The sequence below is a fragment of the Monodon monoceros genome, unplaced genomic scaffold (assembly GCF_005190385.1).
Source record: "Monodon monoceros isolate NGI ecotype Baffin Bay Population unplaced genomic scaffold, NGI_Narwhal_1 Super_Scaffold_1, whole genome shotgun sequence".
Taxonomy (NCBI): domain Eukaryota; kingdom Metazoa; phylum Chordata; class Mammalia; order Artiodactyla; family Monodontidae; genus Monodon; species Monodon monoceros.
The window spans coordinates 41,137,629-41,209,717 of NW_021703765.1; the positions used below are offsets into that span (position 1 = coordinate 41,137,629).

The following is a 72,089-nucleotide window of genomic DNA, read 5'->3' on the forward strand; positions in this document are numbered from 1 at the left end:
TTAGGCTGCTCTGGGTCTTAGTTGCAGCATGGGGACTTCTTAGTCGAGGCATGCAGGCTTCTTGGTTACGGCATGCATACGGGATCTAGTTCCCCGACCAGGGATGAATCTGGACCCCCGGCATCGGGATGAGGAGTCTTAACCACTGGACGGCTAGGGAAGTCTGAAGCTCAGGTTCTTGATGTCTCATCACAGAAAGAATCCAGTGAGAGACAAAGTGATAGGTAAGAAGTGGATGTATTTAGAGAGAAACACGCTCCACAGACAGAGTGTAGGCCATCTCAGAAGGCGAGAGGCACAGAAATATGGCATGGTTAGTTTTTATGGGCTGGATAATTTCATAGGCTAATGAGGGGGAGGATTATTCCAACTATTTTGGGGAAGGGGTGGAGATTTCCAGGAATTGGGCCACCACCCACTTTTTGATCTTTGATGGTTGGCCTCAGAACTGTCATGGTGCTGGTGTCTCTCTCTCTCTCTCTCTCTCTCTCTCTCTCTCTCTCTCTTAGCTTATGCTAATGTATTACAATGAGCATATAATGAGGCTCAAAGTCCAATGGAATTCAAATCTTCTGCCATCTTGGATCTAGTTAGTTCTAACCAGTTTTTGTCATGTCCTATGGTTATATCATTCTTTTAAAGGTTGTCCCCTGCCTCCTTCCCTCCTGTTTCAGTTCCAGCTTCTGGGAGACCACCCTTCCTTCTATGATCCTGGTTCCTGCTGGACAGTCCCTGCCTTTTCTCAGTGGCTTCTGTGTTTGCCTTGCTATCACACTTGGTCTTTCAGCAATTCTGACATCTTTGTAATTAATTTTCTGTATTAAACATTTTCTTTTGAACTACTTATTGAGAGCTTTCTTTCCTGACTGGACCCTGACCCATTTTCCTAACTGAATCAACACTTTAGAAGGACAAGGGGAAGGTAAAGGAGAAAAAAACACTGCAAAAGTGGTTCTACTTCCCAGAAGAGAAGGAACTGAGTTACTTTCCATTGCAAGTTTAAATTCCCTCCTCACAGCTCTGCAAATTAGCACAAATGGAAACTCAAAAGTGAGATCTAATTAAACATAGAAAATAAAGGAATTCACCTTTTTAGTCTACCCTGGTTTGGGACAGTTAAATTTCAACTCCTTCATAAATGTCATTATAAATATACATTTTCATGCTATTTACCTTACATTTAATTCCATATCAGCAGCATTTTTATGTACTATTATACAGCTGTCGTTTTAAATAATATTCCTATTAGTAACCCCATTGGGCCTATGTATCCTGTGAAGTAAAACCTCCATGTTACAAATCGATTAACATAGAGGTGTGTATAGTCCCAACTTGAGACTGTCACAGTTTCAAGAATATGGAATTGAGATCCCTATATTCTAGTCAGTCTCCATTAAGTGCATTAATGTTGCCTGAAAACTGGGTTCGCCTCTTGGTGGGTATCTAGCCAATAGACACAACCAAGCCAAAGGTTGGGAGAAGGAAGGACTTATTACTTGCAACAAGTAAGGAGAACACCAGGGATCTCTCCTAAAGCACTGTCTACCTGAACAGCAAAATTGGGGAAGTTTTAAGCTAAGGGTACATGCATATTCGTGAAGGGGCTTGAGCAGAGGAGAATTCAGCATAGAATTGGGGCAAAGGTTGACAGAGTCCAAGATTTAGTTGATTGAAGTCAAGAGGGTCAACATCACATTTCTTCCATCCTGCACCTGGTCAGGGCGGGGCGGGGTGGGGGGGGGGGGGGGGTGCTTAGTTCCTGCATCACTGAAAGATATATTATTATGTATATCCCTTGAGGAGGAACTAGGACTCTGTTTTATCACTGTGCTTTTCTCTCTTCCTGAATTCCTTTGTTCCCTTATGATCATTAATACTGAGACCTGTTCAAGGGCAAGCATTGTGGCCAGGCTCAGATCACAAAATGTCTGAGACCAAAATGGCTTCTCTTATGTCAAGAAAGCAGTTCCTGGTTCTCTTTCTCCGGAGACCCCCTTATTTATCTGCTTACATTAACTTGGAAGGTATGTTAACAGGAGCTGTGGGGCAGCCACCTCCTTCCTTCCCCAGGCGTAGAAAGCCAATCTGTAGAGAGCAAACCAGCAGTGAAAAACATATTCTGAATGCAGCTAAAGTTGTTTCACTGGATAAACTATGCTGTCCTCAGAGGCAGAGCTATAGATTAGACCAGAAATGGCAAGAGATTTCAACAAATCAACTCACATTCCAAATTTTCTTTGATGATGTTTGAGAGAAAGTTATAGAAGAAAAAGATCCCTCTCCCCGTCCTTTGTCCTCCTACCCACCTTCTCCCTTCCTCCTCCTCCCTTTTTCTTTTTCCTTTTTTGCTTTCATTTACTTCACACATTTATTGACATCTTCTGTGCATTGTTCGGTTCTGGGCTCACAGCCAGGACAAAGGCAACTATTACAAGATTAGTTCTAGTATAACAGTGGAGGCAAAAGCTTCACACCAGTTTTTAAAAGCAAACAAAGCCTAATTTTTAGGGAACTAGAAGAACAGTTCAGAACATAACCACTCTTCTTTCTGTTCTTAAAGTTAATTATTCCAGCCATTTCCCCCTCAATACATATGCATTTGTACTTCCTCAAAAGGAGACAATCTAAAGCCCCTTCCAGCTGTGCTTCTAGAGGCAATGTCACAAGACTACTATTTTTTCCAGTGCAATATCTCTTACTTCTTCCTTTAGTTGAGTCTTAATCTAGTCCAGTTTTGTTTGTTTGCTTTTGTTTGTTTGTTTTGGCCGTGCCCCATGGCTTGTGGGATTTCAGTTCCTCCACCAGGGATTGAACTCGTGTGCTTGGCAGTGAAAGCTCAGAGTCCCAACCACTGGATGGCCACGGAATTCCGCTGGTCCAGTTTTAATATCTCATCATCCTGCAGTGTTGTTTTTTTAAAAATCAATATTTTGCCACATTTGCTTTCTCACTCTCTGCATATGGTAATGAATTTTTTTAAATATTTATTTATTTATTTAGGTTGTGCCAGGTTTTAGTTGAGGCATGCACGTGGGATCTAGTTCCCCAACCAGGGATCGAACCTGGGTCCCCTGCATTGGGAGTTTGGAGTCTTACCCACTGGACCACCAGGGAAGTCCCATCCTGCAGTCTTAGGCTAAATCATAAATGTAATCCCTATCAACCACCTCTCATGTGCCACAATGCAAAACAAATACAACTACAATAAGAATTTCCATTTAGAACGTGGAGAAAGGAGAAGGAACCATAGAATATGTACCGTCTGCTGTTGGACAGAGTTAATGAAGCAAAGCAGAGAACAACTGAGTCTCATGGTTGACTTGAGAGTGGTGAGAATCCCGTTGTCAATGAATCTGGCTCTCTGATATTACCTGCTGGGATAATTACTGTTGCCAGGGGAACACCTAAAAGGACATTAGCATAGACTAGCCTGTCTAAGGAGAAGGAAGGCGTCTATCTCATTTGCAATTCATTTTTTTGTTAAAGTATTGGGGTACCAAAATGAGACTCTTCTTGAGACTCTAAGGAATTAGGACATTCTGCCTTATTGATTTTATTTTTACTTTTTATTTATTTTTAAAAATCAGCTTTATTGAAGTATTAATTTATGTATGATAAAATGCACCTACTTTGATCATCTAGTTTGATGAATTTTGGTAAATGCTGCCCTGTTGATTTTAATGAATCACAGGCCTGTCACAGGTTGGGTTTCTGCTGGTGCTACATTTCTGATAAAACTGTAGTCATCTATTTATCAGTTTCATTTTAGGGGAACTTCCTCACAGTAAACACCAAAAAATGTGTCAGGTCATGGGGCTGCTAAATTGAAGACAAGACAGGGCGACCCTCAGATTTTCTATTTGTTAGCAGCAACTCTGGGGATAACACATATCCAGGGCACTCTGTTTGACAAACTTTGTCTTAGGACAGTGTAGATGGAGAAACTGGCTGGGCTGGCAGAGAACTCTTGCTCTCTGTCTTCTAGAATATCACTCTACCCCCCAGACTGAATTCCAGTCCAATATACTTTGCCATGGCATTGCCATCCTGTTTGTCAGGAGGGGAGCAAGTGTGTGGCACTGTGGTACAGCTCAGCAAGGCAGGGTACCCCCAATCCTCCATTCATTCCTCCCCAGTGGCCAGGATCTCACCCTTTCTCAGTCAACGCTGTAATCTTACGCACAGGAAGGGAAGTGAATCAGGGAACTTGAGCTCTTCACTTTGGTCCAGCAGATGACTACTTTCTTGAGTTGGACCTCAGCATTCTCACTTTCCAATTCTTCTCTTTCTCTACCTGCATCCAGGAAAGTCTCAATAAGAGCATGCAAATTTCTTGTTGTACTTTATTGAAGGTACTCAGGAAAATGTAACAGTATCTGATTTTCAGTCTGGGTCCAATCAGGAAAGAGATTTGAACCAACAATTATTTGAACAGAGAAAGTTTAATATGAAGAATTTTTAACTCTACTAGGGGATTAACATGAGAAGTAAAGGGGGAGGGGATAAATTGGGAGATCGGGATTGACATATACACACTACTATAGGTAAAATAGAAAACTAATACGGACCTACTGTATAGCACAGGGAACTCTGCTCAGTACTCTGTAATGGTCTATATGGGAAAAGAAGCTAAAAAAGAGTGGACATATGTATATGTATAACTGATTCACTTTACTGTACCCCTGAAACTAACACCACATGCTAAATCAAATATATGCCAACAAAAATTAAAGTAAAAAAAGAGAACTCTAAAGAATATAGAGTTGAGTGCTTGCTTCAGCAGCACATGTACTAAAATCAGAACAATACAGAGAAGATTAGCATGGCCCCTGTGCAAGGATGACACTTGAATTCATGATGCATTCCGTATTTAAAAGAAAAAAAATAATAATACAGGGTTGAGATAGAGTACCCAAAGAAGGACTCTACCTCCACCTCCAGACCCTTGTCCAGACCTTGCTGGAGAAGGGCCCAGCTGTGGCTCACAGGATGGCAGAGAAGTCACTGTGGTACCATGCTGTTGGAACTTGCTGGAAGTCTGTCCTCTAGTTTGCTTCAGGCAAACTCTTCCCTCCTGGTGGTCCCCAAAGGCGAAATTATTTAAGCTCAGGATATTTAGTGTGAAAAACAACAACAACAGTGTTGTCAAACCCAAATTCCTGTGCCTGGTGCACAGTGAGACCAAACAAGCAAAAACATCAGAGTTTGGAGCAGAGAAAGGTTTGTTGCAGAGCCAAGCAAGGAGACGGACAGCTCGTGCTCAGAAAGCCCAAACTCCCTTATGGTTTTTGGGGAAGAGTTTTTATTGGCAAAATTTGGGGGGAGGGCGGCAGGGTGTATGACTTTCTTCTGATTGGTTGGTGGTAAGGTAACAGGGTGGCGTTCCAGGAATCCCAATTATCAGCCTTCTGGCTCCAATCATTCTGGTGTCCACATGCTTGTGCCCAGCCTGAAGTTACCATCCTCCACACTGAATGGGGGCCTTAGTTTCTGTAGAAGAGCTCAGAGATATATACCAGACTGCTATGCATATCCCCCCCAGGAGGAACCAGAACTCTGCCCCATGGCTGCACTATTCTTTCTGACTGCTTTTCCTTTGTTTCTGCATTCCCTCATTTCCCTGATTAGTAACAGTTTGAATCTGCCCTTTGGAACTCAAAGCAGGTCTAAGAGGCTGAAGTCTTTTTCCTACAAACGAGAAATGGGGAGACACAGAAAGGCTATTGTACCTGGGAGGGTCCCACAGGATCCTGCTCCGTTTCAACAGTACCCATAACAAAAACAAGAACTGCCTTCTCGTCCTAAGAGTTCCATCAATATTCCTATAAAGAAGTGATGCTAACTCAGACTGGCAACTCAAATCAGTAAATATCTAAGAGAATGTACAACTGCAAATGGGGGAAAAAACAAGCAAACAAAGCTGTGTGCTCTAAGTTTCATCAGAAGTCTGGAGAGAGACCTGGGGGTGGGGAAACAAAAGCAACAGGGAGAAGCATTGTTCAGTCTCTATATTTAAATACTTTATTTTTGAAACCTCAAGGGCTTCACCAGTGACATGATACTTCTTTCCTAAATTTCACCAACAATTGTAATTTCCCAAACTGGGAGGCATGGAACTATATATTTGGCATATAAATTGGTATTTGGTTTACCCACATACCAATTTTGTTTGTTTGTTTGTTTACTGTGGTTAAAAAAAAGAAGCATAAAATTTTCCATTTTGGGCTTCCCTGGTGGAGCAGTGGTTAAGAATCCGCCTGCCAATGCAGGAGACATGGGTTTGAGACCTGCTCCAGGAAGATCCCACATGCCATGGAGCAACTAAGCCCATGCACCACAGCTACCGAGCCCGTGTGCTACAACTAATGAAACCCACGTGCCTAGAGCCCATGCTCTGCAACAAGAGAAGCCACCACAATGAGAAGACTGTGCAATGCAACGAAGAGTAGCCCCCACTTGCCGCAACTAGAGAAAGCCCGCGTGCAGCAACGAAGACCCTATGCAGCCAAAAATAAATAAATAATTTTAAAAATAAATAAATTAAAAAATTTTTCCATTTTAACCATCTTAAACTGTACGATTCAGTAGTGTTAACTATATGTACCTTGTTAATGCTATGCAACAGGTATCTAGAACTTTTTCATCTTGCAAAACTGAAACTCTATATCCATTGAATAATTCCTCTTTTCACCCTCCCTCTGCCCCCTGGCAACAACCATTCTATTTTCTGTTTCTAAGAGTGTGACTACTTTAGGAAAAAAAATTTCGTTACAAATTTTTGGCCGTGCCACGTGGCTTGCAGTTTCTTAATTCCCCAACCAGGGATTGAACCCGTGCCCCCTGCAATGGAAGTGCAGAGTCTTAACCACTGAACTGCTAGGGAATCCCTCTAAGGTAGTTTTAAAATCAAAAAGCCTTGAGACTGAAATTTCTGGAGAACACGCTCTTGAAATACTGTCAAAGCATAGTATGATTTTACACATAAGACTTTGACCTTCTTGCATGTATTAAGGATGTGTCAAGGGGACAAAGTGAAATACATTTAGAGGCATATCAAAATATAGTGGATATAAGAACTAAACATTTCCTTCATTTTATCTGATTACCTGGGTTTTATTTAGTTGTCTACAGTAACTCTGCAGCAAATTACTACACTGTATAATCTGGAGCAAGTTAAACTCAGCAACTGTAAAATACAATGTACAGTTGTCCTTCAGAATTAGTGCAATACCTCTAATATCACCGAATGAACGTGAAATAATACTGCTTGTCCTGTAGGAGCTATGTTACTGGACTGCTCACTGCTTTAAAACTCTGTCTAGGAGAGAAGCTGCCTAGTAGTTTGGCTCACTTGACAAGTCTATCTCTAAAAAGAAGAGCTGCATCTGGCTTGAAGACTTTATTCGTTAAGAACATCTTGCCTATGTTTCTCAAACTACAATTTATTCACTAATTTATTCATCAGGTATTTATTGAGTGCCCATAGATGCACTGTGCTAAGTTCTGGGGAAATAGTAATGAGCAAATTCAGACATAAAGTTGCTCTTTTTACTATAATTTTGCTCTCCATATAGACTTTATTAGTGAGGAAAGGATATACTGAGGAGCTAACATGAGTATTCTGATCCACTTGTCAACCACTCATTTTTCCGTTCAACAAACATATTGTTATGGCCTGATTTTCTGTCCCGCTCAAATGCATATGTTGAAACCCTAATCCCCAATGTAATGGTATTTGTAGACAGGACATTTCGGAGGTAATGAGGGTTAGATGAGGTCATGAAGGTGGTGCTCTCATGACAGGATTGGTGCCTTTATAAGAAGAGACACTAGAATGCTTGATCTCTTGCTCACTCTCTCTGCCATGTGAGGACACAGTGAGAATGTGACTGTCTGTAAGCCAGGAAGAGAGCCGTCACCAGAAACTGAACCCTGAAGGTCCTTGATGGCAGACTTTCCAGCCTCCGGAACTGTGAGAAAATAAATTTCTGTCTAAGCCACCCAGTGTATGATGTTATGTTATGGCAGCCCTAGCAAACTAAGATACATGTATTGAGTTTCTAGTAAGGTCCTGTAAATGTAACCCTCGCCCTTAAGGAATGCCCAATCTCATGAGTATCAGTCATATAAACAAAGAAATATAATGTGGTATCTATAGCAATGGAGGTGTGGTCCAGAGATAGTGTGGTCTAGTGATATAAAGGATGGTGTGATTGACTCTGCTTGGATAGCTCAAAGAAGTCTTCTCAGAGAAATTATGAAATTTATTATAAGGAGAGGTAAGATGCCACTACCAAATTGCTTTGTAATGTGTAAATTCTACCACCAACACCATCCCAGTGTGCCAGTTCCTCCACATCCTCTTTGCATGGGGGACCATCAGTTGAGAAATTTGCTAATAGACTGATTCAAAAAATATTTACTGAGAGCTTACACTATGTCAGACATTGTGTTAAGATAGAAAAATAATACATCACTATAGAGTTCAAATTAATAGCTTTAATTACTGTATTTGCATGTTTTATATGTGTGTTTTACTAGCTATTTCTCTCTATTCTTATTTATATTTATATTATTGCATACTTATTGTTATGGGCTGAATGTTTGTGTCCCCCAAAATTCATGCTGAAGCCCTAACCCCTTATGTGATGGTATTTGGAGGTGGACCTTTGAGGGTAATTAGGTTTAGATGGGGTCCTGAGCAGATTACTACTGTTATAAGAAGAGGAAGAGACCAGAGCTCACTGTCTCTGCCAGGAGGATTCAGCAAGAAGGTGGCCATCAACAAGTCAGAAAGAGGGCCCTCACCAATAACAAAATCTGCTGACTTTGGCTAGAATTATGAGAAAAATCCTTTATGAGAAGATGACATTTGATCTGGGAGTTAAAGATTAGAAGGCAGCCATGTCAAACTCTGGGAAAGGGCTTTTCAAACAGAAGGAATAGAAAGTGCCAAGGTGCAGGAACCACTAATTTTGGTGTGCTTAACCTAAAGACGAGTGTGGCTGAAATGTAGGGATTAAAGGAGAGAGTAGAGATGAAATTGGAAGGATAGGCAGAGGCCAGATCATGAGGAACTTTGGAAGGGAATGGAAAGGCATTTAGATTTTATTCAAGTAACAATGGGAAGCCCTTGGTGCATTTTAAGCAGTGGGAAGGGGGTGGGAGCATGATCAGATTTATGCTTTTGAAGATCTCTCTGACTGCTCTATGGATAATGGTCCATACTGCCATAAGTGGAGGGAGGCCAACCGGACGTTTACTACAGGGATCCAGGAAACAGATGATGATGGTTTAGATTAAAATTGTAATCGTGGAGATAGTGAGAAATTGATAGATCTGAATGTATTTTGATGACTTACTGATGAATCCATCAGAATTTCAGACATTCTAATTCTGTACATCTGGGGAGCGCTGAGAAAAATGCAGTTATACCAAGTAACCCAAGTGGTTCTGATGAAGGTACACAAGTATACTGAGAAAATACAGTGGTAAAGACTGAGCATGCACTTGGTGTTTCTTTTAATAAATAAGAAAAATGAGAAATGGACAGGTTTTTCATTTGGTAAACTGATCCCCAATTGTGAATAAAATTGATGAAAAAATTACCATGGCAAAAAAGAATATTATTTCCTGTTTTTAAAAAACCCAGTCTCATTTTGACTTTCACCCCTCCTTTTCAAAGATGTTTTTAAGATTTTTCCCCTATGGACCTCTGCTTCTCTGTCAGCTCTTCTCGGCTTGTACCTCCATGGTTGGCATTTATATCCCAATATCCAGTTCTCTTCTACCTGAAATTGCACTTCTCCAATGCCTTGAAATTACGTGTGGCCATTACTTTCCTTGGCCAATGAAATGTGAGTGGAAATGACCTCTGTAACCTATTCTCCAGTCTGTTGTGGTGAGGGGTGGCTGGAGAGGCACATGGTCATATACAAATGCTATGAGATCAAAGTAAGGCGGAATTCTGAGGTTGGAGAACAGCTGCCTGGAGAAGAGCCAAGATCCACAGTAGACGTTGGGTGAGTGCTGAGATTTGGGGGTTGTTTGTAATCGAAGCATGACCTAATCTATCTTGACGAATCTCTGTTTCACCTTCACTGGGCCCTTTTTTTTTTTTTTTTGGCTGTACCACATGGCATGCAGGATTTAGTTCCCTGACCAGGGATCGAACCCGTGGCCCCTGCAATGGAAGCGTGGAGTCTTAACCACTGGACAACCAGGGAAGTCCCCACTGGGCCTTTTATTTTTATTTATTTATTTAAACATTTAATTAATTAATTAATTTTATTTTTTGGCTGTGCTGTGTGTTAGTTGCAGCAGCACATGGGATCTTCATAGAGGCATGCAGGATCTTTCATTGTGGCGCGCAGGCTCTTCATTGCCTCACGCGGGCTTCTCTCTAGTTGTGGCATGCGGGTTTTCTCTCTCTAGTTGTGGCATGCGCGTTTTCTCTCTCTAGTTGCAGCGCTGGGCTCCAGAGCGCATGGGCTGTATAGCTGCAACACGTGGGCTCTCTCGCTGAGGCTCACGAGCTCAGTAGTTTTGGGCTAAGCACGGGCTTAGATGCCCCACGGCATGGGGGATCTTGGTTTCCTGAAGAGGGATGGAACGGATGTCCCCTGCATTGGAAGGCAGATTCTTCACCACTGGACCACCAGGTAAGTTCCATGGGCCTTTTAAATGGCTGCTTTGGGGCAATGATTAGCCCTAATCAAGACCCGTGTACGGTCTTCTCTGAAGCCTGCAGGATTAAAATACTAGATGAGGGCTTCCCCGTTGGCGCAGTGGTTGAGAGTCCGCCTGCCGATGCAGGGGACACGGGTTCGTGCCCCGGTCCGGGAAGATCCCACATGCCGCGGAGCAGCTAGGCCCGTGAGCCATGGCCACTGAGCCTGCGTGCCCGGAGCCTGTGCTCCGCAACGGGAGAGGCCATAACAGTGAGAGGCCCGTGCACCGCAAAAAAAAAAATTAAAATAAAATGCCAGATGATTTTTCTAGACATAAGATAAAAGCTTAAATATTTCTTAGCCCCAAGGATCTCAGACATAGGTGTCCCTCTGTTATATATTTACCTTATTTATTTTTGTTTGCACGAGGTCTTAGTTGTGGCTCACCGTCTCCTTAGTTGCAGCACTAGGGCTCCTTAGTTGTGGCATGCGTGTGAGATCTAGTTCCCTGACCAGGGATCAAACCTGGGTCCCCTGCATTGGGAGTACGGAGTCTTATCCACTGTGCCACCGGGGAAGTCCCATTTTACCGTATTTACTTCAATAACTCTAACCTAAGTGATGAAAGTAAGTCTTCCCAAACCATTCTGGGTTCCCGGTATCTTTTAGGATGTCACTCAGCCAACAGTCATCAGAGGTCATGCTATTAAGACCTGTGTTCTGGCCTGTTCCTCTTCTTGTGAAAAAATCCAAAAAAATTTTCCTATGTTTTAGTATATTCTGAACTGGTGTACATATGACAGCTATAGCCACCCCAAACTTAGTATGTATTTAGCGGGGATAAGACATACAAAATTCATCTTCATCTTGCCTTTTAAATTTCAATGCAGTCCCTTGGAAGCAGAGCCAATAATAACTCCATGATGCTCAGCTTTACCTTGACTCAAACCAGGGTTTCTAAACCTCATCACTATTGACAGGAAGGGTAATCCTTTGCTGTGAGGGGCTGTCCTGTGCATTGTACAATGTTGAGTAGCATTCCTGGCTTTGATCCACATCCTGGGCAATAGCACATCACAGTTATGACAACCCCAAATGTCTTGACATTGTCAAGTGTCCCCTAGGAGGCAAAATTGCTCCCATTTGAGAACTACTGGCCTAAATGAAAGTATATTTTCATGATAGATATTGCTGAATGATGACAATTTAAACAACATATGAGGTTTAAAAGCATAAAAGGGTATTAGATGTAAAAAATTATCAAGAACCATGTTTAAGAACAGACACAGTAGATATTTTAATGAAAGCAATGGTCCTGCCATTCTTTATTTCTCACAATAACACATATTTACAGAAGAAAAGGAATTGTACATTTTAATTTCTGATCATTATACAGATTTATTTTTTGCAGTTGAATAATAAAAGGATGAATCTCTTAGTGACTTTTTAAAATAATTTCAATGTTACTTGAAGGTACTAATTATATGTTAAACGTGTTCAGTAACTGTTGTAAGCTCGCTTGAAAACAAAGGACACTTAGCACCCAGTAAAAGTAATAAAGTAACATCATTAGAGCCAGGATCTTTTAGATCTGACCTGGAACTATCTTCACTGTAGATTCCCAATCCAATTTCTAAATATACGTTTTAGAAACTTGGGTGAAAAAAATATGTAAAAGGAGGGCTTCCCTGGTGGTGCAGTGGTTGAGAGTCCGCCTGCCGATGCAGGGGACACGGGTTCGTGCCCCGGTTCGGGAAGATCCCACATGCCGCGGAGCGGCTGGGCCCGTGAGCCATGGCCGCTGAGCCTGCGCATCCAGAGCCTGTGCTCCGCAGCAGGAGAGGCCCCAACAGTGAGAGGCCCACATACCGCAAAAAAAAAAAAAAAAAGTAAAAGGAAAATCTCCATAGGTTTTTGTAGGATTAGAAGAATTTAGCTTTTAAAGAATAATATGTGGATCAGTTTTTCCCTCATAAGGCCTTAAAAAATTGGCACCTTGAGGTGCTATTAAAAAAAAGGAGTGAAATTTTTTGCTTAGTCAACATCTTCAAATATTGGTTTTCGTTTTTTAAGACAATGAATTATAAATTCCTTTTAATAAAAGGTTAAAGGCACAGTGAAACAATGAATAATAGTTGCACTTCACTATTTTAGAACTCAAAATAATTCAAAAGGCAAAATAATTCAGGTGGCCAGCACCTGGTTTGTCCCGTAGGGGGCAAAATTATCATAAGAGATATCCAGGGACAGGATGTAGAATTGCTGCACTGAGGTTCAACAGTGGCAGGTGACTTAAAGCTTTACTCAAAATACAGTTTTGAAGTTTTTTTCAAGTTTTACAGATTTAAAGATGCCTTTCGTTGCTTGCAATTAACAAAAATTTATTTTCTGGATAGTGAGTACTAATACTCAGAAATATATTCTTTTATTCTTCTGGGACTATATTTTCAACCTAATGATTACCTCTTAAAAGTTCCTCTCCTTTTGCCCTTGTTGTCCAATAGGTTTTCCTTTACTGGTTGAGCCATCCAAACTGTAGGAAGAGAGGTGGTGAAACTAAAAATCTGTTGTTACTTGTTAGCAGCTGTGAAAAGCAAGCTTGAAACTAGTATCTAAAAGGGAGGAAATATGGCCTTCTAGGTTTCACCCAGCTTTACGTTTTTCTAATTACCTTGCGGTGGATGGCAAAATGGTAAGCAAGGCTTTTAAGAAGTAATGGATAATTTACTATAGAAAATTTTGGGGAACATGACTATGACTACATTTACGTGTAAGGAACAAAGATGTTTATAGACGATTACAGTTAAGAAGCTAAACACAACCAAGTAACACTTTATCCTCAGGAGTTGAAATCACGCATCTTCGTAGCTTCTTTGCTCGCCTTCAAGATGGAAATATTACTCTATGTCCTGGATTTGTCATTAGAGAACCAAATATGAAAAATAGAGCCATCAAATAAGGAGTGGTAGCAAGCACTAAACATACAGGTACTTGAAGAACTAAGCTAAATGGGGGATAGAAGAGAGTATTGTATGTTACACCAATAGGTTCTCAAAAAACGTTTTTTTGGTCTTCCCTGGTGGCGCAGTGGTTGAGAGTCCGCCTGCCGATGCAGGGGATGCGGGTTCATTCCCCGGTCCGGGAAGATCCCACGTGCCACGGAGAGGCTGGGCCCATGAGCCATGGCCGCTGAGCCTGCACATCTGGAGCCTGTGCTCTGCAACGGGAGAGGCCACAACAGTGAGAGGCCCGAGTACTGCAAAAAAAACCCCCCCAAAACCCCGTTTTTTTTGGTTCTGGCCACGCCGTGCGGCTTGCAGGATCTTAGTTCTCCCCGTTCAGGGGTCAGACCCGGGCCCTGGGCAGTGAGAACACAGAGTCCTAACCACTGGACCGCCAGGGAATTCCTTGAAAATGTTGATATAGTACAACTTTAAAAAATAGGAGATTAGGGAGAACAAATGAAAAACATTTTTAACTGTACCAGCTATCATACTGGTGATGGTTTATTAGTATTATTATTCTGAGACTGTTTCATGCATAAAGTAGATGAAGGAAACGAATAATTGTGGGATATTCCTGTGTCCTTGACGACCAGGATTCTCAGTAGAGAAAAACAAAAGACACAAATGTAATAGAAAAGATTAGGCAAAAACCCTGTAGTACTTAATTTGATTTGCAAGTATCAAAATAAACTCATGAATAAGTGTTTTATCTTAAAAAAAAGGATATTTCCTAGCTCTCTCCTAGAAACAAAGACCAATATAGCCGCAATGAACTTAACAGTCACAATTACAGTTCTGAAGCACTATTTCTCACTGAAAGTAACCAGGCTCATTAAAAGAAATGGCTGATACCAGGTCTGGGGCAGGAAACATCCAAGTTGAGCCTGGAATAGCCTGTCATACGAGACTACAAGGAAGCCAGTAAAGACTGCTAGAGTAGTGTCAAAAGGACTCAGAGTCAACTTGATAAGGCTCCCAATGACCAAAGATAGGACAATTGGGGCTTTAATAAGGCAATATGTGAAATGGATTAAAGCCTATCAAATATGTTTGACTCCATGAGTTCACAACACTTAAAAAAAGTGATCTACAGAGGATGATAGAAAACAAGTTTATTATCTTAAAATTTGGTAAATAAAGGGGAAAGTTCAAGCTTATTTTCCCTTTCCTATATGAACTTGACCACTGGTTAACCAAATAGTAGATATGGGGAAACACCTCTTTATAAAAATGTTCCAACTAATAAATGAAAAAGAAATGATAGAATATTCTCCAACCCACAACAAATCAATGGATCTAGGCATTGAGTATCAATTTCAGCTGACATCACAAAAGAGGGAACCAGACATTCTGCGCCCTCTGTTGAAAGAATACACCATGATCTATGGTCTGGCCAAAAGGTTGAACCTGAGTCTGCTCAGATCTCTGGATCCATGTGTCAATATCCAGAGGATAGAAGAACATGCTGAATTGTGCCATGAGTATGCAATTAACAAAATACAGACAGTGGGAAATTTATAAAACCAGGTTCTTCTGTAGGTAAATTTTAAGGAAAAGAAAGAAGGAGGAACCCAGAAAGATTAAAAGCTAGTGTGTAGAGACACACTTGGGGGATAAACTAAGAAAGAAATGCAAGTAAGTGAGTACTATTAAAATCAATGTAGTGTTTACTTTTGTGGGGTTGAGGAAGAGGTTTGTTAACTGTGACAGGACACACAGAAGACATCGATCGAAGGTGACTGGCAGAGTTCTAAATGAATGTTTCCTTATGAGAATGTAATAAGCTATATATTTTCTGTTTGGTTTTCAGTATTTCTGTTTATTTTATAATTTTCCTAAAAGATAAAATTAAAAAAAATCAAAGCCCTTAGGATTTTCCACTAAAAATTATGGATGTGAATACTTCTACTGTAAATATCACCTGATGGTTCTTAAGAAGTTGCCTGTATTATAGAAATATTCTAAATAATAAGCTACAACTATTTGAAAAATATAAAACTAAATTCTTATGTGTGCATAGTTATACAAAGTCAAAGCATTAAATATACATTCCTAACATGAAATTTATTTTATTACAGTATTATGTTATACAATTTTGTTAAATGGATGTTGTCAACTGCCAAAATTTTCCTTTCCTACTCCATACAAGGTTATTCCTTTTATTCTATTAGCGGTTAGAACGTGAACTCTAGAAGAGGTTTCACATTTCCTTGAATGACCACACTTTGTTTCACTCCCCATAGAACAAAGATTAGTTATTTGACCAGCCATGAGGGAAGTTATCAATATGTAGCATTACACACAATGTCATCCGATTTGCAAATATAGATCCTTCACCCACATACTCAGCCTTATGTTCTCTTCCATATATTAATGGCTGATGGAGACTTTTTTTTGCTGTTAAGTGTCTGAGAAACTCAAGAATGTAAAACAGACCTAAACCACCAAAATGAAAGCAGTTTTAAAATGCAGTATAACAATAAACATGGACAAACATATAACTGTGTTGTACACTTTTTTGCCCATCAAACATTGACAGTTTCCCTCCAATTCTTCAAGCAGCATCTTGAAAAAAATGGTACAATTCTACGATCTCCTTCCCTTTTCTTTTAATACAATTATGTGGTGTTCGAGTGATTCACATATTCCAGAAGTGACCGGTCTAAAACCCTTTGAATAAGAGCTTCCTCAATTATATTAAAATCCTACAATAAAGACAAACAATTAGAAAAATAATTAGAAACATACAGTCAGAGATGACAGTTTTCAGAAATTGGAGGATGAGAGTTAAGACAATGCCTCATTTTGCAAAGTGAAGCCCTGAATTTAGTCCAAGTTTCCACAAAAACTCATAGAACCCAGGACTTTTGCTTTGGGGCTTGTGCATTTTCTATTTCATTTTTACTGCCTATCAATTAACTAGCTACAGTCATAGTAAAATAGTTTTGATCTGGAATTTAAAGCTTTTATCTGATCTAACTAGTAGTTTTTAGTCAACAGTACGAATCCTGTCAGAGTGCTATGCTCCACATAAACATGTAATAGTTAAGACATTCCCACAGATAAGACATGAAATAGTTAAGACACGTAAAGTTAAGACATTCCCATAGGACTCATCAATCCCAGCAGTACTACTGAATATCTAGTTTTGAAAAAAAAAAGGTTGAAAACAAAACGCTCTTTCTCCTTGCCTCCCTATGGTCAAAATGGAATTCAAAACTTTAGGTCAGCACATTCTATAAATAGAGCAAAAAGTATTAAGAGCCCCATCCTCTACAATCCATCTCCTCTTCGCCAATAAACTAAAAAAATAAAATAAAATCTTTATTGGAAGTCCACTCCAAAACATAAAAGCAAATAAATGAAATCCAAAGGAAAGCTATAAAGCACAGCAGAGCACAAGATTTGGACTCAATGCCAGGTTGTTCTGAGGCAATTTATTAACCTTTGAGCATCAGATATTTCATAGCTAAGTAAGGATAATGATATAGTACTCACTTCACAGAAGTTGCTACAAGGAATAAAATGAGATAATTTGCATAAAATGCCTAGCATAGTACTTGGTAGTTTAGAAAACAAAAACTCAAAACAAAGAACACTGTTTCAACCTCACTTCCACATCCAAGAATATGGTTTTGAGTGGGTGTAAAGTATTCTCATCAAAGTGGCTTCTCCCTGACCAGCCCTGGGTCATACTTTGAATGATCTTGAGAAAAATGGACTGAAAATGAACAGTCAAGACAGGCATGGAATCAACCTGGCTTTTAGAACGTCTTATGGAGCTAAGATAAAGAGGAACCCCTACATGTTATGAAAAATGAGAACACATGGCTCTGTTGAGGGCTTGTGTGCCTTGGTGGCCAGAAAAGACATTATTTGAGAGATGGAGGAAACAATATGAAGCCTCTGTAGTGTGGTTTGTTTGATTCTTCAAGTGGTCCTGATATTCCCATTTACCCTCTCCCCATCTCCAGTTTGCCTAACATCCGTGCCCTAACTGCAAATCACTCTACATGCATTATCTCATTTAATTCCCACAACAGCTTCTGGAAGCAGTATGTACTTTGCTCTCCTCACTTAACAAATGAACAAACAGAGGCTCCAATGTTAAATGCCTTGCCTAAGGTCACACAGCTGTGACAGGGCTGTTACTGAAACCCAGGTCAGAACCCAGGTTCCCTGGATAATCTGGATAATCATAGTGGGCAGATCAGAATGCATGGAGAAAAATTTCCAATGACAATCTTCAACAATTATTAAATTCCATCTTGAAACTGCATAAAAATAGTCAAAATCATGTGAAAATTATATGCAAATTCAAATTTAACTCTTAACATTTCATGTATTTAGATAACGTAACAATAAAATGTACTATTTCAAAACATGGCTATGAGTGATTTTCCCACTCATGATAGGCAATACCCCTTTGCTGAAAGGGACTCAGGGGACAAAGCATTACTCTCACATGACAATGCATAGAAAAAGGGCTATGTTAACCTTTTGCTTGTTATTACCATTTCTGATAACAGAAACTACGGTCGTAAGTATTAGAACTATTCATACTATACCACATTTTTCTTTCATCTTAAAAAAATCCTTAATATAATGAGATTGGCCATGAGTTGGTAGTTATTGATGGGTAGCTGATGGGTATACAGGGGTTCATTATATTATCCTACTTCTGTATATGTTTAAAACTTTTTCATAATAAATTTTTTTAACGTTTAAAAAAGTTCAATAAACACGAGAGTTGTGGTTTTTTGGTTTTTTTTTCTTCGGTACGCGGGCCTCTCACTGTTGTGGCCTCTCCCATTGCGGAGCACAGGCTCCGGACGCGCAGGCTCAGAGGCCATGGCTCACGGGCCCAGCCGCTACGCGGCATGTGGGATCTTCCCGGACCGGGGCACGAACCCATGTCCCCTGCATCGGCAGGCGGACTCTCAACCACTGCGCCACCAGGAAAGCCCGAGAGTTGTGTTTTATAGAATTTAAATTAAAAATAGAGCCCGTGTGTCTCGCTACACTGATAATGTCATGTCTGTTACTAGCCATTCAGTATATTATAAAATGAACGCAAATTCTCTGAGCCATTTCCTTACCGATATGATTTCCTCTCAGCTATATAAGTTTTTAACTTCATAAAAATTATAACTATTAACATATATTGGGAGGCACTAGAGTAGAAATTAAAATAATGTGAAAGTGAAATCTAGGTCTTTACACGATGGCTAATTATTTACATCACAAAGAAAATGATTTTGCCTAAGGCAGGTAACTACTATTAACAGTTTATAAAACAGCATGTTTTTATGATTTCCTACTTAATGCTAATACTTAACATTTTAGCTACACATACATTTTCTCCTCTACAATCTTACTCACTTGCATTAAGAAAGGTAAGCTAAACACAGCATAAAAACATAATGTAAAAGTAAGAAAATGTACTTACTATGAAATCATCATAAAACAAAGTGTGACTGACTTGCAAATGTCTTATTAAGCTGCCATTGAAGCTCCCTGGATTCTCATTAGGTACTAAACGGCAAAGTGGACAGAACTGGAAATAAACAAGATCAAGAGTTCAAGAAAGAATTTAAAATAATCATTATTGTCAGAATTAAAAAATTAAATAACCATTCAACAAAATGAATTTTAATTTTATGAATCTATTGGCCATACCTTGGTATTGTTTTAGAACTGTATAAATATTAAAGCAACATAAAGAAATAAAATTGCACTTATTTCTTCATATGCATTTCTTGTATATAAAAGTATGTTTATCACTTTAAAAAAATTAATTAATTAATTTTTGGCTGCATTGGGTCTTTGTTGCTGTGCGCGGGGCTTTCTCTAGTTGTGGCGAGTGGGGGCTACTCTTTGTTGCAATGCGTGGGCTTCTCATTGCGGTGGCTTCTCTTGTTGCAGAGCACGGGCTCTAGGCACATGGGCTTCAGTAGTTGTGGCACGAGGGCTCAGTAGTTGTGGCTCACAGGCTCTAGAGCGTAGGCTCAGTAGTTCTGGCGCACGGGCTTAGTTGCTATGCAGCATGTGGGATCTTCCCGGACCAGGGCTCGAACACGTGTCCCCTGCATTGGCAGTCAGATTCTTAACCACTGTACCACCAGGGAAGTCCCTATCACTTTATCATTTAAACAATATTACAGTCAGTAGGTGTGCCATAATTTAATTAGTTACCTACCTCTTGGAATACTGACGTTTTCTTGGTATGTGGATATTCTATTATTAAAAATTATAGTATCTATATTGTTTACTTTTGGGGGGATTATTTTCTTAGGATACATGACCATAAATGGAGATTAGAAGGTCAAAGTTATGAACTTCACAGTTCATAATATATATTACTCTATAGTTTTATACTGCCACCAGCAATATAGATTATAATACACCAGCATCAAATACTAATACCAGCATCAGGTGTTAGTATTTATATATATTTTCCTAATTTAATAGCCATTAATGGCTCTCTAATAAAACTTTTTCATTTTGAAATATTTATAAGCTCACAAGAAATTGCAAAAATAACGCAGAGAGGTACCATGCCACAATCACCCAGCTTCCCCTAATGGTAACTTCTTACATAACTGTGGTACATTACCAAAACCAGGAAATTGGCAATTAACTAGACAACATCTGACTTAGATTTCACCATTTTTTGCATGAACTCATTTTTTTGGGTGTGTATGTATAGTTCTATGAAATTTTATCACACATATAGAAATGCATGTAACTACTGACACCATCAAGATACAGAACTACTCTCTCACTACAAAGAACTCCCTTGTGCTGCTCCTTAACTTCCTCTTCTCTCCCAAACCCTGGCAACCACCGATCTCTTCTCCAGAACTTTTGAGACTGGCTTTTTTTCACTAAGCATAATGGCCTTGGGATTCATCCAAATTGCTGAGTGCATCAATATAGTTCCTTCCTTTTTACTGCTGAGTAGTATTCCATGGTATGGATGTACTACAGTTACCCATTTACCTTTGAAGGACATTTGTTGTTTTGGGCTGCTACAAACAGAGCTGCAATGAACATGTGCGCATAGATGTTTTGCGTAAACATATTTTCATTTTTCTAGGATTAATTTCTAGGAGTGTGAGTGCTAGGTTAGTGTTACAGTTAACTTTGTAAAAAACTGCCAAACTATTTTGTTTGTAAATGGCTGGACCATTTTACATTCCCACAAGCAATGAGTGAATTATCTAGTTTTTCCTCATTCTCATCAGCATTAGTTACTGTCAACATTTTTCTATTTTAGTTGTTTTCATAGGCATGTAGTGGTATCTCATCATGGTTTTAATTTGTAATTCTCAAATGGCTAATATAAATGACTCTTTCTTTTAATATATGCCACTTTATTACGTCTTAACATAGGTTTTTTTTAAAAATTGTATTTCTTCGTGTATTCATTTTGAAAAATGAGATGCAGAATCATTACTGAGTTCCAAGTATATGTTAGGCAATAAATGAGGTGGTATTCTCATTTGATTCTCACAGAAACCCAGTGAATTATCATCTTTATTTTGTTGATGAACCCAATTTCAGAGAGGAAAAAAATTAGCTTAAATCTACACCACTTCAAGTATCAGAGCTGGAATCTAGGCCTCTACTAGACAATCCAATCTACTAGACAATCTTTTCATATTATAACAGTGTCTAATTTATCAGCTTGGATGATGTTTTTCTCTAAATTTAAATGAGATCTTTACATAATTCTTTTCTGTCTTATAATTTTATTGCGGGGGTGGGGGGAGTCCCAGTTTCAATATGCTCAACTTCTATAAATAAGGCCATTTAAAAATTCTGCTCTACTCAATTAACCTTAATGTCTTATTTTAAATAAAATTACATCATCTAAATTATTATTGCTTTATAATAATTAATGATTTCCTTACGTTCTAGCTATATCTTGGTTAATTGACAACATGGCTATCCCAAAATAGCACTCAATCTACCCTGAGACCCCTACATAGTGAGAACAGAGCTGAGACCGAGAAATATTTTAATAATAGAAACAACCTAAGTGTCCATCAACAGATGAATGGATAAAGAAGATATGGTACACACACACACACACACACACACACACACACACACACACTGGAATACTATTCAGCCATAAAAAAGGAAATCTTGTCATTTGCAGCAACATGGATGGACTTGGAGGGTATTATGCTAAGGGAAATAAGTCAGTCAGAGAAAGGCAAATTCTGTATGATACCACTTATATGTGGAATCTAAAAAAATTACAACAAACTAGTGAATATAACAAAAAAGAAGCAGACTCACAGATATAGAGAACAAACTAGTGGTGACCAGTAGGGGAAGGGGAGGGGTAACATAGAGGTAGAGGATTAAGAGGTAGGGGATTAAGGGGTACAAACTATTATATATAAAATAAGCTACAAGGATATATTTTATAACATATATCCCACATATTGGGATTATGGCCAATATTTTATAATAATTATAAATGGAGTATAACCTTTAAAAATTGTGAATCACTATATTGTATACCTACACCTGTAACTTATATAATATTGTACATCATCTGTACTTCAATTGAAAAAAAAAAGGATGTTGGCCTCACCTCGGCATGGACTTTATATGACAGTGAACGCAATGGGTAAATACAGCCACCATATTAGAAGCTACCACTCACCTCAATTCTTTGGAGCATCTATTACAATGGACACCCAGCTCTATCTGTGGTTTCGATTAACTCCCACAGCAACTCAGCCAATTACAGGACACATTCTATATAATGGTAAATACCATTTGGGGAAGAAATTAAAGATAACGGAATCCAATGCCAAAAGAGACATGCACTGAAAATAATTATAGACAAATATGCAACCAAACTTAAGTACCAGATGGCACATCTAATTTAATACGAGTTTGGAAGCCTATCTAATGAAGATTTTCTCCTTCTAACACGTTTATGCATATATGCTCCCACTGCCCAGTCCAGCCACAGATATTCTGAATACCCACGGAAATAAACTGCTGTGGGAATGAGGGCTCAGGCTCTTGTCACTACAGCTTTTAATTCCAAACCAACTGAAGTCCTGTCCCTTCCCATAAGGAATGAACCTCAGGATCAAGGCAGAAAGTAAGGCTACCTTTGAACCTGTGTGAATGGAAATATGATTTTTAAAATATCCTATTTTTCATATCACTACATCCTACTATGTTCTAGGTTCTCTGCCAAGAGCTGGGCATGCAGTGCTGAACAAAGAAATTAAGTTCTATGGCTTCATGAACCTAATAATTTGGAGGGAGAGACAGACACAAATACACAATTAACGAATTGTGATAAGTGAGAAAAAAGAGGGGAGAAAAGCAAGAGCTGAAATTAATTTGGGTGTCAGAGAAGTGAAATTTAAGTTGAGTTCTAAAGGATAAACAAGAACCAACCAGTGGGGACTTCCTTAGCGGTCCAGTGGTAAAGACTCCACGCTTCCACTGCAGGGGGTGCAGGTTCAATCCCTGGTTGGGGAGCTAAGATCCCACATGCCGGGCAGAGCGGGGGTGGGGGCGGGGGGGGGCAGGAAGCACACGAAAAAAAGAACCAACCAGTGAAAGAAAACACTGGAAAGAGAGAAGAGCCAGAAAGTGTGGTTATTGCTGAAATGTCTTCCCTTTATAAGATAAAATATTAAATTTCTCTCGAGTGGTCTCATAATTCAATCTGAAGCATGCTGTGTGTGTCATTTGCCTTTTTTGAGTCCAATATTCCATAGATAAAATTTTTCAAAAAGAAAAAAACATGGCAGAATACAATTACTGTGTGACAAAAAGGAGCTGTTCTGAAGGCTGCACATGAGAGCCGTCAAAACTCCTTGAGGTTCATAACTTACTTACCCCTGTTTGCTTCAGCAACTCAGAAAGAAAAGATTAGTTGCTTGTGGTTTGATCTCTGAATTATCTGATTCTATCTGGAAGGCAGAATCATTTGCCCAAATCTCTAACCGCCCTGAAACTTCTTACATCTGGTAAGTCAGATGATGTCACTGATCTTATCTGAAGGCAAACCCAGCAATTCAGTCCTTTAGAGCAATAATTCCTTGTTAACTTCCACACCGATCCAGAAGCAGCCTTGGACTCAGCCCTCCTCATCCAAGGATTCCACCAGGTGTTTTCACCTACGTGCCCCCAGAGGATCCCTAAGCACATGACCCCAGCCCTGCCACAGTATCCGCATCCAGCCTTTTTCTAACCACAGGGTTTTTCTGGACTTCTAGTGGCACTAGATGCTTCAGAGTGCATGTGTCTTAAGCTTCTACACTTAAGCACGAAACACTAACACAGGAAACCTGAAGGTTTTCTGTTCCAGAGACCACTTTTACACAGCCCTGGTATATTACAGAACCATGGCTTTTCTGAGCAATCTGTTCCTTCCTTGATAGCATCCTGGTCTTGTGGTAAAATTTACTTCACCTCCTCCACCTCTCCCAGGTTGGGTTCCCCAACTGTGAGAGTACATGGCTTCCTCTGAGAAATCTGCTCTAGCCTTGATTTGATATAGCTGCAAAAATGGTAGTAACCCGGCATCACCACCTGACTCATTTGCTACTACCCTGTGAAAAAGGCATCATCATTATCATCTCCATTTTACAAATGATGAAACAGAGGCAAAGAGGTTAATGGGATTTTCTGCGATTTGCACCGAAGCTTATCTCCTCCAAAGCCTAGGCTTTCCTCCCCCCCCCGCCCCAGGGCACTGCTGTTCAATAGAAATGTAACAGAAGCCACACACATAATTTTATTGTTTGAGTAGCCACATTACAAAAACTAAAAGGAAACAGGTGGGATTAATTTTAATAATATGTTGTATATAACTCCAGATATACAAATTATTATTATTTTTAATAGAACTTTATTGAAGTATAATCGCTTCACAATACCGTGTTAGTTTCTGTTGCACAACAAAGTGAATCAGCCATATGCATACACGTGTCCCCATATCCCCTCCCTCTTGAGCCTCCCTCCACCCCCCCATCCCACCCCTCTAGGTCATGGCAAAGCACCAAGCCGATCTCCTTGTGCTATGCTGCTGCTTCCCACCAGCCAACTATTTTACATTCAGTAGTGTATATACGTCCATGCTACTCTCACTTTGCCCCAGAGAAGCCTAGGCATTTTAACTACTAAATTCCACGATTCCTGGTTTATCTCTGTCCTTATGTCGGCTTTCTTCAGTGACCTCTATGACCTCTAAATCACAGAAGACCCAGTTTCCATGGGCCACCTTCAATCTGATGGCCAAACTGAGCGGCATGTGGACTGGACTTCTGCGGAGCAGGTACACAGTACCAATGGATGGACAAATATGGGGCCCGCCCTGGAGAGATGCTGTAATGCGGCCCATGGTCCGGTGTGCCTAGTGTTCCTCCAGCCAGAGCAGCACCCTGGGCACTACTGGTCAGGGCTCAGACTGTGTCGATAATATCTCCTTCATAGGGTTGCTAGGAGAAGGCAAAAAGGCACCCAGAACTCAGTAAATGGTAGTCACTATTATGCCATCCTAATGCTTTCTTCAAGCTTCCTCTAGGACGGTTCCCCAGGGACCTATCATAAAACACCTCCTTAGCCCAGTTCCTCCCACAGAGCAACTTGAGCAGGAAAAGCCCATGACAACCTCCTCTGCTGCCCCAACACATATCAAGCTCTTAGCTAGCCATTCCAAGAACCAAACCTCTGGGCCGTTAGGATAAATAACAAATTCCTTTGACTGTGCTGTGGGAGGACTTTTGTCTTGAACTTGCTAGTAGAGCACAGTGTCTGTGCCCTGGAGCTAGACTACTGGGTTCAAACTGTAGCTCTGCTTATTTACCAGCTATGAGACTTAGCTCGTAAGACTTAACCTCTCTGAGCCTCAGTTTATCATTTGTAAAATGGGGATAAGAATCACATCTATCTCATAGGATTGTCATAAGGGCTATCTAGCTATCTCTCCATCAATCACCTAATATACTTACATTTCAACTTCATCCACTTTCCGAAAGGATTTTATGGAAAAAAAACAAACAAACCTTAAAACAAATTAAAAAAACCCCAAACTCATATATATGAAAAACACACATACACATATATACACATGTACACATATACAACATAAAACTAAAATAAAATTCAAAAAACTCTTCAAGGTGTCATTTTACATCTGTTAAGCCTGGATAAGTTAAAAATAAGTGTACGCATAATTTATCCCTTATAAGTACAACACTCAAAAGTCCATACATTTGTGTTCATACCATCATTTTATAATTTCTTTCCATATAAGAATAGTCTCTACTCTGATTTTGTTGATCATATTTTGTCCTTTTTCTCTGAGTTAGAAATATGCTACAGGATATGACTGTGTAAAAAACTCTCTTATTGGGTAATTCAAGACACTCTCCTAAATCAAAAAAAATTTTTTTTTAATAAATAAATAAATGTACACAATCTTGGCCAGGTTAAGGTGAAAGCGGTTTACTCATAAATTGCTGACACAAGTATAAATTGACTCAAACTATTTAGAACACGTTGCAAGAGTTAATAAAAACTTGCACTCTTGGTCCCAGAAATATCAATCTAAGGAATTTCCTCTTAGGAAAAAAGTACTTTAGAAGGAAAAGTTTAAATGTACAAGAATGTGAATTCAAATCCTAAAAATTGTCACCAATCCAAATGTTCTAAAATAGCAAAATGGCTAAGTAAATGATGACGTATCCATCATCACCCTGCCTTACCTCTCAACTATACAAAAATGAAAATTCTAAGGGGAACTCCCTGGCGGTTCAGTGGTTAGGACTCCACGTTTTCTAATGTGTATCAAATTTAGACACCGCAGAAATGTATAGTAACACAAATCCTCACCACAGGTCTCCTTTCTGATCTGTGATGAGTAATGCAATGATCCAGCAAGCTGTCTTCATCCAGTTCCTTCTGACAAAATGGACATACACACCTGGAAATTACATAGAATACAAACATTACTGAAATTGTTGATAATTAGACAGTAGTCACTTAACTAGAGGTAAAAAAATAGAATGTAAGTGGATCTAGTTTCTAGTCCTCATTCTTTCTGAGTTGATGTTCTTTTTCCAATCCTGATAATAATCTTGGTGCTTAAATTTTTTCTCATGAGAAATGTAAATGTGTAACTTCACAGGGGCAGGATAGAGAATCAGTTATAGTGCACTTGAAGCACTTTATTTTCTTTGGAAGAGAAGTACAATCTGAGCACCCCATTAACTGAGAAACAGAGGAACAAACCACCCAGCTGTGCCTAGGTTACCTCTTCTGTCCCTTTTACTTCCTCCCTTTCCTAAATCAGGTAACATCTGAATGGGATGTTACTTTGTTCTCCTACTAGCATATCTAACAACACTGGCATATATAACTAAAGGTGTCAACTCACAGTATTAGCATCCAGTGAAAAATGGAAAACGGCCTGCAACTACCTTGTTACATCCTTATGCACACCTAGGAGTACCTGTCCCTCACATCTGTGCTGTCCAACAGACTAGTCATTCTGTATGTGTCTACTGGGTTAGTCCAAACTGAGATATGCTGGAAGTATAAAACACTCAATTTTGAGGGCTTTATATATACATAAAAAAGTTAAATATCTCAATAATTTATATATTGATTACATGTTCAAAGGATAAGACTTTGGCTATATTCAGTTAAATAAAATATATTACAAATTAATTTCACTTGTTTCTTTTTACTTTTTTGAGTATGGCTATTACAGAATTTAAAATTACATATGTGCCCTGCATTATGTTTCCATTGCACAGTGCTGCCTTAAATCCTTAGGGACAATAGGGAGGCTTGGAATTTTTTGCTCACTTTCCATTGTTGATATAACTTCCTGTTCCCCAAGAGTTGTATTCTGGACAAGCTCCCTGCATAAGAATTTTTAAAATTTGAATTATGTAGTAAGTTCTTCCATAAAGCAAAGATTTCTATCTTAAATGCAAATATTAATCTATCCTGTAATACTGATTAATCGACAACCCTTCTCATTTTCTGTTATTTCAATTCTTTATTATTTCATTCTAACTAGCGAGAGAAATTAGTATTTAAATTAGGTTTTGTATATTTTAAAATTTTCATAAAGCCTATCAACCTTACAATCAAACCATACGGAATTCATACTCTGCCTAGAGCTAAAATACTCACAATTTAACAGAATGGTATAATCCTATAATAAAAAGTACATTTGCAAAGTAATCTCTAGTAAAACGACAGGAATGGGGTGATCATTTAGACTTTTGGGTTAGGAAATTTAAGTTACATTTTGAGTAGTATATTTTCTTTTTTAAAACATTTTTATTTAAGTACAGTTGATTTACAATGTTGTGTTAGTTTCAGGTGCACAGCACCGTGATTCAGTTATATATATCTCATACATATATATTCTTTTTCAGATTCTTTTCCCTTATAGGTTATTACAAAATATTGGGTATCTATCCCTGGGCTATACATGCATTTTCTTAAAATAAACAGAACTAACATTTATCTTCAGGAGAAAAGAAGAAATTATCCTGAATACCTCTTTGATTGGCTGCGTTCATAAGATTTAATGGTTTCAAAACCATCATCCCTATGCAGGAGAACACAAATCATTTCTTTATTTCTTTAGCAGAGGCAGATGCCAAACTTTTTAATTCTTCTGCCCATCAGGAGAGTAATAACCCAGATTTCTTTCTTTCTTTTTTTTTTTAAGAAAAAATAATTAATGATCAATATCCTCCATTACACCTACTAGCCACCTCCATCCTTTCTCCAGCCCCATATAAGATTACCCAGAAAACAGGTATAGGATTCAGAATGCCTGCCCCACGCCTGTTCTTTCTTGTTAGAATACATACTGAGATGTCACTTTGTCCCTTCTAAAGAGAAACCAGCAAAATGAGAGAGAATGAGCTGGGGGAACTGAGAGGAGGTGATGGAAAAGTAAAGACAACAACCTCTAAACCATCATCTACTTCAGGACTCTATTAGTCACAAAATAAAGCCTAGCAGAAATTGAACAGTTCTGTTTTCTATTTTTGTATCTTCCTCCATATAAACTTGTCTGAGGAAGTTTCCACAATCTCTCCAGTGTTCAGTTGGTTCTCCCCATACAAAGTTTTTAAAGCAGAGAGAACAAAATTCTTTTGTAATTATTCCCATTAACAAATGATTACCAATAACAGGTATTATGGTTAGAAGCCAAAACATAACTACATACATATTTTCAGGACAAAAATATTAAGCTTTCTGGCTCATTAAGTTCTTTATAAGCATATCAAATTTAGCATTAAACTAAATTGTACTGAAACAAACCTTGTTGCTGTCTCTCCAAGTTCTTGTAGTGGTCCATACTTATCTATGTACTTCTGACATGTTCTTATGTGTGCCCTCATTTCACTGAGGCAAACCTATATAGAAGCAGATTAAAATAAGCTCACTGTTGAAAAGGGGCTCATTTCAGTCAATGAAGTCTTTTGTGACCCAGCTGTATTGCTTTCCTTATTTCAAATAAGGTCATAGCGTGGGGTCAGTTGATTAAAAGGATGCAGTTATGATAATAGTACAACCAATTTAAGGCATTATCAAGAATAACACTATTTTAAATAGTTATTTTTTTGGCCGTGTCACGTGGCACGTGGGATCTTTGTTCCCCGACCAGGGATTGAACCCCCACTCCCTGCATTGGGAGCGCGGAGTCTTAACCACTGGACTGGCAGGGAAGTCCCAAGGAAAACACTATTTTAAAATTTTCTTACAACTAGAAGACCCAAAAGCTGAGTTCTTGAATTTGGTTCTTCTACAAAGTATAAGTTTTTAAAATGCAAAGATGTATATTAAATCAAATTTACTTTTTTTGGATACTATTACCTAAATCGGTGATGGAAAGAGGGAAGTAAGGAAGAAAAAGGGGAGGGGAAAAAGAGCAAAAGGAAGGAAAGGAAAAAAAGTAAAAAGAGAGAAAGAAAGAAAAACAAAGAGAGGTAAGAAGAATAAATAGATGGATTTTAGAGATGTCCAGAGTAAGTAAAAAGAAACCCTGTGCTTCAGGGAAAGATATAAATACCATGGCTTTATAATACATCCAGTAGCATTACATGAATTCACAATATACAGTATACTTAATGGCCCCATTAAGAGCAAACATAAAGGACAGCTACTGCAGTCCATTTTTATCAAGGCAGAATAAAGAGCCCTTGTCCTTCCAGATATACATTCAGATTTCCTAACCATGAGGGATCTGTTGCTAAATAACACATACTCTACTAAATGTGTCATTAGAAACTCTGATAAGATCTTGTGCTAAAGGAAGCTCTGTACAGCTGTAAGGTGGCCGACCCACCCTGCTTCATTTTGCCCAAGCTACGGAAGTTAAACCACAGACATGAAATCTACCATGACAAGAAAACAGTTATAACTGTCACAAAAGACAAAAATAAAAGCAAATGGGGGGCTTCCCTGGTGGCACAGTGGTTAATAATCCACCTGCTAATTCAGGGGACACGGTTTCAATCCCTGGTCAGGGAAGATCCCACATGCCGCAGAGCAACCAAGCCCATGTGCCACAACTACTGAGCCTGCACTCTACAGCCCGCGAGCCACAACAAAGAGTAGCCTCCACTTGCCGCAACTAGAGAAAGCCCGCACACAGCAATGAAGACCCAATGCAGCCACAAATAAATAAATTAAAAAAAAAAAAAGCAAATGGAAAAGTAAGAACAAATCCTTGCTTTATAACTATCCATCTAAAAAGACGTAAAAGCTAGGACCGATCTAGGCATCTGTCTTAAAACAGACTGTTTGGGACTTCCCTGGTGGTGCAGTGTTTAAGAATCCGCCTGTCAATGCAGGGGACACGGGTCTGGGAAGATCCCGCGTGCCACGGAGCATCTAAGCCCATGCACCACAACTGCTGAGCTTGCACCCTAGAGCCCATGTGCCACAACTACTGAAGCCCGCGTGCCTACAGCCCTTGTCCCACAAGAGAAACCACCGCAATGAGAAGCCCACGCACCGCAACGAAGAGTAGCCCTCGTTCGCCGCAACTAGAGAAAGCCCGCGCGCAGCAATGAAGACCCAACACAGCCAAAAATAAATAAATAAAATAATTTTTAAAAAAAACAACAGACTGTTTTACAACTTTTAACATCCAACTTTGCACATCAGTGCTCTCTCATTTCCTTATGACTTTTGTTAAAAGTTTCTTTCTTGGGCTTCCCTGGTGGTGCAGTGGTTGAGAGTCCGCCTGCCGATGCAGGGGACACGGGTTTGTGCCCCGGTCCGGGAAGGTCCCACATGCCGCAGAGCGGCTGGACCCATGAGCCATGGCCGCTGAGCCATGGCCGCTGAGCCTGCGCGCGTCCGGAGCCTGTGCTCCGCGACGGGAGAGGCCCCAATAGTGAGAGGCCCGTGTACCGCAAAAAAAAAAAAAAAGTTTCTTTCTTCTTCTTTATATTCCTTGATCAACAAAGAGACACATTCCTCATATAAATTAGCAATCTGGGGACTATGTCCTTGACAGATGAATTGATAAATGCATAGAGCGTCTTACCCCAGACACAAAACTGTGAAAGCCACTGTCAGAGGTGGCAGAAGGAGCAGAAGCCACTGAGCTTGCGCTAAAGGTACTTATCATCTAATGGAGGAAAAACAAACAAACAAAAGATGTGAAGACAAGCAGAGAGGAAACCGTTTGATACTGGGGACTGGAATACTAAAGCCAGGCTCATGGAAGGGAGGTAAGGAGGACTCTGAACAGTAAGAAGAGTTGAAAATGGCTACAGAAGGAATGGCAGTATTCCTGACAAGAGGAAGAGACAGATACAAGAAATACCTCAAAGGAAAGATCAAAATACTTGTGAATAATCAGAAATGCAGGGGGGTGAAAAAGGAAGGGGATCTCCACCCAGGATAACTGAGAGAATACTCTTGTTTCTGACAGGTACCAAAGATGGGATAGAGAACTGGAAGACAAAATAATATGCTGAGTTTGATTTTGTGCATGTTGAATTTTAAATGAGGGCAAAATATCAAAGTAAAAGTAATCAGGAATGATATTAAGAATGTGAAAAGCTATTGATTTTGAGCATTCACTATGTTCCACAGTGCTAAAAGCCACTTACATTTTGTTGTTTACCTTTACAACCACTCTGTGACACGAGCATTACCTTTTCCCTCAATTTAAAAGAGTCAAACAAAAACTTAGATTAATAACTTGCCCCAAATCACAAAGAGTAAGGGAGAGAATTAGTGTTTAATCCCAGGATGTCTGACTCCAAAGACCATGCATGGATTCCAGAATCAGGCAGCCACGAATAGATTTTTGAGTCTTACAAAAATATTCAAAAATGCATTGAGCATTTATTATGTGCCAGTCACTCTTCAAAGTGCTGGGTTTACAGCTGTCAATAAAACAGTCATGGTCCTTACCCTCATGGAATCTTGTGGAGATAATGGATAATGGACATTAAATTTCAAAATTCACAAAAGCATAATTACAAATGGTGATAAGTGCTATGAAGAGAAAGCACAGACTGCTAAGAGAAAGTCTAACAGGCTATAGTCTAGATGGACAATCAAGAAAGGTTCTCTAGAGAAGTTTAGATCTTCAGTACACGATCTCTCTTTTGATCTCTAGACTGGTAATACCTAAATATCCTTCTGTTAGCAGTTCAAATTTAATGTATCTAAGACTTAACTTTGTGGATTCTTCTCTAAATTTGCTCGCCATATTAGCACCTTCATCTACTCGTCTCAGAAACTTGGGGAGCATTTTGATACCTCACTGTCACTCACCTCCACATCCAGTTAATTATCAATTTCCTTCAATCCCTCTCCAGAATACACCTTGAAACAACTTCTTATTCCATATCTAATGCTATTACCCTAACCCAGCTTCCTTAACACCTATCCTAAAATCCACTGAATTGGCTTCACCAATCCTGCTTTTGCCCCCTCCAAACCATTTTCCACTCACATGCTAGAGTGACATCTTAAAAATATAAACCTGATCAAAAGCTTATACTTTTTCTATGACTCACTATTGCGTTTAAGATAAAATCTAGAATCTTTGTCACAGCTTCTAAGACCTCACATGATCTAGCCAGGCTAGCATAATAACAACGGAGGAAAACTGCAACAAGGAGGAAGTGGTCAACAGAGATAAATACTGCAAAGCCCAGAACAGTAGAGGTGGAATTATGCCACTGGAATTGAAAATAAAGCTATTCATTGGGTGGGCTGCAACAGCATAGCAGGAATGGAGGCCACATAATAGGGGGTCATGGGAGTAATGGGAAGAGAGGAAATGGAAGTGGTCAATGAAAACCTTGGTTTGAAAAATTAGGTGATGGTGGGCATCAGGTGACTGCTGTCCAGCAGCCCATACATAGAGAACCAGAGGAAAGGAAGAGGAGAGGCTGAGACAATAAACTTTGGAAAGTCGGGGCAGGATGAGGTCAAAGGCATAGGTGAAATGACTGGCTGCAAAACAATTTTCTCAGAGTTCTACGCCGGTAACTATGAGCAAAGGCAGGGTCACATACCAGGGTGTCACACTCAGTGCACTTCTGGAACTCGGATTTCATTTTCTTGGCTACATCAGTTGCTGGAACTCCTTCAGAAGGAAGATATGCCCGGCAGTAAGGACAGGTCCACTTATTGTTCTTGAGACTGGTAGCAATGCAAGAACGGCAGAATCTACAGGACACAAACCAAGAACACATCACTTTCCTTAACAGTATAAAGGAGCCACCACTAGGTGTTCATTTATGGAAACCGTATTTTAATGACACCTTGTACACTAAGAGCTGTTCTGCCAAACGAAAGCTCCATCTGCATTCTACAGTTGCTGGGGAGTCTCTTACCTTCCCTGCAAGACCTCCCTGGGGCCACACGTTCTCACCACATGTGCTGCACACATTTAAACAGAAGGTGACAGACAAAGTGGTGAAACAGCCTTCTTACAAACAATGAAAACTATAACTCAAATATTGCTAGCCATAAAAAAGAATGAAATAATGCCATTTCAGCAACATGGATGGACCTAGAGATTGTCATACTAAGTGAAGTAAGTCAGAGAAAGACAAATATCACATGGTATCACTTATATGTAGAATCTAAAAAAATGATACAATTATTTACAAAACAGAAACAGACTCACAGACATAGAAAATAAACTTACGATTACCAAAGGGGAAAGGGGGAGGGAGGGACAAATTAGGAGTTTGGGATTAGCAGATACATACTACTACATGTAAAATACATAAACAACAAGGGCCAACTGTATAACACAGGGAAATATTCAAAATCTTAATAACCTATAATGGAAAAGAATCTGAAAAAGAATATATCTATATCTATATCTATGTGTGTGTATAAATGAATCACTTTCCTGGATACCTGAAACTAACAAAACACTGTATATCAACTATACTTCAAAAAACCCCCCTATAACTCAAAGGATATCTAATGTGTTCTTTCTTTAATCCTATTTTACCTTAAAATCTGTGGGGCTGGGGGGAATAGGTCTTTGCTCTGTGAGATTCTGTGTGTTAGACAAGAAAATAGCAGCAAGTTGAGGAGGTAAAACTACGAAACACGTTAAAGTCTTCATAAAATAATTTTAAACTCAGCCTCAGATGCAGGAAATTATCTAATCAAAACTACCACTTTAGGAATGTCCTCCACGTCAAGAAATATATTCTGTTTACTTAAAGATGATCATGATAAAATCTTAACACAGTCAACAGAATTCACAGAAAATCTTGACCTATTTATGGGAGCTGCTGAAGGCTACATGTGCACAGAAGTAAAAGTGAGCATTTCAATAGGTTATACACATCAGCATGAGCTGACAGCTCTTAACTCAGCATGTAATATATATTTGCGAATATTTATACATGGCAAAAGTTAGGCTGTTTAAGTAAACTATACATACTGAAAAGTTCATATATCAAAGGTATACATACAGCTGAATGAAGTTTCACAAACAAAATTCCTAGTATATTAGCCATTACTGATTCTTTTTTTTTTTAAATTTATTTATTTTCATTTTTAGCGGCATTGGGTCTTTGTTGCTGCGCACGGACTTTTCTCTAGCTGCGGCGAGCAGGGGCTACTCTTCGTTGGGGTGCGCGGGCTTCTCATTGGGTGGCTTCTCTTGTTGCAGAGCACGGGCTCTAAGCACGCGGGCTTCAGTAGTTGTGGCACGCGGGCTCAGTAGTTGTGGCACACGGGCTTAGTTGCTCCACGGCATGAGGGATCTTCCCGGACCAGGGCTTGAACCCGTGTCCCCTGCATTGGCAGGTGGATTCTTAGCCACTGCGTCACCAGGGAAGCCCAGACATTACTGATTCTTAAAAGTATTCTCTTCTGCCTCTGTTATAAAATTCTTATATGCACACAGAGGATGCTTACGTCTGCACTGTTCTTGAGGCATCTGCTTGCTGTTGATGCCTGCCCAGCACCCACTTCCCCTTTTTCTTGCCATAGCATCCTGATTTTGCTCTGCAGAACTACACCTCTTATATGAGATACAATTTGGTGGGACCTCAATCCAGGTGAAGGCAGAGCGCCTAATGTCGGCCACACTAAGTAAACCCTCTCTCTGGGAGATGAATACTAAACAGAGTGACATAAAGACTGATTCAGCAACAACTTGATAGGACTATCCTGCTCTTTATTTAGAACCCTAGACCTGCCTAGGTTCCTACCTTTTTCTTCCTGAGTGTTTTTGTTATTAATGTCGCTTGGTAACTTTATATTTTGATATAATTTCAAATTTGATACACTGCTTTTTTTAATTTACAAAATTTTAAAACACTTCCACATACCTTAATTCGTTTAACCTTAATAAACCCCTAAGAAAGATCATTATTTCCTTTATAGATGAGGAAACTGAGGTACGTAGAGGTTAAGTTACATCAGCAAGGTCACAGCTACAGAAAGTGCCTGGACTTTGTTGACCTTAAGCTGAGGTTTCCTGACTCAGAATTCAGTGACCTATCTTTCTACAACCGCAGCTACCCCAGTTGGAAAGAGCAATACTTTCAGAATCAAAAGACCTAAGTCCCCTGCTGTATTTTTTTTTTTTACATCTTTATTGGAGTATAATTGCTTTACAATGGTGTGTTAGTTTCTGCTTTATAACAAAGTGAATCAGTTATACATATACATATGTTCCCATATCTCTTCCCTCTTGCATCTCCCTCCCTCCCACCCTCCCTATCCCACCCCTCCAGGCGGTCCCAAAGCACTGAGCTGATCTCCCTGTGCTACGCGGCTGCTTCCCACTAGCTATCTACCTTAAGTTTGGTAGTGTATATATGTCCATGCCACTCTCTCACTTTGTCACAGCTCACCCTTCCCCCTCCCCATATCCTCAAGTCCATTCTCTAGTAGGTCTGTGTCTTTATTCCTGTCTTATCCCTAGGTTCTTCCCCTGCTGTATTTTACTTCTATCTGCCTCAGGCGATTAATTGTAAGTACTAAGGCACATTTGTCCTTGCATTTCTTTTAGTCCCTAAGAATTGGTTCTCAAAGTGTAAGGGTATTTATTACAAACGGTCCAAATGCTCAACTCATAATTAACATTTCTAATACAACACCTGTGGTTCTGACAGGACTTCTTTGTTTACATAATTTAGGAGCAAGCAGATAACACTGTGTTTCTTGTCAACTAAAAGTCTTCCCCCCTTTCTCACAGTTTGAGTTTTATGCTAATACAAACCGAAGATGAATATTGGTGCAAAGGGACTTCCCTGGTGGCACAGTGGTTAAGAATCTGCCTGCCAATGCAGGGGACATGCAAGACACACAAACAAAACATACCGGTGCCAAGCCCCGTGGTAGGCACTAACACACATCAGCTCATCTTACCTCATTTTGCTCTCACAGGAATCCTAAATGCTGCTCTTTCTCCTCACCCTGACTGATAGCAAACTGAAGTTCAGAGAGGTGTAAAAACTTGCCCAAGTCACAGAGACAGAAGATAGTAGTATTTTTATCATCAAACTGTTTTGGGAGAGGCTCAAAATTTGTAGTCTTTTAAAAAAATATATATATATTTATTTATTTTTGGGCTGCGCTGGGTCTTTGCTGCTGTGCGCGGGCTTTCTCTAGTTGCGGCGAGCGGGGGTGGGGCTACTCTTTGTTGCGGTGCTCCGGCTTCTCATTGTGGTGGCTTCTCTTGCTCTGGAGCATGGGCTCTAGGAACGCGGGCTTCAGTAGTTGTGACTTGTGAGCTCAGTAGTTGTGGCTCGCGGGCTCTAGAGCACAGGCTCAGTAGTTGTGGAGCACAGGCTTAGTTGCTCTGCGGCATGTGGGATCCTCCCGGATCAGGGCTCGAACCTGTGTCCCCTGCATTGGCAGGCGGATTCTTAACCACTGCATCACCAGGGAAGTCCCTGTAGTCTTCTTAAAGACACTTTAATTCCTCCCAGTGACAAGCAGAAGCAGCAAAGTTTTGAGATCACTGATGTAGCTGTATAAGCCAGTGGGCTTTACCTAGGGTACATTTCTGTTGTTATTGATTGATTGATTGATTGATTGATTGATTGCGGTACGCGGGCCTCTCACTGTTGTGGCCTCTCCCGTTGCGGAGCACAGGCTCCGGACGCGCAGGCTCAGCGGCCATGGCTCACGGGCCCAGCCGCTCCGCGGCATGCGGGATCTTCCCGGACTGGGGCACGAACCCGTGTCCCCTGCATCGGCAGGCGGACTCTCAACCACTGCACCACCAGGGAAGCCCCTCTGCTGTTATTTTATGTATGCTTCATACATGTTTTTGTAACTATGATTGATAACCACAACAATGGAAATTCCTAGTAGATATTCATGAAAAGTAGCACACTTGAGGCATTAAAAAATTTTTTTTATTGGTGTATAGTTGCATTACACTGTTGTGTTAGTTTCTGCTGTGCAGCAAAGTGTATCAGTCACACATATACACATATCCCCTCTTCCTTGGACTCCTTCCCATTTAGGTCACCACCGAGCATTGAGTAGAGTTCCCTGTGCTATACAGTCTGTTCTCATTAGTTACCTATTTTATATGTAGTAGTGAATATATGTCAGTCCCAATCTCCCAATCCATCCCACCCCACCCTTACCCCCTTGGTATCCATACGTTTGTTCTCTATGTCTGTGTCTCTATTTCGGCTTTGCAAACAAGTTCATCTATAACGTTTTTCTAGATTCCACATATATGGCTTAATATACGATATTTGTTTTTCTCTTTCTGACTTACTTCACTCTGTATGACAGTCTCTGGGTCCATCCAAGTCTCTGCAAATGGCACAATCTTGTTCTTTTTTATGGCTGAGTAATAATCCATTGTATATATGTACCACATCTTCTTTATCCATTCCTCTGTTGATGGTCATTTAGGTTGCTTCCATGACCTGGCTATTGTAAATAGAGCTGCAATGAACACTGGGGTACATGTATCTTTTTGAATTATGGTTTTCTCTGGGTATATGCCCAGTAGTGGGATTGCTGGGTCATATGGTAGTTCTATTTTTAGTTTTTTAAGGAACCTCCATACTGTTCCCCATAGTGGCTATATCAATTTATTGAGGCATTTTAAAAATCAAGTCCCTCCCTATAATCCCCCCCCCACTAAGTCTGTACAGTGGTGTTATCTGTGGCATGAAACTCTCAAATGAGCATTATATAGATGTCCTTGCATTACGTGAGAATATTAGTTGCAAATCTGGTAGATTAGTCAATTAACTGTACTTTTAATAGAAGTGATTATGAACTGGAGAAAACACATCAAGATCAAGGTGTTTTGGAACAGATTGAACTTACTGATTATGAGTATGTAAAAACCACAGCTTTAGAAGTGTTACCATGGAAAGGTACTGGATGCTGCTGCACCTCAAGTCTCACTTTCTGGGGTGCAGAAGCAAGACTGCAGAACTGCTTAGTTCAAAAGATCTGAGGGGAACATTCTCTCCTTAAAGGTACAGTTATCAAATTCAAGTCATGAGAGCTGAAGCTCTACCATCCTTACCCTAGCACCTTGGGTAGACAAGGCAGACACAGAGACAAGATAACTCTAAACTAAAACCTCTTAGAAAGCAAAGTGTAGAAGTGTATATAGAGTGTGAGCTTCTTACAGGTTTGTAGATGTGTAAAAACATCTAGGGTAAAGAAAATAAGAACATTTACCTACCTGCTGGAGAAATGGGAACGGGAAAGAAAGGGGTATATGGTAGAAGAAGGGTATTTTCACTGTCGAATTTTAAGTGTGAACCACATAACCTTATTACCTACACAATAAACAATTCTTTTAAAAAGTTAATTACCTACAACCACTTGGGATAACTGGTCTGGTAGTGTCTGATAAAACAAAGTTACAGGCACCCCTTGACCCTGCAGTACCAAGCCCATGTTTTACTCGAGAAGTTAAAGAATATGTCCATTTGTATTCAGAAGGAATGTTTTCACAGTAGACCCAACCTGGAAATAACCCAGATTTTTATCAACAAGAAGATGAATAAACAACCCATGGCACATTCCTACAATGGAATACTACACAGCAATAAAAAAGAACAAATTACTGATACACGCCATAACATGGATGACTCTCAGAGACATACTAAGAAGCCAGACACATGAACTTATCTACAAAACAGAAACAGACTCACAGACATAGAGAACAGACTTGTGGTTGCCAAGGGGGATGGGATGTGGGGAAGGGATGGATTGGGAGTTTGGGATTAGCAGATGCAAACTATTATATACAGAATGGATAAGCAACAAGGTCCTACTGTATAGCACACGGAACTGTATTCAATATCCTGTAATAAACTATAATGGAAAAGAATATGAAAAAGAATATATATAAATATAAATATATGTAACTGAATCACTTTGCCGTACACCAGAAACTAACACAACATTGTAATTCAACTATACTTCAATAAGATCAATTTTAAAAAAAGAAGCCAGGCACAAGAAAGTACATCTTGTGTAATTCCACTTATTTGAAATTTTTGAATAGGCAAAACTGATCTATGATAGGGAAAAAAATAACACAACAGTGATTGCCTATGGGGGTACACGGACGGGGATGGCTGGGAAGGGGCATAAGGGAACCATATGGGGGGTAATGAGACTATTCTATATCTTGTTAGGGGTTTGGGCTAAACATTGGTCAAAGCTCTGCAAATGTTATACCTAGGATGTATGCATTTCACTCTATGTGTAATTTACCTTTAGCAAATCCCATAAACAAATTGTGAACTCTGGTTAATATTATGCATGCTGATATGAGAAGGGGTAGAGTGTGCTGATGTTTGTAACCTACTCTAAAATGCATCAAAAAAATAAGATGGATTGATGGATGGATAGGTATGTGATAAAGTGAGAGGTAAAAGCAAATACGGTAAAATTAACAATTGTAGAAATAGGTATGGATATATGGTTGTTCACTGTACAATTCTTTCAACTTAGCTGTATATTTGACATTTTTCATAATAAAATGTTAGGGAAAATTAACCACCTTACTATGACTTAAATTTTCTCTACTTTTCAGAAAAATTTAGTTGGAAAACCGGGAAGGGAAATGCTTGGAGGATGAGAGACCTGAAATACTTAATAGAATGTGATTTGAAAAGAAAAACATTTTTTAAAAATGATATTTTTAAGAGCATCCAAATTCAGTGTGAGGAAAAGATTACTTTGCATTTATGATTTTTAAAATAAATTTAAAGAGCACAGAACAATTTGAAAGATGATATAAGGCTGAAGGGAGAGAAAACAGAACTGTAAAAAAATGAATTCATGTGGCTTTTAGCAAGAACAGTTATTGCATGGTTATAATGAAGATTTATAAAACATGTACAAGTCTCCCCACACCCAACCATACAAGCATGCATTCACTAAGGAAATTTTCACTAATAGCTTATGATTGCCAATGTTTGACATGCCAGAGCTGAAACCATGGCAGTGCCCAAGGTCCCTGCTCTCAAGAGTTCTAGAAGGAGGAGAGAGGAAATGAGAAGGTAAACGAAAAGACTGGCAAATGATAAATGCTCTGAGAAGAATAAAACAGTTGACAACAAAAATTGAGTGGGTGGGGCAGAGGGAGCAGTGAGATGGGTGGTCCCTCAGATGACATTTGAAGGCATCAGTCTTGGGAAGATCTGGGAATGGTTTTCCCAGCTGAAAACAGGGGCCATTTTGCTGAGGTACCAGCGTGGTTGAAATGCAGGGGGCCCAGGGGAGGGTAATTGGCAATATGTGGGACAGGAAGGTAGGTAGGAGACCAACCACAAAGCCAGAGCTAAGCGTGATGGGAAGGCACCGGAGGGTCTTAAACGGGAGAGTGATACGACTTGATTTACATTATATAGATCACTGGCTCCTGGGTGAAGAATGGATTACAGAGGTACGAGAGTCACGGCTCAGAGTCCAGTGTTAATTCCATTGTAAGCGTTGGTTCAAGAGAGGATGGTGGCTTAGCCCAGCAAAGGAGCAGTAGACGGTGTAAGTGGACAGACAGATTTAGGATTGATTTGGGAAGCAGAGGCAAAAGGGCTTACAATATACCAAATGACAACAAATATATGCCCCATTATGCCAAGTGAAAGAAGTCAAATACAAGACTATTTACTGTATGACTCCAAAGCTCAGTGACAGAAAGCTGATGGGGTTGCCTGGGGCCCAGGAGTTTGGGGAGTGGATTGATTGTAAAGGATTCGAGGGAACTTCTTAGGGTAATGGAACTAACTGTTCTAGATCTTGTTTGTGGTGGTGGTTATATGATTGTATACAATTATGTACTGTATCACCTCAATAAAGCTGAAAAACGCAACCCAACTTAACAAAAAATGCCCCAGTGACGACAGGTCAGTAACAACAACACTGCATGAGAATCACAGAAATACACACAGCACAGAACCATTCAGAATCCTGTAGGGGTCCCTCCCACACAGCCCCAGGTAGAGAGTAGCTACTCAGTAAATGGTCAGTAGATTTAAATAACTAAATCAGTTATGAGGAATGGGCCAAAGGGGAATTTCCTGGGCAGGGCCCAATGTTCCCATTAATAAATAAGTGTTGTGTCCTTCTGGAAGAACCCAAGGGGTAAAAATGAACACAAACCCCGGAGATAAGAAATTCCTGTTTGTCTGTCCCCCTCTCCCCCTCCATAAGGTGGCTGAGAATGACGAATCACAACAGACATGATCAGAATTAGGAGAATGTAGGGAAAAGATAGAAGTCAACTGCATGTTTTTTAAAGACCGATTTAATGTTTTCAAAAATTCTGAATGAGTTGTCGTTGCCTTTTTTTTTTTGGCCGTGCCTTGTGGCATGAGGGATCTTAGTTCCCTGACCAGGGATAGAACCCGTGCCCCCTGCAGTGGAAGCACAAGTGGTCATAGCTTTAAAATCAGATTTCACACACAAATTCAAATTTCTGGCTTTTGAAGAGCTAAGTCTCCTGCAACTCTGCACTCATTTCCCACGTGGCCACATGGGTCGGTGCCCCTTCCTGTAGATACCCATCCTCCTTGCTCACTCACACCCCTTGCCTCCCCCCCTGCTGAGTTTGCAGCTCCTAATGACATCAATCAGGAACCAGATAATGACTCTAAGAACTTTAAAACCAGCTGGGAACTTAATTATCCCACCCCCATTGTTTATCTCATTAACCCCTTTCTGTTTCTCTAATTAAGTGGTTAGCAATAAAACTCATATAAGGAAAGGGAGGCAAGGTATTGGAGGAAAATGGGGAAAGGGTTGCTGAGGACACTGGGTAAAGTTATGCACTCAATCTTAAGGGGGAAAACTGCACCCTAAGTATAGGAGAATTAAAGAGGAAAGGGCTGTATTAGGGACTCCATGGGGCCTAGGGCTAGACAGGCAAAATAAGTAGCCAGAGGTGGTCCCTAAATGTGGTTCTGGAAGAAGCCCTTGGCAACGTGTGGTTGGTCTGACATTTTCGTTATGTTCTCAACACTGGGCTGCCTCACTGTGGGCAGGCCAATATGAAGCTGAATGAAAATCTTGGGCTCCCTTGGGGAGCTGGAACATATAAATAGAACAAGGGGAATTGCAATTGTTATTCAAAGGGAGGATGAGAGTATCGGGCTAAAATACTCCAATATAGGACAATACACACATACACACACAACCAGTCTCCCTCTTCGGTGATCCAATGATGGATCGATCAGCCTGGACAGTCCCAAGCGCAGCTATTCTTAGAGCACAGGCCTTTAGCCACTGTCCCTCAAGATTTCCTTGGAGGTGTTCATGTATTCAATTAGGTCATGCTCAAAGTCCAGCCTGGGAATCATTCGGCCTCCAAAAATTGACTCTGCATATCTCTACACTCCTTTACATGTTGATTTTTATATTTAGCCCCCTAAGGAAAATTTTATTTCCTTTAATCTACAGTCTTAGAGGGGTGCCTCAAACACTGTCCTCAACTTGCAGTATCTTACTGTCAATCAAATAGGGTTATCTGAGGCTGTACTTCTCAAATCTTAAAATGCATATAAATCACATGGGCATCTTGTGAAAATGTGGATTGCGATTCAGCAGATTTGAGTTGGGGGCTGAGACTCTGCAATGCTGCTGGTCCTAGGACCAGTAGTCAGGTGCTAAAGAGAATCCCAGTGTAAAACTCAGCCTGCTACATTATTTAAGTTCTGTTTGTTGGAGAATATGTAATTTAATAGATCACTAATATTTAATGTGCCTACGACAACACTAATGTTGCTAAGTAACACAGAGCAGTCCAACCACCAGATGAGGCAAATTTCAGGCCAGCTTATTACATCTTTCTAAAATTCTTGGTAATACAGGCACAGATGAGTAACCCTATAAAAGGGAGTTCAAAAACTATCATGGGACTCCTATCTATGACTCAAACTCCATAGCACCAGCTGGCTGGCACTATGAAATGGTTGTCCAAAGTTGTGCTCACCAAAGTATCCAAATTTTGTCTTTTTTTTTTTTTAAATAAATTTATTTTTGGCTGCGTTGGGTCTTCGTTGCTGCACGTGGGCTTTCTCTAGTTGTGGCGAGCAGGGGCTGCTCTTTGTTTTGGTGCGCGGGTTTCTCATTGCAGTGGCTTCTCTTGTTGCGGAACATGGGCTCTAGGCACACGGGCTTCAGTAGTTGTGGCTTGTGGGCTCTAGAGCGCAGGCTCAGTAGTTGTGGTGCACGGGCTTAGTTGCTGCACGGCATGTGGGATCTTCCCAGACCAGGGCTTGAACCCGTCCATGTCCCCTGCATTGGCAGGCAGATTCTTAACCACTGCGCCACCAGGGAAGCCCCAAATTTTGTCTTCTTCTTATTATTTTTAAATTAATTAATTAATTTAGTTTTGGCTGCATCGGGTCTTAGTTGAGGCACGAATCTTTCATTGCAGTGCACAGGATCTTGGTTGCAGCACTTGGGCTTCCCTCCAGTAGTGGCACCTGGGCTCCAGAGCACGTGGCTTCTGTAGTTGCGGTGTGCAGGCTCAGTAGTTGCGGCACGCATGTGGGATCTTAGTTCCCCGACCAGGGATCAAACCTGCGTCCCGTGCATTGGAAGGTGGATTCTTAACCACTGGACCACCAGGGGAGTCCCGCAAATTTTGTCTTAAGAGTCATTCATTAATTCAAAATACTTAACACCTACTAAGCGCCAGACCTTAAAGGAGTGGCAATGTGGAAAGTAGCATTCCTTTATTAGAGCAACGGCTCTCAAGAGTTTTGGGTCTTGATGGTACAAAAGACTCCAATCATCCTATTTTAAGTGATGCTTATCCAAGTACATTAGAAGGAGGAAGCATTCTATATACATTTGTTTTAGCATCAGGGGCCTGGATGATTTCATCTTAAAATCAAATCACAGGTCAACAGGCACAGGAAAGGATGCTCAAGATTGCTAATCATGAGGGAAATGCATATCAAAATCACAAGATATCACCTCACACCTGTCAGAATGGCTATCATCAAAAAGAACACAGATAACAAATGTTGGAGAGGATGTGGAGAAAAGGGAACCCTCGTACACTGTTGGTGAGAATGTAGATTGGTGCAGCCACCGTAAGAAAATGGTATGAAAGTTTTTCAAAAAACTAAAAATAGAACTACCCTATGACTCAGCAATTCCGCTCCTGGGGATATATCTGAAAAAAAATGAAAACGCTAATTTGAAAAGATACACACACCCCAACATTCATAACAGCATTATTTACAATAGCTAAGATATGGAAGCAACCTAAGTGTCCATCAACAGATGAATGGATGAAGAAAAGGAATGGACTACTACTGAGCCATAGAAAAGGAACAAAATTTTGCCGTTTGCAGCAACATGGATGGACCTGGAGAGCGTTATGCTAAGTGAAATAAGTCAGACGGAAAAAGACAGATACTGTATGATATCACATGTGGAATCTAAAAAATACAACAAACTAGAGAATATAACAAAAAAGAAACAGACTCACAGAGAACAAACTAGTGGTTGTCAGTGGGGAGAGGGAAGGGGGAGGGGCACTTTAGAGGTAGGGGATTAAGAGGTACAAACTATTAGGTATAAAATAAGCTACAAGGATATATTGTACAAAACGGGGAATATAGCCAATATTTTATAACTAAATGGAGTATAACCTTTAATAATTATGAATTACTATATTATACACCTGTAACATATAATATTGTACAGCAACTATACTTCAAAAAAAAAATCAAATCACAGTTCAAATATTATGTCAACGTAAGTTGCAATCAGATGGGAACCTTCCATGAACTCCCACTACTTCAATTCAACTAATTGCATCTGTGCCCATTTAATATTCTACATCCTCTTAAATGGATGAACTGTCCATTCTCCTGCCTAAGGCCAAGCCCCCCACTGTAAATCCTAGCCCCGCAATTCTCTCTTCTCTCCTGTGCATCAAAATTTCCCTCACTATTGGTTCATTTCCATCAGCATACAAAAGATTCCATTCTTCTTTTAAAAGAAAATTCTCTTGATCCCACTTCTTTTTCCAGCTATTGCCCAATTTCTCTCTTCCCTTTGCCTCTAAACTTCATGAAAGGGCTTTCTCTACTCTCCATCTCTATCACATACTTGACCTTTAAAGCAGCACTGGATTCAGTGGGTGGCTCTTCCCTGGAAAATACTTCTTGCACTCAGTCAGCCTCCAGGACACCTGGGGGTTTCCTTCCTCTCCTTTGGCTGCTGCTTTTCTGGCTTCCATGTCCCAGCTTCTTCTTCTTCTTTTTAAAATAATTAATTTATTTATTTGGTTGCGGGTCTTAGTTGTGGCAGGCGGGCTCCTTAGTTGCGGCCAGCAAACTCTTAGTTGCAGCCTGCGAACTCTTAGTTGCGGCATGCATGTGGGATCTAGTTCCCTGACCAGGGATCGAACCCGGGCCCCCTGCACTGGGAGTGTGGAGTCAACCACTGCACCACCGGGGAAGTCCCCATGTCCCAGCTTCTAAATATCGGTGGGCGCCGCTGCTCAGTCCTTGCACCTCTATTCTTTTCTAACTATACTTAACTCCTTGATGAGCTCATCCAGTCCCATGGATTTATATTGAGTATATGTTTATGATTCCCAAGTTTATTACCTACAGCCCAGCTCCTCCTCTGAACTCCAAGCTCACATATCCAATTGTCCACTCAACAGCTCCACTCGGTTGTCTGAAACTTGGCTTGTCAGTAACTGAACTCTTGACTTAAACGTGATCTTCATCCCATCCTCTTAGTCTCTCCCATCTCAGTTAGAGCGGCTCCAGCCTTCGCTAAGGCCAAGCACTTTGCAGCCACCCTTGATTCTTCACTTTCTTCCACACTCCGCATCAAATCCATTGTGTTACCGGCACCTTCAAAGATATCTCTATAGTCCTACTATTCTCACCACCTCCACGGTCCCCATGCTGGTCCCGTCCTTTCCCACCTGGATCACTACGGTGGCCTCTGAACTCAATCTCCTCAGCTTGCTCCTCCCTCTACAGACTATTCTCAGCAGCCTGACAGATGCTTTAAAATCAGCTCAAGCCATGAATCTGCTCAAAATCCTCACTCAGAGGAAAAGGCAAACTTCTTAATGTCCCCACACCAGTCAAACTAGCTTCCTCACCTCCTGCTTTCCTCTGGACCAACACTGTACAAAATCAGGCCCTGTTTAGTAAGAGTCCATGCTTAATTAAGAATAGAAATTGAGAGGAGTAATATTTAGAAAATTGTATAGGAATCTGACAGAGTAATATTATGCTGTTGAATCTAATAACAATTTTTCAAATGACGGCTTGTATTTTATATATCTTTTTTTTTTTATTGGCCACACTTCATGGCTTGTGGGATCTTAGTTCCCCAACCAGGGACGGAACCCGGGCCACGGCACTGAAAGCACCGAGTCCTAACCACTGGACTGCCAGGGAACTCCCTATCTTTGGTATTTTTAAATTTCATTTTTCCACAACACATTTTTTATTTTATAAAATTATTGGTCTGTGATGGGCTGGAAATTAAAACAAAACACTTCAGAGGTTCTTTACAACAGATAATTTAAGATGCACTTCTCTAAATATCCTAATATTGCAACTCCCATATACTTCCTACCTCACTTCTTTTTTTTTTTTTTGCGGTACGCGGGCCTCTCACTGTTGTGGCCTCTCCCGTTGCGGAGCACAGGCTCCTGACGCGCAGGCTCAGCGGCCATGGCTCACGGGCCCAGCCGCTCCGCAGCACGTGGGATCTTCCCGGACTGGGGCACGAACCCATGTCCCCTGCATCGGAAGGCAGACTCTCAACCACTGCGCCACCAGGGAAGCCCCCCTATCTCACTTCTTTGTCTTGTTTTTTTAATCCTTAACACTATATAACAAACTACATACTTAACACCTGTATCTTGTTTATTGTCCATCTTCCTCATAAGAATGCAAACTCCAAAAGGATTAGCCTTTGTGTCTGTGTGCTCAGCACAGAGCAGGCCACGTTGGCTGGATCAAAAAACGAATGCACTCCATGCAATAGTAGGTCTAACCAAACAACCCACAGCAAACTAAAATGATAATGATGAAGCTAAACGAACAATGATTTTAATTTTAAGAAAACTGTGGATTCCTACCGTCTGCTTGAGCAACATGTAGGTGTGTGCATGGCTGCCTCATAGTCAGGCTTCTTAAGAGAATTCTGAAGTGTCTTCTAGTAAAGCCTGATAATGATCTAATTTTTGGTTTTGATCACCAGATTTTAATAACCCTTAAAAGCCTGTTGAAAAGATGTGATGGTTAGTCTTATGTATCAACTTAGCCAGCCTATAGTACTCAGTTTAATTCAATACTTAAGCAAATGTTGCTGTGAAGGTATTTTGTAGATGTGGTTAACATCTATAATCAGTTGACTTCAAGTAGAGCGATTATCTTCAATAATGTAAATCAATTCCTTAATATCAATCTCTCTTTCTCTCTCTCTCCATATATTTATATATAATCTATTGGTTGTTTCTCTGGAGAATCCTCACTGATAGAAAATATGTATAAATATCTATAATAAATAATAGGATAAGTAGCTTTACTCTTAGGTTAAAAAGAAGTCTTTGGGATTGCATACCTCCTGTAAGATTGAAAGTACTGTGGGCTTTGGAAGTGAAAAGGGTAAAGGGAGTCAAAAGGTACAAACTTTGAGTTATAAAATAAGTAAGTCATGGGATGTAATATACAGCATGGTGACTATAGTTAATAATGTATTGCTTATTTGAAAGATGCTAAGAGAGTAGATCTTGGGACTTCCCTGGTGGCACAGTGGTTAAGAATCCGCCTGTCATTGCAGGGGACACCGATTCCATCCCTGGTCTGGGAAGATCCCACATGCCGCGGAGCAACTAAGCCCATGCACCACAACTACTGAGCCCGTGTGCCACAACTACTGAAGCCCGCGTGCCTAGAGCCCATGCTCTGCAACGAGAGAAGCCACTGCAATGAGAAGCCTGCGCACTGCAACGAGGAGTAGCCCCCGCTCAACCCAACTACAAAAAGCCCGCGTGCAGCAACGAAGACCCAACACAGCCAAAAATAAATAAATAAATAAACTAATTAATTAATTAGGAAAAAAAGAGTAGATCTTAAAAGTTATCATCACAAGAAAGAAAAATTTTATAACCATGTATTCTGACAGATGTTAACTAGACTTTTGGTGGTGATCATTTTGCAATATTTACAAAAATTGAATCATTACACCATACACCTGAAACTAATATAACATTATATGTCAATTTTACCTCAATAAAAATTTTAATATAAAATAAAATATACTAAAATTAAAAAAAAAAGAATGAAAGCACTGATGTCTATTTCTGGGTCAGTTTAAAACACATCAGGAAACCCTCAGACTCTACTTAGAGAACCATGAATTTGATGCTCATACTTGACCACAAATGTAACGTTTTAATCCATTTACCAGAAAGCACTTCAGAATTATCTTCAACAGTTTCATTTAAAAAAATTAGGCAAATTCTGTGACTTGGAGCAACTCAACCCAACTCAGGTCTATGGCGATGTGGCTCTTTGTACTGTATGGTCTGCTCTGGTTTGTATTTAGCTCTCTTAGGCCCATGCTCAACCTCTTGACCCTTTCTGGTAACTCCCTTAGCTCCAGCCTTGAGCTCTGTCCCTAAACCCACTTTCCCAGTGTCTTTGGGACATTTCCATTTAGGTGCCTCCCTATCAGACTACTGTACATTCAACAGGCTTAATTGTGAGTTCATTAACTTCCTCCTGAGCTAAACTCTGTCCCCCTATATCTCTGTCTTCGACTTTTGTCTCCCTCGGTATATACCATACCAAATTTCTTGAATATTTCTTTTAAATGTAAATCAGATTCCGTTTTAGCTTCCCTTATGCAGTTTTAACTCACCTACTCCCTGTTTTCCCAACTCACTGGTAATAGAAAAAAGGCAGAGGTAGGAAGTCTTTTTCCCCAAATCTACTTTTACAACTGATACTGAGATATGAATAACATCAGTTTGAAATAACAGACATTAAAATGGAACTTTTTTTTTTTTTTTTTTGCGGTACGCGGGCCTCCCACTGTTGTGGCCTCTCCCGCTGCGGAGCACAGGCTCTGGATGCGCAGGCTCAGCGGCCATGGCTCACGGGCCCAGCCGCTCCGCGGCATGTGGGATTTTCCCGGACCGGGGCGCGAACCCGTGTCCCCTGCATTGGCAGGCGGACTCCCAACCACTGCGCCACCAGGGAAACCCTAAAATGGAACTTCTTAAATTAAATCCACCAAATGAAAAAAGAACTAAGCTAAAAGTAAGGCTATCTGGGACATCTTGGAAATGTCATAGGCTTATCTTTTGTGGCCCAGTTTTATTCCAAAAGAAACATAGAGATAAGAAATAAAATCTGGGGGCTTCCCTGGTGGCACAGTGGTTAAGAATCCATCTGCCAACTCAAGGGACACGGGTTCGAGCCCTGGTCCAGAAGATCCCACATGCCGCAGAGCAGCTAAGCCCGTGCGCCACAACTACTGAGCCTGCGCTCTAGAGCCCGAGAGCCACAACTCCCTAACTCCGAGCACCTACAGCCTGTGCTCCGCAATGAAAACAGAATGAGAAGCCCGCGCACCACAACGAAGAGTAGCCCCCGCTCGCCGCAACTAGGGAAAGCCCGCGCACAGCAACAAAGACCCAGCACAGCCAAAAGTAAATTAATTAATTATTTTAAAAAAGAAATAAAACCTGTTCATGGGTTTTTGCTTGCTTTACAGAATGACTTCGATGGAAATAGAAACTATGTTTTGACACCTGAAACTAACACAACATTGTAAATCAACTAAACTCCAATAAAAGTTAACCAACAACAAAAAAAGAAACGTTTTGAGCCTATATTTTGGGCTGCTTTTACACTTTAAATACTCATAAAAATTCCATTACTCACCTTATTTTACAAATGAAGAAGCTGAGATTCAAAAAGATTAACCAAAGTGGTGATTACACAGCTGGTTAGTGGCTATGAAGCTCTAATAGTTTTACTGCATCACAATACATATATACATATTCATTCAAGGTATGTTGCCATATTATACTTGCTTGACTTGAAACTAGTTTATAAACAGAAATTAGCATAAACAACCTAGTTCAGCAAGTTTGGAAATTAGCTTAAGTATGGGATAATATAGAGGTTTCATTTGCATTTCCTCATTTTCCAATTTAAGTTCAATGGAAGAGAGTAATTCATTTAGGAAGTACAAACGGTGTTAGGAAGGCTCACCATCCCCAAAAGCAGAAGGGACTCCAGTTAACATTTACAAAGTGGAAGAGGCCCAAGTAAATTTGCCAAAAGTAGGAATATGGAAATTCTGCCCCCAGCCAGAACAATGGACATAGATTTGTCAAAACGAAGAACAGTAAAGTGAGGGAAGGCAATTTGTCCAGCCCTTATTGTGCTACTTCACGACTATTTTTCCAGTTGCTGGTTTCCTATTCAGTCTAACAAAGAAAAAGATTAAACAAAGGATTCAACATTTTGCAAATTTATATTTCTCTTTAGCAGAAGCAAAACACTGCACAAAGTTATAGCATTCAAAATCCAAACCAGGGAAAACAATCAGATAACAATCTCCAATAGCAAAGCTGCCCAGTTCAGTTCTACAAAAGAAAATCTTCCAAGACTTGAGGCCCACTGTGTGTCTTTGGTGCAACCTAAAAGTTTTAATGCTAATACAGACTAAATTTAAATGTAGGCTAGGTATCCTGAGGTTATTACTGCTCTGAACTAATCAATGTATTTCATATAACGCAATAACATCTTAGCTTCCATCTTGGCCTTGGGGAATTACGTCAATGAGCTACATCTGGACAGCTGGGAAACAACGTCAGTAATCAGACAGGAGCTAAATTAGCCTTGAGTTTAAAGTACAGAGCTGAAACAACAGGCCCTGAAAATATGGCCACAAAAGAATGCCCAGGGACACTTTTTCTTTAAACATTGTGTGGGCTGCAGATTTTTCTCCCTGGCTCTCTGGGGGGCTTTTCAGTATTGAAAACTGCTTCTCAGATACTAGGCTATAGGTGTCAAGGACCACCTAAGTCCTTTTAAAGACGGTTTGTGCACTTGCATTCATGATTTATGATACTTCTTTTTCCTGGTAAGCCAGAAAGCACTTACTGCCTCGGGGCTTCATCAAACTAGTTGGTCGGCGGTCCAGAGAAGACATTAAGTGGGTTTCCACTCATGCTCTATGCAACCCCCTCCCCCGCCCGCCCCCCACCAATCTCACCCACACAGTCACACACCCACGCATCCACGGGAAGAAAGCTTTTAAGCAAATAGAACACAAACTCACAGATCCAACCCCTACTACTACTCAGGCACACGTTAAGGACGTGCCAATTTTATAAAGGGATTTTGTTTTTAAACTCTTCCTAGAAACTACCACGGATGTGCGCTAACAGCGAGTTTTAGTTGGTGTGTACGTGGTTTCTAAGACAGTTATTTTTATCTCTACTTCCTACCGCGGTGGGGAGGCTGTGCGTAAGGCAGGTAGTCTGCAACCTCCTTCACTCGGTTGGCTGTGTTTTTAACTGCTGCATTTACGGGCTTGGGGGTAACGTTCAAGCCGCAGACCCAGCCCTGGCGGCTTGTTCAACTCTAACGACTACAGCAAGTCACTTGGACGTTCCCGTTTGATTGATCTTTGAGGGGTTTGGGCGTCTGTGTTGGGAAAGGGAGGTGGGGATGGAAGGACAGTTTGCACAGATCCTTGTTTGCTCAAGAGCCCAGCCTCGCGGGCGTTCTAGAACACGTGCACAGAGCCAGCAAAACAAAACAGACCCCGGTTCCGGGCGGAGAAGGAAGCACCGCCCGATTAACCGAGTGGAGCGGGAACTGCGCTCGGCGGGAGCCCCTGCCTTGGGCCCAGGCGGGTGCTGCTTCTCCAGCCAAGCACTCTCTCCTCAGCCGGCAAGCCCTTGCTCCCCGCGGCTCTCGCGCCCGGAATTCCCGTCCCAGGGACTCCGCACTTGGGCTGCGGGAGGAGGCGGCGCTACGGCGGCTGCAGGGCCCGCTTGTTGCTGTTTTCTCCTCCTGAAATCCTGTGTCACCTTCCGACAGGGCACTTTCCCCGTGGTCCGCACTCGACGGGTCCAGGTCTCTCCCTGCAGCAGTTTCCTTCAAGCGCCGGCTTCTGAACCCCCCGATCCCCAACGGCTCCGCTAACATCGCCCTCCCCAGGGGGTGGGCGCGCAAACCCAGCTCCCCTGGCACTTACACGTGGCCACAGCGGGTCCGGACGGGGTGGTGCAACACCTCGAGGCAGACGGAGCAGTCGAAGGACGTAACGGGCAGCTCGGGGTCCCCCCTGCGCTCCAGGGCCCGCGGGGTGGCCGAGGCGGGCGCAGATTTTCCGCTATCGCTGCTCAGCATGGAGCCCATCGCTGCGCCTACGGCCCAGACCGTTGCCAAGAGCCCGGTGCCTGCAGCCGGCTTGTTTTGTTGTCCTGCGGTAGAGGAAGTAAGTCCCGGCCCAGCCGCGATCGCCGCCGCCCAGAGCGCGCAGCCAGCGCAGCCCCGAAGCAGCCTCCGCCGCGGGGCCCAGCCTCGGTCTGCGGCAGGCCGAGTGCGCGGCCGCGCGTCTGAAGTGAGCCTTCGCTCGCTGCCTAAGTCTAGGCTTGGAGGCGGAGGCGGCCGCCGCACCGGGCACGCCGCGACGTCCAGTGGCCCTGGGAGGATTGAAACCTGACACCTCAACTGCAGAGCTGAGGACCTGGGCGGGCAGTGAGTCTTCCAAGCAATCGCCCGCCTCCTCCTTGCGAACCACTGTAGCAAGTGAATGAAAGTGCGGTTGTGGTCCCGTTTGAAGGCAGTCAGAGAACACCCATTTGTAAGGTGGTTGTCCTATGGGTCCTGCACTGTTGTAATCATAATAGGCCACAAAGATGATCTACGAGCGTCTCCTAAGAAAGTGCTAATCACCACTTCCGTCATGTAATCAACACTGCATAAATGGAGAGGTAGCATGCAGTAGTGGAAAGAGTTCTGGGACCTGGATTCGAATCCTAACGCTAGGACAGGGATTCTAGTGCTAAAATCCTAGGACCCTCCCGACCCCCACCCCGTCCAGTTTCGTCGCCTTAGAATCTCCTGCTGTTGTTTGTATTCCCCTCTCCATCCTCTTTTGAATATTTATGACCAAGTATAGCATTTATTAATTCACGCATTTAATAAGGCTTTAATGCCCACTGCATGCCAGACTCCTTTCTGGTGATGGGGACACAGTTCCCAACAAGCAAACAAAATCCCAGTTCTCACAGAACTTACTTTAAAAACATTTTTTTTTTGGAGATATAAATTCATGCTCTTTTATTTTTATTTATTATTTTTTTGCTGTACGCGGGCCTCTCACTGTTGTGGCCTCTCCCGTTGCGGAGCACAGGCTCCGGACGCGCAGGCTCAGCGGCCATGGCTCACGGGCCCAGCCGCTCCGCGGCATGTGGGATCTTCCCGGACCGGGGCACGAAGCCGTGTCCCCTGCATCGGCAGGCGGACTCTCAACCACTGCGCCACCAGGGAAGCCCCACGCTCTTTTTATTTAAAAAAATCCATGGTAATACATAATATGCATATGCAATACACACAAACAATAATACATAATAATCCTATAAACTTCACCCAGTTTTCCCCAGACTTTACTTTTAATGAGAAGATATAAGTAATCAACAATAAATAAATAAATGAACAAGTTCATTTCAGCTGATAAGAGCCAAAAAGAAGATAAAACCGGGAGTGAGGATGGGGGCAGGGAGGGTAAGAAGGTCAGGGAAGACTTCTTGGATGCGGTGACATTTGAGTAGAGTCATGAATAATGAAAAGGAGTCAGCCACTCAGAGATTTAGGAAGAAGCTTGCTAAGCTCTGGGAACAGTGAGCAAGGCAAGAACAACAACAACAAAAACCAGGGTGTGGGGCTGGAGCATGAGGGACCAGGGGTGTAAATGGCATGAGATGAGGTAGGAGACGGTCCTGATCATACCCAGTCTTACAGGGCAAGACCAAGAGCTTGGGTTTTATTCCAGGTGCCATGTTTGATTTAATTCCACTGCTGTGTGGTTTGGAAAAGACAGGAACAAGATAAGAATGGAAGCAGAGAAACCAGTTAGGAGGCTACTGAATGAATCCAAGTGAGGATAATAATGGCCCGAACCAGGGAGTCATCTGGGTAGTAGGTGAGAGATGGACAGGCTTGTGATATATTTTAGACAAAGACCTAAATGGGCTTGCTAATGAATTGGGTATAAGAGTGAAGGAAAGATAGCTATTGCTACCTGTAAAAGATAAACAAAAACCTTCCCTTGGTCCCACATTTCCCTCAGCTCCTACACTATGTCTTCTTTAAGGCCAAATTTCTTGACCTGATTCTCTACTTTTTAGGTCTTCATTTCTTAATTACTCCATCCTTATGCCATCTAACCTGGGTTCTGAGCTGACCACTTTATCTGTCCAAAAACTGCTTCGTCATCAGTGTCAGTGGTGGGTGGCTTTTATGTGGATAAATCGAATAGACTCCTTTCAGTCCTTTTCTTGCTTCACCTCTCAACTGCATTTGTCAGTGCTGACTGCTCCCTCCTTGTAGAAACATGCTTCGGCTTTCCTTCTTTCTTTCTGGCTCTTCTTTCTCAGTCTCCTTCACTGGACTCCCCTGCTCCATGGAAAAGCTAAGTTCTAGGGATCGTAGGATTCTGTCTTGGGACCTCTTCCCTTCTGATCACTCATTCCCTACCTAAGAATCTCAAAAATCACATAGATTCTGTTCCCATCTAGATTCCAAACTCTTTTATCTTTCCTCTAGGCACTCAGATGCCCACCTGCTTGCTTGATATAATCACCTGGTTGCTTCAGGCACCTTCAACTCAACACCGCCAACAATGAACTCATTATTGTGACTTCCCACCTGTTCTACCTCCAGTTGTTTATTCCTCTCTTAGTAAATGGCATCATAATCTACCTAGTAGCTCAGTCCAGACACCTGGGAGCCATCTTTGATTTCTTCCTCGTCTTCACTCACATTGAATCAATCCCAATCACAGTTCTGCCCCCAATATATCTCTCAACAGTTCTTGAATTGTTTCATTTTTCTCTATTCCCATGGCCAGCCACCACTTACTTTAAACCACTGTGTTCTCTTGCGTGACCTGTTGCAATAGTTCCTATCTGCTCCACCTGCATCCACAATTGCCACTGTCCAATCTATTATCTGCATCGCAACTAAAGTGACCTTTTGAAAAGATATCCTATCTTGTGTCACTCCATGCTCAAAAGACTTAAATGGTTCTCCGTAACCCTTAGGATTACATTTCAAATACTTAGCATGATCTACGAAGCTCTCCATGATCTTACTCCTTCCATAACTATAATCAGTAGAATACCTTCAGCAGCAGGGAATAGAAATTCAACTGAATGCGCCTTAATCAATAAGGGTATTTATGATCTAATATGTAAATTAGTCCAGAGCGAAGCAGTTCCAGAGTTGGCTCAGCAGTTAAAGATGTCCTTAAGTTCTCAGCCCTTTGCCATCCCCAGTGTATCAGCAGTGTCTTCCTCATGGCAGAAGGATGGCAGGAAGTGCTCCAATAATCACATCTACACACAACCATCTCCAAAAACAGAAAGGAAAGATAGAGTTTCCTTCTATTAGCTCCTTCTCCTTTTAAAGTGGGAGGAAAACACTTCCTAGGGGCCTTCCTCTGCAGACTTCCCCTTATATCCTATTTGTCTAAACTGGGCCCCATGATGGTTCTTAAACCAGTCACCAGCAGAGGATAATGAGGGTACTCTAACTGGCTTAAACTCATAACATACTCCACCGGGCTTGGCACTTCAGTTGTCTGACCAATACAATTAGGGGTTCTTTACTGGGAAAGAAGAAGATAAGGAAATTGGATAGGCCAACAATAGGGCCTCCCAAAATACCATTGTGGGCCCCATCTGCTATCATTCTCTCCCTTATTCTGTATGGTCCTAAATTTCTCTACTTCTTATAATTTCTTGACTGTACCAAGCTCTTTCTGACCTCAGCGCCTTTATACATGCTTTTTTGCTCTGTTTGAACACTTCCTACCAACACCCACAACTCTCAGCTCCTCTAATTCAAATCTCAGGTCTTAGTTTGGTGACTTTCTACACCACATCCATCTCATACTATCACCTCCTTGATTTTCTCATAGTCTGCAGTATTGGCCTTCCTATTTCTCCTGTGGCGGCTACTCTAAGAGTAGACATAATGAATGTGAAGTGTAGGAGGAGCCATGTGTGTAGGAGCTGATACATGTATTTATCTTTATATATGTGATTCAATACTAATTTCACAGGATAGATATTATATGTTCCCATTTTATAGGCTCAGAGAATGTAACTTAGCAAAGGTCACATAGCAAATATGTGGCAGATCCATACTTTAATACCAGATCTTTTGTTTTAAAATCCATGTGTTTTTCACTAAGGCACTTGTGTAGAGATGAGAAGTACTAAGAATCTTAGAAAAGAATAAGACAAAAATTAGATAAATTAAGGCAGGAAACTGGGACCTGGGGGGATAGATGAAAATTAAACATCTGATATTATTTATAAGGCTCTTAATAGACTTATAAAATTGACAGTAATGATGATGATGGAGGAATCAGCCAGAGAATGAATTTACAATCCAGACTCTAGGCCCTGAAAGGCATCAGAAGTATAGGTTAGTACAAAAGGAATTTGAAAGCCCTATAATCAGCATCTCTGGTATCAAGAAGGCTGATGAATCTCTCACTAAATTAAAAGGAGAATAAAATTGCCAGAAAAAATACATACTTTCCTTACTTAGTTCCTCCCAGGAGTAATGAAAAGAAATGAATTTACAATTTTAAGTAGTGCTGAAGATATGAGAAAGACGTCTCTATATTCTTTGAAGTTTATTGTTCATACCGGAAACTCAGAGGAAATCTAAATGTCCATAATAGGAAAATGTTTTTGTAAAGTATGGTAAATTTACTTAACAAACAGATAAAGCACCATTTAAAAATGTGCAGCTTGGACTTCCCTGGTGGTGCAGTGGTTAAGAATCCACCTGCCAGTGCAGGGGACAGGGGCTCGAACCCTGGTCCTGGAAGATCCCACATGCCACGGAGCAACTAGCCTGTGCTCTAGAGCCCTCGAGCCACAACTACTGAAGCCTGCACATGCCTGGGGCCCGTGCTCCGCAACAAGAGAAGCCACCGCAATGAGAATCTCGCGCACCTCAAGGAAGAGTAGTCCCCTGCGCGCTGCAACTGGAGAAAGCCCGCGCACAGCAACAAAGACCCAACGCAGCCATCCCCCCTCCCCCAAAAAACGTGCAGCTTGCCATTTTTAGGCCCATTTGTAGTGTTTCATTTTAAAAATGCACGTGGGTGAAAAGACAGGGATGTTTATTATAGTACTGTTTGTAATAGCAAAATGTTAGAAATACTTTGAATGTCTACCAATACAAGAGTGATTAAATACATTATGGTACATCTTTACAATGGAATACTATGCAGTCTTTAAAAAAGAAGAGAAACTCTGTAACTCTCCTCAAAGGAAGCTCTCCAACATATATTGTTGTGAAAAAGGCTTTAGGAGCACAGCTGTATGTATTGAATACTATCATTTATATTTTTTAAAGCCCATATGCATGCATCCACACATACATCCACACACACATATTTGTACTGGCATATGCATATTAATATCCTTAAAACTATACACAAGGAATGAATAAGTGTGATTGCCTTAAGGGAGGGGAACTAATTGGTTGCTGGGGAGCAAGAATGGGAAGAAGTAATTTTATTGCATGATCTTTTGCATATTTTGATATTTGTGCTGTATATGCACTGTAATAGATAAAAATTAATTTTAACATACATACACCCTTTTACTCAATAATTCTAATCGTTGAACTAATGTGTAGACAAACATATAACAAGGAGATACAAACAGAAATGTTCTTTGAAGCATTGTCTATAATATCAAAAATATGCAGCTAACAAAATTTCCATGGGGAATGATTAAATATATTATGGTACACACATTCTGTGGAAGGCAATGCAGTAATAAAAAGAACAAGCAAAATTTTATAGCACTTAACTATATATCAGGTATTAAGCTAAATGCTTTATATATAGGAACTAATTTGATCCTTGAGGTAACCCTATGACATAGGTAACTAATTTTGTCCTCCTGATTTTCCAGAGAAACAGAGGTGCAGATAGGTTAAAAACTTGCCTCAGATCACATTCATGGTAAAAAGCAGAGCTGGGAGTCCAATCCAGGAAATCTCTCTCAGTACCTACGAATTTAACCACTATGCAATACTGGCCTTCCCTGGGATAACATGGGAGGTATCTCTAAGACACTGTTAACTAAACAGGGATATTGTTGAAAAAAGAAATGTTATACTTCTTATGAAGAAAAAGCATTATATATTTCTCACTGGGGGAAGGCAGTGCAGTACATGTTCAAGGTCCTAGCTCTTTCTCTTGCTGAGTGATCTTGGCAAGTTACTTCTTTGATTTCGTTTCCTCATTTTCAAAACACAGATAATGTTTACTTGTAGAACTGTTGTGAGAGGTCAAATGCAATAATGTTGAAACCCTTGCTCATTGCCTGGCAGGTAGTATTAAATAAATGTTAGTTATCTCTGGCTTTGTTTATTCAGCAAACATCCAAGGACAGCCTACCGGGTGTCACGCTCCTCACTAGACTCTGGGGACACAAGCAGGAGCAAGACTCAATGGAAGGACTTTCCAGGTGGTGCAGTGGTTAAGAATCTGCCTGCCAATGCAGGGGACATGGGTTCAATCCCTGGTCCAGGAAGATCCCACATACCGTGGAGCAACTAAGCCCGTGCGTCACAACTACTAAGCCTGTGCTCTAGAGCCCACGAGCCACAACTACTGAGCCCGTGTGCCACAACTACTGAAGCCCACGCGCCTAGAGCCTGTGCTCTGCAACAAGAGAAGCCACCGCAATGAGAAGCCTGCGCACCGCAACGAAGAGTAGCCCCCACTCGCCTCAACTAGAGAAAGCCCACACGCAGCAACAAAGATCCAACACAGCCATAAATAAATAAATAAATAGATTTATGTATTAAAAAAAAAAAAAAAAGACTCAATGGAGTAGAAGCTGTTGTTTTTGTCTGCCCAGTATCTCCTAACCTTTTTCAGTAACAGCACCACATCCTCTTCCTTTGGAGGAATTGACTTTTCATCTCACATGACTTCAGTGGGGCCACCAATCATGTGTCTGCTTTGTAGCCCTCATTGCCCTCCCCTGTCCTGAGTAGGAGTTCCTGTTGCTGGGATCTGCAGCTTCCCTGGTGTCTGTCCTTCCTAAGTACAGTTGACACACTTCCTATTTATCTCCTAGCTATGCAGTATCTTACCAGTGCTTCCTCTTTTTTCTTGATTAATTTATTGAGTTGAGTTCTGTTGCTTGCCACCAAACTCACTTACATATTTATTCTGCGTTCTCAAGGCCTTTCATGGCCAAGTAGGTAAGATGGACAGAAAAATAGCATTACTTTTGTTATTCAAGATGATAAGACCAATCTATACAGAGAAAGATCATTATTGGTGCTGACTTAGCCCATGTGGAATGTAATGAAGGGGAGGAGAAAGAAAGAGCATTCCAAATAGAGGGAATCTGGAATGAAAGACAGAAGGGCAGAGCATTCCAGAGAGAGGACCTGGTGAGCACAGATAAGGAGGCAAGCAGCAGCATGCTCTGTTCGAGTCTACAAGCAGTTCTGTTGCTGCAATTTTAAGCACACAGCAGGCGGTAAGGAGAGAAAAAAACCAGAGACCTAGGCAGAGGTTATATCATGAAAGCTGTATTTGACAGGTGAAAAAATTTCAACTTGCTTCTGTGGCTTAGCGGAGCCAGTTAGGAGGTTAGGTAGAAGAGTGAAATGGCCATACTGCGATTTTGACGAGTCACTCTGTTCATGTCAAGGGTTCTCGAACATTATGTAGCATCAGAATCACCTGAAGAGTTTATTAAAATGGCCTCACTCCAAGATATTTCAATTCAGGGAGCCAGGAGTGAGCTATGGAAGCTGCATTTTTAACAGTCCCCCAGCTGGTTCTGATGCAGGGGGTCAATGGACCATTCCTTGAGAAATGTGGTTCTACATCATGGGCAAGCAGCAGATCTTTTGGGTTACTTTGACAACAGCAGAGATGTCAGTTTCCAGGAGAGAGTTACTTACATGCATTGCTAATGTAATCTGTCCACCACCTTGACCCTGCCTCCTCAATACTGGATGAGATTACACTGGTAAATACCATGGCACCGAAACATACATATCTCTGTATTTACAAAGACAATTTAAAAATTCCTACCTATAAACCTATCGAGAGTAATAAAGATTCATAGTGTTCATCAGAAATACGGGCATCCGACATGTGAATCTGAATGGTGTTAGCACACCTCCACAATCTGAAGTGTCATTTGATGGTACAATGAGGCACGATTCTCTTCTTAAAGGGAGAAGAACACCATCACAAATGAAGTTTTGCTGAATGAAAGACCTATGAGTTCCCCCCCAGGTAAGGTCCTAAATCTTCGTCTCTGGTTTCAGCATAATTGGTTTTTCATACTTGAATATTGTCCTCAATTTTCCTGCTAAGCAATCTCACTGCTGTTTGTTGCTAGGTTTCCCAGGTAGCGTGTTAGGGGCAGCTGTCCCCGTGCCTTTCTGACCATTGCCATTTTCTGCAACCATGGACAGTCACATTACAGCATATTCTCAAAACATGCTGTCTGACTCCAGGAATAACTCGGTGAAATATTTCTGTAACTTTCAGTGGACAGCACAACTGAGTAATGTTTGAACCAAATCCACGTTTGGGGTGTTCTACTTCAATGAACATGAAATCGTGGCATGCCTAGAATGGGAAAGGACCATAGAGGGTTTCTGACCCAGTTCTCTCATTTTGCAGATAAGTAAACTGATTTCCAGTGAAGTGAAAGCAGTTACACTGCATCCTTCAACATTTCAAATGGACACATTTGAAAGAAAAATTAAGGCATTAAGTACTCGGAAAGCATTGGCACATTTATAAGCGACATAGTCTATTTGGGGAGGCAAGGTCACAAATGATGAAAAGATAAGTAACAATAAATGATTTAAATAGTAGTTTAAAACAAAATTAGAAGCAATATTAACAAAGTAGTCCATGATTAATTGCTTACAAATATAAGATCTCTTTGTGATTTTGCACAACAGCAACCATTTGCCATTGAATATTCTTCTATTACGAACACAACTATCCATCTTTTATCACAGAATAATGTCAATGCTTCAGGCTTTAATTCCAAAAAAATGTGATTGCTTTCTGTGATAAAAGCAGAAAGCTGTCTTTTCACCTGGGGAAGGCAAAAATATACTTTATTGGTACACATGAGTGTATATAAATATGCTCCCATTATGGAAGTCTTCTTTAAGCTAGAAGATAGTAAAGATAACAACAGATACTATTTTGATTGATTACTACAAATCATGCACAATGTTTAATGCCAAGTACATATATGGATGTATGTATATGTCAGTATTATAACAATTAAGCCATGTATACATTCATATACATACATGTGCGTTTATACACATATGTGTGTGTATAGTTGAATGTTTCAATGACACATTTCTTTCTGATCCCCTTTTCAAAATTTAGGCTAAGAGAGTAACTTGTCCAAAGTCGAACAATTGCCATGTGGCAGAGCCAGAGTTTGGCACCACATAGCTCAGCCTCCTAAGTCTATGTTTGTGGTTACTACATAAGGTTACAGGTGTCAGGTTTTTCCCATTATAGCGTCAGATATATAGGTAGGACTGAGTCTGTTTTATTTATGCTGTTTGTTTCCTTAGGTTGACACTCTGAGTTCCCAAATCCAGAAAATAATATAGGATATGGTGAAAACAGACTTGATTTTTTTAAGGCATAACATAGGTAACTGAAAATATCTTACAGTATTAAAGATGTCCCTAGAATAAAGCAGGTGTAAACTTTGTTATTCCCACTTTACAAATGGACAACTCAAGCATACAAATAGGCCTAACACACCATTTATTTCTAGCCTATGCCCTCACAATTTGAAAGGTAGGTCAGTTGAAAAAGAGACACAGAAATTATGGTAGAGGTTAAACTCCAATGATCTGGAGTGGCAACAACAGCTACTGTATGAATTTTATGAAGAAATTTCTGGGAAAATTAATGGTAAGAGCTCTTTTTCTGTGCCTCAAACTGAAGAACAACTTCTCCTCTTAAAAAATAGCATAGCAGTAAAGGTTGTGGGTGTCATTTTTTTGACATTATATCCAAATCCACATCAGTTGCACCATGTGAAAGACCAGTGGTGTCCTCAGATGTTGAAGTAAACAACTACTGTCTATAAGAAAGTGCTAGAATAAATACGTTTTATGCAGTGCTTGTGTTCCTCTTTTCCCTCCTCTGTTTGTATTTGGTCTTCTGATCTTTTGCACAAGCAATAGGAAAAGTGGGACAGGGTGGAGAGACACAGTCCACCTGGGAATTAGGTGCATACCCCTGGGCCAGGATAAGGACATGCTGTGAAGCAACCCTCCAGGTGCCATACTAGATACACAGAGCCTTTTTCCCGATGGTGCCCGGACAGGTTAGGTGAGGTGCTGGCTGGGTGGGGTCACTTTGTGTCCCTTTACAGTTAGCAGCACATGTTGAAAGAAGAGGTGTTGTGGACCAATGGACACTGGAGTAAGTTTATTAATTTTAAGACTTCAACTGGGATTATTAAAAGTGTAGCAGTTCTCCAACTTTAGTTGGAGTACACCAAAATAACATATCATCACTGTAAATGGAAATTTATTAAAAGCACAATATCCAAGATTTATATAAAAGATCATACAAAGAGAATTAACTTAAATCCATATGTCCTTCTTAAGAGCACCAGGCAATTCGATCCAGCATGTTAAGAATGTGCCACCAAAAAAAAAAAAGAATGTGCCTCAATTGTTTTGTAGTGTATGTATGTATATACCTCTAATGAATTGTATTGGCCTATTTTCTTCTTTTATTGGTCCCAGTATAAAACTGGCTTCCCTTCCAATATGTAAAATCAGTCACTATTAAAATGCCAATGAGGGTCTAGTGAGCATTTTCTTTTTTTGTTTTAGTGATCAGAAACATATCAATCATATGATATCGCTTATATGTGGAATCTTAAAAAACGGTACAAGTGAACCTATTTACAAAACAGAAATAGAGTCACAGATGTAGAAAACAAACTTATGGAGGGTAATGGGGAAGGAGAGATAAATTGGGGGACTGGGATTGACACATACACACTACTATATATAAAATAGATAATAATGGGCATCCTTGGTGGTGCAGTGGTTGAGAGTCCGCCTGCCGATGCAGGGGACACGGGTTCGTGCCCCGGTCCGGGAAGATCCCACAAGCCGTGAAGCGGCTGGGCCCGTGAGCCATGGCCGCTGAGCCTGCGCGTCCGGAGCCTGTGCTCCGCAACGGGAGAGGCCACAGCAGTGAGAGGCCCGCGTACCGGGAAAAAAAAAAAAAAAAAGAAAGATAATAAGGACCTACTGTATAGCACAGGGAACTCTACTCAATACTCTGTAATGACCTATATGGGAATAGAATCTAAAAAAGAGTGGATATATGTATATGTATCACTGATTCACTTTGCTGTACAGCAGAAACTAACACAACATTGTAAATCAACTATACTCCAATAAAAATTAATTAAAAAAGAAACACACCAATAGTTTGTCAATTTTTTAAATAAAATTTAAAATTTACATATGAGTCTAATCAAACATGATTCCACTCAAAAAAAGAGAAATAAGCAGCTCTATATTCGCCTTATATTTAAACTTTGTATTTACAACTGGTAACTGCAATACATAAACTAACACACTCAAAAGATTTAATGGAAATACTGCTTTATTAGATTTGCTTCAGAGAATCATCTGGAACTCCATTGCCAGATAAGAATGAGTAGCCAAAAGGTTGGTCAAAAACTGAAGTTATCAATAGTGATGGTAGAGTAGCAGTAATGCAAAGGACAAGCAAAATTTAAATGGAAAATTTTTATGTTAGAATAATATAAAATTAACATTAATTATGAGTTAATCCTATCCTAAACGTAAAACTTACAAGAATAAAAACTAAACACGAATTGTAAACTGAACCACTGTGCCCCTGGCCTAACTCAGAAATAATGGCCTTTTCTATGGCATAGCGGTGGCCTCCTAGCTTGTCTCTGTGTCAAAGAGAATACAGAAAAATCAGGGGATTCTAGGTCGGCAGTTGCAGAGGTAAGAGAAGGATCAGTGTTTCCTTCACTTTCAGGCTCTGGAGAGTACTCCTTCAGGCAACCGTGGAAAAATCAATGCCAGATGGCTTTCAAGGAGATTTTGCTAATGGTTCTGTTATTGTCAAATCCCCTGTGGAAAAATTCCGATACAGCAGGGCGGGGCTGCAGACTTCATATCTCGTGAACCGCTGACCTCCAAGGTAGAGGAAGCCGCCGGCGCGGTCTCACCCACAGGCCCTAGCAAAGGCTGTTTTTCCCAGTATCAATGACTTATGACTTGGTTTTCAGACAAAACAGCAGAAATTTCCTCCCTTTTCCACTTTTGATTTGTGTTGAAGTGGTATTTTAATCAGTTAAAGAAAATTCATCCCTGGTGGCGCAGTGGTTGAGAGTCGGCCTGCCGATGCAGGGGGCACGGGTTCGTGCCCCGGTCCGGGAAGATCCCACATGCCGCGGAGCGGCTGGGCCCGTGAGCCATGGCCGCTAAGCCTGCGCGTCCGGAGCCTGTGCTCCGCAACGGGAGAGGCCACAACAGTGAGAGGCCCGCGTACCATCCCCCCCCCCAAAAAAAGAAAATTCATAAATAACGTTAGCTACTACTTATGAGGCACTTACCATGTGCCGTTAAAGTGCGAAGTACATTACATAGTTTAGCTCATTTCATCCTTCACTCTTAAACCGGTATTACTACCTCCATGTGAACTTAAATAACGGGCATAAGACCATGCAGCTTGTTAAGTTGTGGAGCTGGAAGGTAGACACGGGTCTGTATGACAATGAAGTTTCAGTTTAATTGCTGTTCTATGTTTTCTGTTCTAAAGTACAGAATTTAAGAGAATAACTTCATAAATAATCCCATAGCCCTGGTAAAACTGCTTTCATTTTCTTGCATTCCCTTTCGTTATTCATAGGAATATCGCTGGCAACTTCTTTTCCGTTTATTGTTCTCTCCATCTACTATATCCTTTCGGTTTAGCAAGAGTAACCACTTTCCTAGAAATGACCTTGCACCCAACACCCCGCCCCCAGCCACCCTCCACTGTTTTTGTTTTGTTTTTTACTTTATTTGTATTTTTTTATTTATTTGGCTGCGTTGAGTCTTCGTTGCTGTGTGCGGGCTTTCTCTAATTGTGGCAAGCGGGGACTACCCTTTGTTGTGATGCGCGGGCTTCTCATTGCGGTGCCTTCTCTTGTTGCAGAGCACTGGCTCTAGGTGCAAGGGCTTCAGTAGTTGTGGCGCGTGAGCTCAGTAGTTGTGGCTCACGGGCTCTAGAGAGCAGGCTCAGTAGCTGTGGCGCACGGACTTAGTTGCTCCACAGCATGTGGGATCTTCCCGGACCAGGGCTCGAACCTGTGTCCCCAGCATTGGCAGGTGGATTCTTAACCACTGCGCCACCAGGGAAGCCCCCTGCCACTGTTTATTAGTTCAGGGATGGCTACCTGACCGAAGCTTGGCTGAGAATTCTGTTCCATAGGCATTTCAAAATTCGGGCAGAGAGATTTCAAAATATAGAGAAGGGAGGGAGGGAGGGAGGGTGGAAGGGAGAGAAAATAAATCAGTTCCTCTCTGCATTGGCTGTAACTTGTAAAATTCTGAAGCTTTGTGTCATTATGTTCTTCATCGTGGACTGCAGAATAGAGAAAGTCTTTGGCAGTAAGAAAAATGCAGAAGCACTGGAGAGACATGGAGAATGAGGAAGGCCTTGGATTCTCTACAGTGCTTCAGGCTTTAGTTTATTCCTGATGCCCAGTGGGGGCTCAGTCCTTGGATTCTGTGATGTGTCCTGATTTTCCAGAAAGTTCTTTCTTTTGTGTAAGATAGCTAAAATTCACTCTTGTCACTTGCAACCAAAAGAGTTCTGAACTAAAACTCTATAAAAAAACATAAATGCATTAAGCAGTTTCCCAATTGTCTGTCTCATAAGAACATCGAAAGGTCTGGAGGAGCGGTGGTGTGAGTGAAGTCTGGAGATGCCCCTTCTATCATATCACCTGCAGGCAAAGACAGTCCAACTCACACCAACTTAACCAGCAAGGAAGACTTACTGGCTTCTGCAGCTACAAGTGCGGAGGAAACGCAAGCTTCTGGGCTGACTTAACCCGGGGACATCAGCACCATTTTCTTGTCACCTCCATGCCCACATCCTTCTCAGGCAAGTGGTGAGATAACCAACTATGAGTTCAAGGAAACTTTCCTAATGTCCCTAACACATTTCACATTCATTCTTGCTACAATCCTTGTGGCCAGGGCAATGTCATGTGCTAAGGTGAGGCCCAAGCTCCTGAACTAACATCTGGAAAGCAGGATGGAGATTTAACAAGGTTATCTTCCTGAAGAACATGGTTGCATATGATCCTGCAATCCCACTCCTGGGCATATAACTGGAGAAAACCATGGTTCGAAAAGATACATGCACCTCCATGTTCATTGCAGCGCTGTTTACAATAGCCAGGACATGGAAGCAACCTAAATGTCCATCAACAGATGAATGGATACAGAAGATGTGGTACATATATACAGTGGAATATTACCCAGCCATGAAAAAGAATGAAATAATGCCAGTTGCAGCAATGTGGATGGACCTGGAGATTATCACACTAAGTGAAGTAAGTCAGACAGAGAAAGACAAATATCATATGATATGGCTTATATGTGGAATCTAAAAAATGATACAAATGAACTTATTTTCAAAACAGAAACACAGACTCAGAGAATGAATTTATGGTTACCAGGGGGAAAGGGTGGGGTGGGGAGGGATAGACTGGGAGTTTGGGATTGACATGTACCCACTACTATATTTAAAATAGATAACCAACAAGGACCTACAGTATAGCAGTGAGAACTAGGCCCAATATTCTGTAATAACCTAAATGGGAGAAGAATTTGAAAAAGAATGGATACTTGTATGGGTATAACTGAATCACTTTGCTGTACACCTGTAACTAACACATCATTGTTAATCAACTATACTCCAATATAAAATAAAAATTAAAAAAAAAGAATATGGTTGCTACTGTAGGGCGGGGGTAGAACAGATATTGGAGTCCACTCTAGCCCCCCTTTGGGCTCACTAGCATCCTTACAGGTGCCCCTTCTTCCTCCTTGCTGAGAAACAATGGGTATAGTATGAACAGCACTGGCTGTGGATACAGACTGCCTGAGATTTTTCAGAATCTTGGCTTCCCTCTGAGTCTTCTTCTTGTCCTCAGCGGCCACTGGCCCTGTCATATTCTTTGCTTAAAGAAGGCACTAGAGTCTTTAATCTGCACTGAGGAGCCTTTGCTCTCTGGTGCCCTCAGTATGGCTGATGACTGCTCCTTCTGAGACAGCCTGGGAGGCCAGGGATGGTCCAGGGATCTCTGAGAGTGGGTAAGCTCACCACCAAACTTTATCTGGACTGTAGCTGCTTCTTGTGGCAATGTGATATTTTTCTTGGCCCTGAATGTCTCAGCAGTGGTACTGGATGTGGAAGTGGTCAGCACATAGTTAAATACTATCCCAATTGTTTAAGAGGCAGCACAGTTAAGAGCACAGAAATCTCAAAACAGAGTGCCTAGGCTGGGACCTCCCTAGTGGCGCAGTGGTCCTACTGCTAACACAGGGGATGTGGTTTCGATCCCTGGTTTGTGAAGATCCCACATGCCGCAGAGCAACTAAGCCCGTGTGCCACAAGTACTGAGCCCACGTGCCACAACTACTGAAGTCTGCGCACCTAGAGCCCATGCTCTGCGACAAGAGAAGCCACTGCAATGAGAAGCCCACACACCGCAATGAAGAGTAGCCCCTGCTTGCCGCAACTAGAGAAAGCCCGCGCAACCCAGGCTTCATTAATAGAGAAAGCAACGAAGACCTAACGCAGCCAAAAATAAATACATAAATAAATAAATTTTAAAAATACATATTTAAAAAAAAAAAAAAAGAATGCCTAGGCTTAGATCCCAGCTTTGGCACTTAACAGCTGGCCATGTGACCTTGGAGAGCTTGCTTAACCTCTCTGTGCTTCATTTTGCTTCATCTATAAAACAAGGTTAGTAATAGCACCTATGACATGGGCTTGTGAGAATTTAGTGAGTTGATACATGTGAAACACTTTGAAGAGTGGCTGGTACATGATAAGTCCTCGTTAAGTATTCCCCAAAGTTATTATCATTATCATTTATTATCTTAGTTTGAATTTCCAGGAAATAGACTCTGAGATAGGAATTTTGGTGTAGGAAGGTTATTGGATAGTACTCTTGAGATCAACCACTGTGAGTGAGGTTAGGATTGGGCAGAGGGAGAACTTGACTTGGGATGCTGTTGTAACAGAGCCTGTGGGGCGAGGTGGGCAGGGAGCTGTCCTTCATTGAGGCCTTTGTTCCACTCCTCATTCCACACCCCTGCCCCGCTGTGAGTAACGTTGGATGCAGGCTTCCCCTGAGGACAGGTCTAATTCAGAGATAGGACAATTTCTAGGGTGGGACTTGGTGGTGAGGCATTAGCAGACATCACTCACGGAAGCTGGTGGGGGAAGAGCGGCTTGGTCATGGAGGGGAGGTCTGGGCGGTGCACTGTGACATCCAGTACCTACACCATCCTGCACCCACTTCCCTGAGATGCATTCACTCAGGAGTCAACCAAAGACATTCAACTGTGGTCTTAGCACCTCAGCAATCTGGGTGTTATGTCATCATCTTTACCAATTCTAGCCATAGCTCCTCAGGGGGCCTATATCTGAATAACAAATAACCTCCAATACCCCAGTAATCAAAGAACAAGATAACTGATTAAAGAGTTGGAAAATGGGAGGCTGGGCAACAACATACAGTTCCAAACACATATCATATCCTGTAAGACAGGAATAGTGAGCCCTCTATGCCATGCAGAGCCATGAGGTCTTTGGTTAACCACACTGGTACTCAGAGTTGTGTTCCTGAGAGGATCACCCTTTCTCTTGCCCTTACTGAGCCCTAGTTCTGTCCTCTGGGATGATGTCTTTTATTCAATGCCCTCTTTGGCCATATCTGGGGTGAGCGTCAGCACAGAATCCTCTCCTAAGGGCTACGTCTATTACGCAACCTATTTCCTTTTATTTTTAATTAATTAATTAATTATTTTTGGCTGTGTTGGGTCTTCGTTGCTGCAAACAGGCCTTCTCTAGTTGCTTCGAGTGGGGGCTACTCTTCGTTGCAGTGTGCGGGCTTCTCATTGCAGTGGCTTCTCTTGTTGCAGGGCACGGGCTCTAGGTGCGTGGGCTTCAGGAGTTTTGGTGCACGGGCTTAGCTGCTCCGCAGTTTGTGGGATCTCCTGGACCAGGACTCAGATCCGTGTCCCCTGCATTGGCAGGCGGATTCTTAACCACTGTACCACCAGGGAAGTCCTACGCAACCTATTTCCTGATGGTAGGCTTTCCAGCTCATGGGGATTATGTAGGGATTGAATGGTCATCAGATGTTCAAAGTGAGGGCATTTCCAGAAAGTCCTTAAGAAACTTCCCTTATTGGCCTGAATTAAGTCATAATCATTCTCAAAATAAGAATGGTTTCAATAACTTAGGCCTGGGATCCTACAGTAATAATTGGGGAAGGGGGTGATTTTATCAGGTTGGGGAATACCCCTATAGCTGTCATCAGTTTCTCAACCATTTGGAGGCTACACAATGGGAAGTGAAGTAATTGATGATGGGAAGTGATCCATATATTGCCCTGTCAGTCAGTAATTCAACTGGATCGACTGGTTGAGTAGGCAGGATATATAAAGCACTAATGAAAATTGATAATTTTGCAAGCTAATCTTCTCCAATCACACTCAAGAATCCCAAACTATACTTTCAGCCTAATGAATTGCCTAAGAAAGATGATCTATTCTAGAATATAATTGAGGTAAAAACTTAACAGAGGGCCTCTCACCTTCTGAGATGGCCCACACTCTGTGGAGTGTGTTTCTCTGAATAAATCCACTTCTTAACTATCACTTTGTCTCTCACTGAATTCTTTCTGCTGTGAGACATCAAGAACCTGAGCTTCATTAAGTCCTGAGGCCAGGTTTGTGATCTCAGTTAAAAGACCACGGGTTCAAGTCCCAATCTGGGTTTTGGCTGGGTTTGAGTCCCGGCACCTGGGTTCAAGTCCACCAGAGGTGCACAGTTTCAGCTGGCGAGCGAACTAAGGGACAGTGATAAGCTAGACCAACTCCCGCTCATCGTCAACACCGTGTGGGACACCTTCTGTACCATTCCTTGGCGACAACTTTTCAGGCAGTAACACCTGGTTGGGAGACTACCTTGGAAGGGATAACATTTAAAATCGTTTACTGAAGTTCAAGTTTATGTTATTCCCGTTACAGAGTTTGTCAGCAGGAAGAGAAATACTAAATTAACTAGGATTATTTGGCTCTAATGGGACGCTTGTCCAGATGTGAGTCCCTTGGGATATACATGTTTCGTGCTCACAGTTTTGCGCTACATCCTTAGAAGGCTTGGGGGATGGTGAGGAGAGAACGGCTGGCTCCGTGGAGTGTGTGAAGGTGTCCACACCTTGTCCGCAGGTCATTTCAGTCACATCTTCTTAATCAGAATATATAATCTTACTACTTTACTCAATTTCATAGAGAAATCAAAAGAAGCATACAATATTATGAGCTTTTTTGCATGGTCTGTTCAAGATAATTCAGCAGCCACTAGTTTTGACTGAGTATTGGTGTCTTTGGGGAAACAAAAAAACGTTGGATGGATTTAGAAGTACTTGCCTGTCTCATCCCAGATGTTTGTGATCCAGTCTCCAGGTGTACTTTTTGTGTCCTCGTCTCCACCATGACCAAACTCTTTTTGGCATGTCGTGCAGTATGCTCTGCTTTGGTTATTTATTCCCTGATCCGGCGGTATGCATCCTTCTGTCTTTCATTAAAATAACATGGCTGTCAAAAACAAAACAAAACAAAACAAAACTCAACAGGGGATTATATCAGCAACAGAGAAGAACAATGAGCAACTTAACTTATTTGACCTTACTCGTATCGCTATTATGATGGTGACTCATTCTTCATTTTACATTAGATGTTCTGGTTTTGAAATTATTAAT

The 72,089-nt window shown here is 41.2% G+C and overlaps 1 protein-coding gene and 1 non-coding gene across 2 annotated transcripts; one reads left to right on the forward strand and one right to left on the reverse strand.

The window, feature by feature from the left end:
* The first annotated feature begins 4,767 nt into the window (after positions 1 to 4,767).
* LOC114902330 lies at positions 4,768 to 4,874 on the forward strand. The gene has a single exon (XR_003795476.1). It is a non-coding gene; the product is annotated as a U6 spliceosomal RNA (small nuclear RNA).
* Positions 4,875 to 14,072: 9,198 nt separating this feature from the next.
* Positions 14,073 to 53,749, reverse strand: RNF125 (ring finger protein 125). Its single transcript, XM_029224295.1, has 6 exons — positions 52,937 to 53,749; positions 33,250 to 33,403; positions 29,021 to 29,115; positions 26,561 to 26,651; positions 19,125 to 19,232; positions 14,073 to 16,380 (listed from the first exon to the last, which is right to left on the reverse strand). Exons 1-6 carry the CDS (start codon positions 53,098 to 53,100, stop codon positions 16,294 to 16,296), a joined length of 699 nt encoding a protein of 232 aa, XP_029080128.1. The 5' UTR covers positions 53,101 to 53,749; the 3' UTR covers positions 14,073 to 16,293.
* Between the last annotated feature and the right edge of the window lie 18,340 nt (positions 53,750 to 72,089).

Bases quoted from the DNA above. Each gene is read 5' to 3' on its own strand.
- RNF125 (XM_029224295.1), bottom strand. From the start codon at position 53,100: ATGGGCTCCATGCTGAGCAGCGATAGCGGAAAATCTGCGCCCGCCTCG. The intron at 33,404-52,936 runs GTAAGTGCCAGG...TGTGTCCTGTAG, and splicing joins CGGACCCGCTGTGGCCACGT to ATTCTGCCGTTCTTGCATTG. The intron at 19,233-26,560 runs GTGAGGATTTGT...GTTTATTTCCAG, and splicing joins GATCAGAAAGGAGACCTGTG to TTCTGTCCACTTTGCCGTTT.